General features: G+C 37.5%; 2 protein-coding genes across 2 annotated transcripts; one reads left to right on the top strand and one right to left on the bottom strand.

The window, feature by feature from the left end:
- The first annotated feature begins 32,497 nt into the window (after positions 1-32,497).
- On the top strand, positions 32,498-33,671 carry LOC122021016 (IAA-amino acid hydrolase ILR1-like 6). Its single transcript, XM_042579084.1, has 2 exons — positions 32,498-33,160; positions 33,331-33,671. Exons 1-2 carry the CDS (start codon positions 32,805-32,807, stop codon positions 33,359-33,361), a joined length of 387 nt encoding a protein of 128 aa, XP_042435018.1. The 5' UTR covers positions 32,498-32,804; the 3' UTR covers positions 33,362-33,671.
- Positions 33,672-34,074: 403 nt separating this feature from the next.
- On the bottom strand, positions 34,075-70,840 carry LOC122019851 (nuclear-pore anchor-like). The gene is made up of 49 exons (XM_042577421.1): positions 70,400-70,840; positions 70,140-70,286; positions 69,412-69,510; positions 68,444-68,572; positions 68,271-68,363; positions 68,116-68,181; positions 67,314-67,403; positions 67,139-67,216; positions 66,647-66,768; positions 65,540-65,651; positions 65,354-65,446; positions 63,602-63,650; positions 58,096-58,199; positions 57,956-58,024; positions 57,662-57,796; positions 57,430-57,534; positions 57,210-57,323; positions 57,014-57,092; positions 56,011-56,054; positions 55,845-55,918; positions 55,221-55,323; positions 53,964-54,098; positions 53,796-53,894; positions 52,376-52,417; positions 52,237-52,290; positions 50,821-51,000; positions 50,697-50,744; positions 45,630-45,680; positions 45,123-45,206; positions 44,974-45,048; positions 44,682-44,866; positions 44,491-44,593; positions 44,152-44,268; positions 41,953-42,045; positions 41,667-41,819; positions 41,545-41,598; positions 40,245-40,358; positions 40,052-40,129; positions 39,718-39,867; positions 39,569-39,640; positions 37,121-37,276; positions 36,988-37,041; positions 36,718-36,805; positions 36,583-36,647; positions 36,413-36,520; positions 36,262-36,321; positions 35,911-36,094; positions 34,461-35,830; positions 34,075-34,372 (listed from the first exon to the last, which is right to left on the bottom strand). The coding sequence occupies exons 1-49, from the start codon at positions 70,703-70,705 to the stop codon at positions 34,304-34,306; spliced, it is 6,252 nt and encodes a 2,083-aa protein (XP_042433355.1). The 5' UTR covers positions 70,706-70,840; the 3' UTR covers positions 34,075-34,303.
- Between the last annotated feature and the right edge of the window lie 1,249 nt (positions 70,841-72,089).

Below are 72,089 nucleotides of genomic sequence, written 5' to 3'. Positions count from 1 at the left end.
AAAATCTTAATTATGAAATCTTTAAATAACATTTTAATCTGATATGATATTCATGGCAGTAAGGAAGTCAAAAGCAAGCCTAAACCACCACTAATCCTCCTGTTCTGTTCTACGGCAAGGAAACTATAAGAATCATTTGACCACATACTGGAAAATCATATAGTGAATACTAAACCACATATAGAGAATCCAGAACCCCATGTATAAGGACTATAACTTGGGTTTAATAAAACCAGTAACTAAACTTGTTTATTCAGAATACCAAGACTATGTTACAACTTGTAAAACACATTTAAACCGAATACCACACCAGATTCATGGCAATTCAACGATAGAACAACATCCATTGACATCCTCACTATCAATATAGTCCAACATTCTGAAACTATACATAAAATCATCCTTGATCAACTCCGAATTTCCAATACAAGCCTGCAGGAAACAAACCGCATACTTTACCTATACCAAACATCCTCAATAAATCTTCATCTCGCTTCAGTAAATCCCAAAGGAAAACCGAGTACAAATCTTATTCACAAACAAGCAACAACTTCACAGCATGCTTCAAAAAAAAAATCAAGAGAAACAAGGAAACACCAAATCCCAATTCGGGAAACTCACGGCAGCACAAAACCAAAATCTTTCAAAAACCAATCGAAGGGAACTACTCCTACTGCAGGTGAGAAGCAACTCACATCGCTGTTCTTGGACTTACAACCGGAGAAGAGAACTCTAAAGCTTCTAGGGTTCGGAGAACCTCGTATCTCGGCGGCTTCTTTATGTTTCCGAGCTCTCCTCGTCGAGGTGGTCACGCACGGATGAAGACCGGCCGGAAAGAGCATTTCGCCGGCACCGGAGACAAAGCCCTAACGCGGTTTTGTTTTGCCCGAGCAGAGACATCGCGCCGTCGCGTGAGAAGAGGAGAGGAATCGAGAGTTTTAGGTCACGGAAGAAACTTAAGTCCTCTTCTTATAACTAGGGTTTTATTTATCAACTATAACTTAAATATAATCCGTTCTTTCCTTAATTAACAACAGCCGCTGGCACAGTTGGTTGGCTGCGTTCTGCTTAAGACGCGGCTCGCAGGTTCGAGTCTCGGCTGCAACTATTTTTTTCCTTCCTATTTATTCTCTATTCATTAACTACTGCTTAAATATTATTCACTCCATATAAGGTTAACAAAATCGTGTAGCTCAGCTGGTTGAGCCGGTTTTGCTTGGGTCAGTTCGACCCAAGGTCGTGGGTTCGAATCTCACCTTCAAACATTTTTTTTTAAAACTTCTTTCTTTTTGTATCCCTACTAAACGACCTCCAAAAATTACGTAAAAATACTCTAAAATTCCTAAAAATCTCTAGAATATTTTAAAAATATTTCCAAATATTTTTATGGACTTTTAGAACTTGAAATAGGAAAAATTGGGTCGTTACAATTCCCCATACCTTATAAAAAGTTCGTCCTCGAACTTAGAATAGTTCTGGATATTTCTGTCTCATACTGTCCTCCCGCTCCCAAGTGACTTCCTCGTGCTTCTGGTTCTGCCAGACGACCTTCACTAGTGGTACTTCTTTGCTTCTTAGTCTCTTGACTGCTCTGTCCACTATCTGTGTAGGTCTGCTCTCATAGCTAAGATCCTCTTGGATCTGCACTGTCTGAGGCTGAATCACTTGGCTAGGGTCGTGAATACGCTTCTTTAGCATAGAGACATGAAATACATTGTGTATTGCTAACATGTCTTGTGGAAAATCCAGCTTGTAAGCTACTTTCCCAATCCTTTCTGTGATCAGGTAAGGTCCTACATAACGAGGACTTAATTTGCCCTTCTTACCAAATCTCATCACTCCCTTCATAGGAGCGACCTTAAGAAAGACTGAATCCCCTACTTGGAATTCAAGTGGCCTACGGCGTGTGTCAGCATAACTCTTTTGTCTACTCTGGGCAGTCTCAATTCTCTGTCTGATCTTCTGAATAGCCTGAGTAGTCTCATCTATCAGCTTTGTCTGAATGCCTAGTTCTACTTCCATTTCTTTTCTCTCACCTGCTTCTTGCCAGCAAATGGGTGATCTGCATTTCCTGCCATACAACGCCTCATAAGGAGCCATCTTGATGGTGGCCTGATAGCTGTTGTTGTAGGCAAATTCAGCTAAGCACAGATACTTGCACCAACTTCCCTTGAAATCTAATACACAAGCCCTGAGCATATCTTCTAAGATCTGATTTACTCGCTCTATCTGTCCATCAGTCTGAGGATGGAAGGCTGTGCTGAACTTGAGTTTGGTGCCTAGTGTCTTATGAACACACTCTCAAAGATGAGAGGTGAAACGTCCATCTCTATCAGAAACAATAGATTTCGGAACTCCATGAAGTCTGATCACTTCCTTAACGTATATTTGTGTCAACTGCTCTATAGAGTGGGACACCTTGATGGCTAGAAAATGGGCAGACTTAGTCGATCTGTCCACTACTACCCATATTGCGTCATATCCATTCGTAGTTCTTGGAAGACCGTTTATGAAGTCCATGGATATGTCTTCCCACTTCCACTCTGGTATTGGAAGAGGTTGTAACATTCCTCCTGGTCTCTGGTGCTCTGCTTTGACTCTCTGGCATGTCAGGCAGGCACTGACATATTTCGCAACATCTCTTTTGAGTCCAGACCACCAGAACCTCTGTTCATTAAGTCCATGAAGACCGCTGGTGCATTAGTCACACCAAAAGGCATGACTACAAACTCGTAGTATCCAGATCTGGTCCTGGAAACTGTTTTGGATGTATCACTTTCTTTCACTTCCAACTGATGATACCCAGAGCGCAGGTCTATCTTGAGAACACTATTGTCCCCTTTAACTGATCAAATAAGTCGTCGATCCTGGGAAGGGAGTACTTGTTCTTGATGGTCACTTGATTCAGAGCTCTGTAAGCTATGCACATTCGCATAGATCCATCTTTCTTCTTAACGAACAACTCTGGAGCTCCCCGAGGTGAATGACTAGGGCGGATGAAACCCTTGTCAAGTAGCTCCTGATATTGTTCTTGTAACTCTTTTAGCTCTGCTAGAGACATTCGGTACGAAGCTTTTAAAATTGGACCGGTACCAGGAACCAATTCAATCTCAAACTCCACTTCTCTGTTGGGAGGTAGTCCAGGAAGCTCTTCTAGAAATACCTCTGGATATTCACAGACTACCCGAAAGTTTTCCTGCTTGGGTCTTTCTTGTTATCTTTGTCCTTCTAGTTCTGATTACTTGACTGGGGTGTCTATTTCCCCACTGTCTTGTCTTCTATCTTGACTGGCTTGTGTTGCGTTTGTTGAGCCTTGTTGCTGTTCAGATAGTGCTCACTAATGCCCTGCTGACCAGCTCTTCACCAATCTATGGTCGGTGAGTTTCACTACTCACATTAGGTGTTATTTCTGGTCTCAGCATTAGGAGCATCAGTCTAACTCGTTCTTTCACTGTACTTACTAACTCTAGGCAAAGGTGAGCTAGCCTGTTAAATCTTTTAACCACTTCTTCTAATGGCAGGTCACCTTGTCTGAATTCCATAAGCTCCTCATACTGTTTATTGGTGATCCGTTGACGGAAGACTTCTTCGTAAAACTCTGTCTCGAAATCAACCCAGCTCATCTGGTTGACTGTTCTCTTACTCTTAACTCGCTCCCACCACATACGAGCATCTCCAGATAGGCAAAAAGAGGCACACTTGACCTTCTCAACTTCTGGCCAGTCAAGAAGCTTCATGGTGCTCTCCAGTGTCTTGAACCAAGCCTGGCATCCCAGGGCTCAGTCGTGCTTGAGAAGCTTTCTGGTTTCAGTTTCATCCACAGGATGAGGTATGCTTCTTGTCTTCTAGGTGTTGTGGCGACTTCCAAGGCAACTGATGGGACTTCAGTCACCACTAGGGTCTCCACAGAAATGGTTGGGGGGAGTGGGAGGAGCTGACTTCTGATTGGCCATTAGATTGGCAATCACTTGCTGCTGCTCGCTACTTGTCTCTGAGGTTGAGCAACAATTGCAGAGAGAATAGGCCCAGGGGTTCTGGGTTCTTCGTTCTCTTGAACTCGGTCCTCAGTACGAACGGTACGGGGACGTCCTCTTCTTGCCATCAAGTCAGGCAGAGGAAAAGAAAACTTAAAATTATCACTATACTTTCTAGATATATCTTACTTATACATGATTCTTGACTTTCAACACCCATGAGTAGGTACTTTTAAACATTTCTCTATCCTTTCTAAACATACATATTTGTATATGAAGAAGGAAGAATAGCAAAAACTCTTATCTAATTAAGCACTTATAAGCAATCACTCTATACTGCAAATAATAATAAAGGAAAGCAATAAAGAAAGAACTTAAATACTTTCTTACTTGAAGACGGCAAGGATAATGCTGATGTGTGTGTGATGCTGGAGAATGGGTACTGCTCTGATACCAACTGTAACGACCCACCTTTCTACACTACTACTACTCTCTAAAGGTGGACCACTACTTGACTACTATTTTTTTTTCCCTCTTAACTGTAAAGGTCGATATCGCTCTGATACCAACTATAACGACCACCCTTCTTACTACTACTTAACCGGTACGCTACTTAACTTCGAGAAATCCCTACCGAAAAATTTCGACAGAGTCTCCCCTGTACCGGTGACCCCAAACTGGGATACAAACACTATATACACAGCCACAGGCGGCTGGAACATATTTTTCACAACCACGCAGAAATAATAACACGATACTAAAAAGAAACTATTCTAGCAATAGAAAACTATATAGCTCCAACAATAGGAAATAACTCAACTAACAATGCGGAATAGACTCAATTAATCAACATAGACAAAGGAAACAACTAATACAATCTCTATCAACTTAATAACTGAAAGAAAACTCAAAAGGAGTCTTGACAGTTTCCTTAGCAAACTCATGATCTCTCCATAGTCCTGGCATCACACACCGTTACAGCATCTCCTCATCGCCTTCCTTCTTATACTTTAGCTTTCCTTTTCCTTTATCTGCAGTAGGAGGAAAGTAGTATCTATAAGCAAGATGCTTAGTGAGCGCTATCTAACTCACAAAATCATGATATGCATGTATATAAATAAAAACATGCTAAAACTGAATGCTAACATGTAAAGATACTCATGCTCATAAATAGCAAAGGAATCAACTAACTGAAAAGCTAACATGTATAGCTAAACATGCTCATCAACTAGCAAATCAATAACATGTAAGAAAACTAAACATGTAAAAGCTGCTAGCATAAAAGGAAGCTAAACTTACTGATCTTTAAAACAAAGTGAAACTTGTTTTACTTGTTCTAAGCTGATTCTTTTATTTCACTTGCTTAAAACTCATTCTTTAGTACTTTTATTCTTATGTAAAACTTATTTTTACTTGTTCATAAACTTATACTTTTAATACTTGAAAATAATAATCAACTTCTTTTGGGCCCGGCATTGTACCACTTTGCACGCATTCTTAATAAGAATCGAGGTAGCTAATCCCGAAACTACTAAGATACTTCTAGGCCTTATGCCTAGGGGCAACTTGGAGCCCATCCCTTGGAACTTGTGTCCGGTACATGCCCTTTAAAAGTAAAATACTTTCTTTATAACTATAACTTCTTTATACTTGCCCTTACTTGGCATTTAAGCAAACACCTTGTGTGCGCTTTTGATATTCAATATTCTGGAATTGAAATCAAGTCTAAACCTTCGTCTTTCTTGCTTATAGTTCTTAAAGACAGAAACTCATGCTTATGTAATTAAAGAGTCATTCTTGCTCGTTAAGGAAGTAGTAAACTTCAAATCTGCACTCTAAAGAAACTAAACCATATACTCGTGCATATCTAATAGCAAAGAAAATTGGTCATGCTCAACTCATAGCAAACCTAACTAGAAAATATACTCTTATTGAAAATCTGCATTTGCTAAAGAACTAAACTAAATCTACACTTAATGAAGAACCAAACTGCACCACTAAAGAACAAGGTGGAAAATTCTGCACTTAAACTCTAAAGGGGTTGTTCGTGACATTTATACCATAATATTCAGCCAGCAGGTTCCTCTCAAAGGTTTGGCAGGTGAAACATATACAATGAGATTCAAGTCCTCAAGTTATGCATGCCCAGAAATCAGTGAAATCATAGATACATGGTCACCATAGCTAACTAAAATCTTAATTATGAAATCTTTAAATAACATTTTAATCTGATATGATATTCATGGCAGTAAGGAAGTCAAAAGCAAGCCTAAACCACCACTAATCCTCCTGTTCTATTCTACGGCAAGGAAACTATAAGAATCATTTGACCACATACTGGAAAACCATATAGTGAATACTAAACCACATATAGAGAATCCAGAACCCCATGTATAAGGACTATAACTTGGGTTTAATAAAACCAGTAACTAAACTTGTTTATTCAGAATACCAAGACTATGTTACAACTTGTAAAACACATTTAAACCGAATACCACACCAGATTCATGGCAAATTCAACGACAGAACAACATCCATTGACATCCTCACTATCAATATAGTCCAACATTCTGAAACTATACATAAAATCATCCTTGATCAACTCCGAATTTCCAATACAAGCCTGCAGGAAACAAACCGCATACTTTACCTATACCAAACATCCTCAATAAATCTTCATCTCGCTTCAGTAAATCCCAAAGGAAAACCGAGTACAAATCTTATTCACAAACAAGCAACAACTTCACAGCATGCTTCAAAAAAAAAATCAAGAGAAACAAGGAAACACCAAATCCCAATTCGGGAAACTCACGGCAGCACAAAACCAAAATCTTTCAAAAACCAATCGAAGGGAACTACTCCTACTGCAGGTGAGAAGCAACTCACATCGCTGTTCTTGGACTTACAACCGGAGAAGAGAACTCTAAAGCTTCTAGGGTTCGGAGAACCTCGTATCTCGGCGGCTTCTTTATGTTTCCGAGCTCTCCTCGTCGAGGTGGTCACGCACGGATGAAGACCGACCGGAAAGAGCCTTTCGCCGGCACCGGAGACAAAGTCCTAACGCAGTTTTGTTTCGCCCGAGCAGAGACGTCGCGCCGTCGCGTGAGAAGAGGAGAGGAATCGAGAGTTTTAGGTCACGGAAGAAACTTAAGTCCTCTTCTTATAACTAGGGTTTTATTTATCAACTATAACTTAAATATAATCCGTTCTTTCCTTAATTAACAACAGCCGCTGGCACAGTTGGTTGGCTGCGTTCTGCTTAAGACGCGGCTCGCAGGTTCGAGTCTCGGCTGCAACTATTTTTTTCCTTCCTATTTATTCTCTATTCATTAACTACTGCTTAAATATTATTCACTCCATATAAGGTTAACAAAATCGTGTAGCTCAGCTGGTTGAGCCGGTTTTGCTTGGGTCAGTCCGACCCGAGGTCGTGGGTTCGAATCTCACCTTCAAATATTTTTTTTTAAAACTTCTTTCTTTTTGTATCCCTACTAAACGACCTCCAAAAATTACGTAAAAATACTCTAAAAATTCCTAAAAATCTCTAGAATATTTTAAAAATATTTCCAAATATTTTTATGGACTTTTAGAACTTGAAATAGGGAAAATTGGGTCGTTACACTCCTTGTGACTCACCATAGCCCAGAAGTTTATCCAAAGAATTCTTACTTGTTGAACCCAAAGCTAAACCTGAATTTAACACAAAGTTAAACCAGACCCTTAAATACAACAATAATTCATCTCACAACAATTATAGGATTCCCTAATTGACAATTTAGATCGGGTGAGATGACTAAGAAATTAAACTATGAAAATTGACTTAAACTTAAATCAAGTTAATCAACAATTAAATTATCTTTAATTAACAAAACTAAAATGATTTTTAAAACTAAATTTCAAAATTATTTTAAAACTAAATTTCAAAACTAAATTTCAAAATTATTTTAAAACTAAATTTCAAAATCATTTTAAAACTCAATTTCAAAATTATTTTAAACTCAATTTCCAAAATTATTTTAAAACTAAATTTCAAAATTATTTTAAAACTAAATTTCAAAACTAAATTTCAAAATTATTTCAAAACTAAATTTCAAAATTATTTTAAAACTAAATTTCAAAATTATTTTAAAACAAAATTTCAAAATTATTTTAAAATTCAATTTCAAAATTATTTTAAAACTCAATTTCAAAATTATTTTAAAACTTAAATTTCAAAATTATTTTAAAACTCAATTTCAAAATTATTTTAAAACTAAATTTCAAAATCATTTTAAAACTAAATTTCAAAATTATTTTAAACTCAATTTCCAAAATTATTTTAAAACTAAATTTCAAAACTAAATTTCAAAATTATTTCAAAACTAAATTTCAAAATTATTTTAAAACTAAATTTCAAAATTATTTTAAAACTAAATTTCAAAACTAAATTCAAAAGTATTTTAAAACTCAATTTAAAAATTATTTTAAAACTCAATTTCAAAATTATTTTAAAACTTAAATTTCAAAATTATTTTAAAACTCAATTTCAAAATTATTTTAAAACTCAATTTAAAATTATTTTAAAACTCAATTTCAAAATTATTTTTCAATTTCAAAATTATTTTAAAACTCAATTTCAAATTAATTTTAAAACTTAAATTTCAAAATTAAATTTCAAATTATTTTTAAAACTCAAATTTCAAATTATTTTTAAAAACATAAATTTCAAAATTATTTTTAAAAACTTAAATTTTAAAATTATTTTAAAACTCAATTTCAAATTATTTTTCAATTTCAAAATTATTTTAAAACTCAATTTCAAATTATTTTTCAATTTCAAAATTATTTTAAAACTCAATTTCAAATTATTTTAAAACTCAATTTCAAAATTATTTTAAAACTCAATTTCAAAATTATTTTTAAAACTTAAATTTCAAAATTATTTTAAAACTCAATTTCAAAATTATTTTTAAACTTAAATTTCAAAATTATTTTAAAACTCAATTTAAAAATTATTTTTAACTCAAATTTCAAAATTATTTTTAACTTAAATTCAAAATTATTTTTAACTCAAATTTCAAAATTATTTTTAACTTAATTTCAAAAATATTTTTAAATTTAATTAACTTTAAAATCTTTTAAAATTTAATTAACTCTAAAAACGCCTCGTGGAGGCGCCTGCCACACGGGAAGGCGCCTCCAAGCGTGGCGGGAAAATTCCCGCCGCATCACCTTAAGGCGCCTCGGATCGATCCGAGGCGCCTCCAAAAAACTAGTTAAGGCGCCTTAAGATTCTTAAGGCGCCTTCAATCCCCAACTTTAGGAAACAAAAAGATTGTTTCTGTTCGTTTTCTGCCGACGCCGAGCACGTCTTCCGCGTGCGGATTCTAGCAACCAAGGCGCCTTCAACCCGTTTTGATCCTCCCTCAACACTTGACAATGCCTCCTAGGTATAACCTCAATCCTTCCCGATCAAATGTTACGTAAAATTTCTGCTTATTTTTGTCAATTTTTGGTAAAATCGTTGAAAATAGGAAGCGCCGACACGTTGATCCTACTCCAGCTAGACTTCCATCAGCAGATATCAGATTCCCTACTATACATCTTAGGGATACCTTTGCTAATTACACTTTTGAACCTATCAAACCTAGATATGTAAATAGGACCTTTTATACCCGGTTTTGTCAGCCATCTATCCAAATGATAGAGCACTATCAACTGGACCAACTGGTTTACTGCACTGATATAGTAAACCAGGAGTTATGTGCACAGTTTTATCACAACCTTGAAAGGGTTGATGATAATAGGTACTCCACCAGAGTTGCTGGTGTTGACATTGAGCTTACTCGCACTTTGTTACGCACCACCTTAGGACTTAGGGTTTCAGAGTCTACCTTTTTATGCTACCCCAGTAGGGACCTGCCATTTGACGATCCTTACTCCTATATTACGTTAGATACTATCTATACGTATTTCTTCGGGGAAGAGAGACCTGCTGGCCTGACTGAGTTCAGGTCAGTCTCTCTTCGGGTTCAGGACTACGTGATATATAGGGTCCTGACAGCATGTATTTTGCCGATCTCATCTCGGGATGTCCCGAAGATGAGGACTTCCCACTCATTTTTCCTATACGCCCTGTGTCATCGATTAGACATCGATATAGCCTTGCATATATTCCAGAACATTATCTGTGCATCTGGGACAGTCACTTCCAAGATAGTACACATGCCCTATTGTCATATCTTAACACGCTTCTTTTCTACCATAGAGGGTATAGATGTGACCAGGGGGACAGTCATTCCTCTTACTATATATGACGAGCTAGGATCCTGTAGTTGTAGACTAGCCGGTGCTGATATCACAGCTGATGGAGTTCTAGCTTGGACAGGACGACCACAGCCAGCAGCTGCCCCTATCGCTCCAGCAGCCGAGGATATACCAGGCGAGGGAGAGGAGTGGGCTGATTTCTTAGCTGAGGATCTTTTCGCGGATCCTTCCCCGTCTGCCGGACCATCCACCTCAGCCAGACCTTCGACCTCTGCATCACTCTCCGTCGAGGACAGACTTGCTCGACTCGAGGTCGAGTCCATCCAGGCATGACGGATAGGTCTCTCTATTCGGTCCGAGATGGCTGCCGGATTTATGTCCCTTCGTGACGAGATACGACGTCTAGGTCAGCCAGCACCCGAGCAGCCCCATGCACCGCCTACCGCTAACCCACCAGCTGATGCTCCTCGAGTAGATGATCCTGCTATTTGATATGACTCCTTTATGCATTGTACTATGGATTGTTGCCTATGGACACCCTCACTTCACTATCTATTTATTTTTCCTTGAAGTGATATATACTTACTTGCATGCTTAGTCAGTTTCAAAAATTCTGGGTTTACTTATCATTTTTCAAACTCTAGGAAAAATAATTTTCAAAATTCCACTTTATTAGACTTTTCAAAAAATTGAACTTAGCCTAAGTTTTCCCCTAGAAATCATGTTCCCCTAGACTTAAACCAGAGCATCTCACAAACACCTAGGTATACCCTGGTTGTGATTGAAAAACATAGAATGGCGTGAGATGCATAGGGTACAGCCTGGACTCAAGAATGCTTATATCTGTGCATCAATATGAGTCTGGGCGTTAAACACGCAATATACATTAATCAAGTCAAGTCTTCCAGCTCTAGTCAAATCTAACTTGACCAAATTGACTTAACTTGACTAACCATGTGAAAGTTGTTGCCCTATAGGCAATCAGCAAGTAGCTAAAGGTTAGACAGTTGGTAAAGGATACTCAATTTTCTAGTTAAGCATGTTTGATCTTTAGGGCTCTGATACCTAGTAAGTTAATCTATTGAACATGATTCATGCTTGGACTTAAGGACCAACTGACTTTGAATGAATAACCTAAACCAAATTTTTAGCTACATTACTCCCTCCCTGTCCTAAAATTTAAATATTGTTTAAACTTAAGCTAAGTTTACTGTTAACCTAAGCTATAGTTTTCAAAATTCAATACTTGTAAAGAGCTAAGCTAAGTCTCAACTTAATTTTCAAACTTTGTTGAACTTAGCTAACTTTGAAATCTAACTTTGTAAATTCCTTCACAGTTTTTCAAAACTTAACTAATTACCTTCAAAGATTAAAAAGCAACTTTAAAATTTTCTCCTAAGTAAAAATTATATTTTTACTAGCTTTTTAAACTATCAAAAAGATCCACTTTCTAGAAACTTTTTTTCCAAAAAGCTAACATCATTTAAACTGTTAAATATTTTCTCACTTAGCTAAACTGTTAAATATTTTTCAAAATCTTGTTAAATCAAATGACTATTTTTACTTATTTTTTTATATATGGCAAAGGGGGAGAATAGCAAAAATGTAAAATTCAAATTTAAAATAATGAATATTAAAGGGGGAGAAACAATTAAGGGGGAGCATATAATTGGCGCTATACTTTAATTTTTTTTCTTAGCAAATTTGCCATTGTTAAAAGTGTTCATCTAATTCGTCTGTTTACTTAACTTTGAATTTGAGTTGACATAATCAAAAAGGGGGAGATTGTTGGTGCGGGAAGCATCCGACGATCGAACTCGTGTTTTGATAATGGCAAAGGATTCAAAGTTAAGGTGTTTGTAATCTAACAAGTCTGCTTGAGGATTTCAGGAAAGTCCTAGCTGCGGTTAGGCAAAGGGAAAACCCTAGGGGGTGGTAACCCTAGGTCATAGGGGGTGATACCCTATGCGGAAAGTCTTGGCAGGTCGATGACTTCAGGCAAAAGTCCTAGGGGGTGGTAACCCTAGGTGGAAAGTCCTGGTGTCGCGAACCAGGTGAAAGACTGGACTAGCCGGGAAGCAGATGTCCAGCAGAAAGTCCGAAAGCGTCGAGTGCTGAGCAAAAGTCCAGTCGATCTGGAGGATCGGACTGGCAACAGGTAAAATCTCCTGAGTGAAGTAGGTGAGGACGCGTTCCCCGTAGAGGGAACAGTAGGCGTCGAGTCGACCTAGGGTTTCCGGACGGAAATCCGAAGTCAGACTCGGACAATCCGGAGACTGTCATTATCACATCTATTATGTTTTATGTGCTAACTTTGTGCTGTAGGGTATTTTTTGGGACTAATGTATCTTGCAGGGACCAAAGTGCAAAGATTAACCTCGGATGAACAGTGTTTTATGTGCTAACTTTGTGCTTCATGAAGGCGCCTTGGAATGGTTAGAGGCGCCTTGAACCTGATAAGGTTCGACCAGTTCAGCACTTATCTCCGCGGTTGACTCGGCTGATTCAAGGCGCCTTGGTGAACAGTAGAAGGCGCCTTGAATCGCCTTTATAAGAGGTCTCGACCAGCAGCTCTCTAACAATAATTTTACAAGCTTTACTTCTGCTGTGTGCTGCTCAAGAGTCGATTCTAAAGTGCTGTTGCAGTCGCCGACGACCCGAAGCCTCATTTATTATTACTCTGTTGTCGGTATTACTTCAATTTTAGTTGTACTTAATTCCTTGTACTTATTCGTGATATTTTAGTTGTTTCCCACGGAAAGCGATCAAGGATCGCGGGCCTTCGAGTAGGAGTCGATCTAGGCTCCGAACGAAGTAAACGACTGTGTTCTTGTGTGTTTGCTTATTTTTATTCCGCTGCTTTAATTACTCAACGATTGTTTTACGATTCCGACATTCGAAATAGCCACGAGCGCTATTCACCCCTCCCCCTTCTAGTGCATCTCGATCCAACAAACTGTTTGCGCCTCTTCTTTCTTTTAGTCTTTTTATTTCATTTATGCAAGTGTGATTTTAATTTAGCTTGTAAAGTCTGAGGAAGGTTGTTCCATTTTTGCAGGGCTATTCACCCCCTTTAGCCGGCCATCCAGAGGTCCTAACAAGTGGTATCAGAGCCAAGTTCACTTTAGGATGACTAACTGCCGAACGAAGCACACATGATGGCCGGATCGAGCATCTATCCACCGAAGTTTAAGGGGAAATTCATAAAATGGAAGAAGAAGATGGAGGTATTTTTAAAACAGATTTTGAGTTATTAATCATTATGAAATATGGTTTCGTAGACCCGAAAGACAAAGAAGAATATTAGGGGATGAAGGAGCAAGCCGGCTTCATAGCAAACGACAAACTAGAATTTTATTTGCTTAGCATTTTATCACCTCAAGAAGTCAACCGTATCGGAGCTTATGAGTCAGCCAAGGAGCTCTAGGAGAAATTCCTGGAACTACACGAAGGGACCTCAAAGGTGAAACTAGTGAGACAGAACCTGCTCCAGAACTAGATCAGCAACCTTCGGTTAGAAGAAGGCAAAACTGTCGCACACCTCCACTCAAGAATTAAGGAGCTAATCACCGGACTCACGAATCTCGGAGAAAAGGTAATCAATCGAGATTCGCTAAGGTATGCGCTTAATGCATTTCCTAGGATTCCAGAATGGTCAATCTTAGTAGATGCGTATTTAGAGATAAGCACTTAGAAGAACTTTTTCAACTTTTGAATTTTATGAGTCAAGATGTGCATGCCTAAATAAGGAATCAAGGTAAAATATTGCCTTAAAAGCAAAAATGGGCGAACCAGATTCTGAGACATCACTTGATGATGATGAAACAACTTTAATGGTAAGGAGATTTAAAAAATTATTTAAATCCAATAAGTTTAATCAAATGCAGGGTAAGAGACGAAAAAGAAAGGTAAAATGCTACCATTACAATGAAAAGGGTACGTAAAAGATAACTACTCAAAACTGAAAAGTAAGGACAAGAATAAGGGCACAAGCACAGATAAGAGACCAACCCAGAAAAGGTACAAGAATCTAAAAGCGACGCGGGACGAAACCTCATCAGAATCAGAAATCGAGGCCTACGCTGGAATCACGTTAATGGCATGTCACTATGAAAAAGAGGACGAAGCAAGCTCTTCCACAATGAGCATGTAGAGCATTGATGAAGAGGGAGCAACAATAGAAGAGAGCGGCTCAACAGGGGAAGTCTCAGATAATAAAATTAACAAGGTAAGTCAGTTACGATCCTTACTGCCTGATAAGCTATTTAAATTTATAGTTTTTGACTAAAGCATCTTATAACTTAGAAATAGAAAATAAGGAGTTAAAATCCACATTAGTTATTTCTTGTCGATTAAAAGATTTTGATAAAATGAAATTAAAAATTAAAAATTAAAAATTAAAAATAGAAATAGAATATTTGAAAAATCGTGCATGCTCACATATTAAAAGATATAATGGTTTAAATTGGCACCTTAGATATTACAAGGGCCAAATTAAAAAATTATCAAAGAAATATATTCCTAAGACATTCTTAGTTAATCCAGTTGGAAGAAACCTATATTGGGTTCCAAAATCATGCATAAATTAAGTTTTTGAAAGTTTAACTTGGGGGCTTTCAGTGAGAAAATTAAATATTTACTTTCTTTAAGAGGCTTTGTCTAGAAAGAAGTTATTGTTCCAATAACCAAGAATGTCTAGTGTCTCACCACAGCTTGGAAGTCAATTATGGAAATAAATGTTTAATTGATTATAAGCATTTAATTATAATTAACAAATACTTTCAATATTTGTCAAAAATTATGTTACAAACTAATTAGAAAAATTTTTTCATCACTTATTTGTAGAAAAGTTTTTTATTTATCTCTCAAAATTAATTGTTATCTTAATGATTTTTTTTTTAACAGTTAGATTTTTATTTTCTATAAGTAATTTTTTCAAAGTTTTTTTCAAAACTTAATCCAAAATTTTAAACTTTCATATTTTTTTGGGATTTCCTTTAGACTTTAAATTTAGACTTTCCAAAATCATTTTAAAGTACTCTATTTAATATGGCCAAAGGGGAATAAATGGAGATTAAGTCTAAGGGGAGGGTAATACCTTCTTATTTCATTATATTTATTTACCCTAACTTAACTTGGGTTGTTCACATCAAAAAGGAGGAGATTGTACTCCAAGGTAGTTTTGATGTGATCAACTAAGTCAGGTTGGGTCCTATTGGTTTTCAACCTTATGTTTAAGTATGCAGGAACTTAGGAGCATAGGAAGTAGAACATAAGACATAGCTAGAGAGAAGGATGGCATCGGAGAGAGCCAACGGGCTCAGTGCATCCGAAAGATGAGGTGATGCGGAAGAGTACGCAGGCGGACGAGAAGGAGGCGCGCGGCGTTTTCGAGGGACAAGAAGCCGAAGCGGAAGATTGCTCGAAGGTCGGAAGTTGGGTTCGGGTGAGCTCTATTCCGGATGGTCGAGATCACCCAAGCGAGCGGAGCCGGAGCAGAAGACCCGGACTAATGCGAGCGGAACCGAAGCAGAAGATCGGGATCAGTAGTCAACATGATGTTGACTTTCTTAGTCTGGGCGCCCGGACTCGCCAGACTCCAGGCACCTAGAATCCTTCCAGGCACCCGGACCATGATGTTTTTCTCAAACGCATTAAACACGATCCGTTGCGACGAGGATTAAGTTTTATCTCCCTCTAGGTACCCCAACCAAGGCTATAAATACAACCCTAGTCCTAGAAGCTAAACAACACTGGTGATTCATTCTAGTTTTGTTTTATTCAGTAAGTAAGTGCTTCAACTACTGTAAGAGGCTACGCCACCTGAAGGAGATTGTTTAATAAGCTCTAATTTCTTTGGATTAACAACCTCCCCGGTTGTAACCAAGTTAAATGTTTGTGTCACTTCTTTATTTTAGTTTTTTATTTCATTTATGCAAGTATGATTTTAATTTAGCTTGTAAAGTCCGAGGAAGGTTGTTCCATTTTTGCAAGGCTACTCACCCCCTTTTAGTCGGCCACCCAAGGGTCCTAACAGTATTGCTTTTCATTAATCTGCTCTGTCATATGTTAAATACTGCAGAGGTCTGTTCAGAAACTAATATAGTACCCAAAGTATGCCAAAACTTTATTTAAGAAGTCATATTATAGATTATGTATATTAGAGATTTACTTTAGGGGCAATGTGACATTAAGTAACTTACACCTGATCAACCTGTGCCCGACCGAGCGGATATGTGAAGTTCTTAACGATAAGTATCTTTAAGCCCGCCCAATCTTTGCCTGGTCTGTCATACACGGACAACCTTGTATTCAATCGGCCTTCGTCAAGCTAATCTTATACTAAGAATTTTATAAGGACAAGTGTCCTTAAGCCCACCCGATCTTTACCCGGTCGGGCGTACACGGATGTTGGAACCCCAAGGTTGTTTTTATGTGATCAACAAGTTAAGTTAGGTCCTGTGTATTTTTAACCTTGTATCTAAGTATGCAGGAGCTTAGGAGCACAGGTAGTCTAGCGGAAAATGCAGCTAGCGAGAAGGACGGCACGTGGTGCGTCGGAGGGACGAGGCGGTGCGGAAGAGTACACCAGCGGACGAAAAGGAAGCGTGTGGTGGTTCCAAGGGGTGAGAAGCCAGAGCGGAAGACTGCTCGGGGAGCAAGAGACGCAGCTAGTGAGAAGGTCGGCACAGGGTGCGACCGAGGGATGAAGACTGCGGATAAGTACGCTGGCGGACAAGAAGGAAGCACGCGACGATTCCGAGGGACGAAAAGCCGGAGCGGAAGCTTGCTCGAGAAAACCGGAAGTTGGGTTCGAGTGAGCCCTATTCCGGATGGCCAAGATCATCCAAACGAGCAAAAGACTCGGACTGAGGCGAACGGAGCCAGAGCAGAAGACCAGGGTTGAAAAAGCCAACGATGTTGACTTTCCCTATCCGGGGTGCCCAGAACTGTCCGGGGCACCCAGACCATAAATATATCCAGATCTCAGTCAAACCGAGATCTATGCGTTGGGAATAAAGTTTTATCCCCCTCCCAGGATGTCCGGAACACTTCGGGGCGCCCCGACCAAGGCTATAAATACAACCTTGGTCCAGAAGCTTTACAATCAACTCAAGCAATTCATTTCCAACACATGTACGCTTCATTTCTAGATTAGCTTCGTTATTTTTTGCACTTCATTACTGTAAGAGACTTCTCCTCCTGAAGGAGTATTTAGTGCTACACTTTCCTTGGATTAACAACCTCCCCGGTTGTAACCAAGTAAAAATCCTCTTGCCTCTTCTCTCTATTCTATTTAGTTAATTTATTTTACAAGTGTTAGTTTAAGAAAAGTCGAGAAGGGTTGTGTTATTATTTTTGCAGGCTATTCAACCCCCCTTGTAAAGCCCGAAAAAATTCCCGAATTTATTTTAGAATTTTTCTATGATTTTTCTTGAATTCTTAGATATTTTTCCGGAATTTTCCGAGTAGCGTAAGTAGCAAAAATAATTAATTAAGCAAAACGGTCTAAGCGGGAATCGAACCCGGGACCTCTCGGGTCCGCTAAACCATTAGTTAGCTTTAGAAACCGGTGAACCAGCCGGGCCATATTGAGAGAAAAGAGAACCGATTTTATTTATATTAGAGTTGGTTCAATTGAACCACTTAATATAAATAGGAGAATTAGGTTGGTTTGGGTTATTTTTAGATTTGTGGTTCGGCAATCCTTCTCCCCGACACCCATCCACGCCGCCCCTCTCCTCTCTTCCTCATTCTCTCGGCGCCAATTCAAGAAGAGCCTAGGGATCTTCTCCAAAGGTCCCAAGTTCACCATCCGGCAACGATTTCAACACAAGGAAGATTCCTCCACGAGTAGAGCGCGTGGACGCGAGGGAATCGTCGAGAAATCGTCTTCACCGGAATTTCTAGCGGGTAGATTTGTAAGGAAATTAGCGTACGAGGTAAGAAACCCCTCACCTGCGGTATAATAGCTCCGTTTGTTTATATGCATTAGTTATTAGCTATATGTGTAGTTTCCGGCACCTAGGATGTGTTTTAACCCTTCTCGAAGATTAGGAATTTAGTTAGCACCTTTAGATGGGCCGGACACGTTTATTCTCCTTCAGTTGGAGATCATAGACGCGGTTGGGTGCCTAGAGGTGTCTTTCCTGATGCAGAGAGGGGTTGAAGCACACCAAGTGTTCGAAAAAGGGGTTAGTTTAGCTAATTACCCTTCAGTTATGTTTATTAGCCCAGTTAAATGCATTAGTAGCATTTAAATTAGTAACTTTGCTCACTACAGCTTATATGGGACTATGGTCCAATGGGTAGGCTCCCACAGTCGCCTCTAGGTTCAGATAACCTAGCTCTAGGTTCAGATAACCTAGAAACAGCATGTTATATCAGATAGCTATAGATATTAGTATTTTATTTTCAGTGGCACTGTACTGGATTAGATATCCATTGGGTTGGACTCCCACGTCGTCCCTAGGTTCGGATAACCTAGTAAACCTACTAAATTCGGGACTTGCAACCCCGGGTAGCAAGTACAGTTGCCGGGCCCAACAGCATGTTTATTATTTTCACTTATTATGTATTAGTTTTCAAAACTCAAAAACAGTTATGCTAGTTGAGTTTGATTGCAGCTTCAGTTTAGTTAGTTTAGCTCAGTAGTATATTTCAGTTCAGTTCTCTATGTTAGCTTTATAATTGGTTGTATGCTATGCCATGACTAGTTCAGTATGCCATGTTTATATGATTGTATGCCATGCCGTGCTAGCCTGTCCAGTATGTTTTCGAATAGCATGTTTTCAAATCATAACTGCATCGTATGCATGATTTTGTGAGGTAAATGGTTTCTTACTAAGTGTTAGCTTACAGATACTACTTTTCTTATACTGCAGACAAAGGTAAAGGAAAAGTGGACTAGCAGTGGAGGCTGGAGGTCAATGCAGATGAGGATGGGTGTGTGTGGAATTGGAACGAAAGATCTTAGGAATCTAACGAGCTTTATTTATGCATTAGAACTCTTTAGCATTTACTTTCAGCACTTTCAGTTTATTAGTTTGATACTGTCATTTTCATGCACGTTAAGTTGTTAAAATGCGTTTTAGTGAGTGAAATGCCACGAACCAGTTTAGAATTGTTACTACATGTTATTAGAATAGTTTATTATGCAGTAGGTAGTTGTTAGATTGTATTTTAGCACACCAGAGTGCTGAAATCAGAGTTCCCGGCCGAAATCAGAACTCTGATCGGTCTCCAGACCGATCAGAGCCTGGGCAGTGCCACTGGATCGGTCAGCCGACCGATCCAGACGGATACAGTACGCTACTGTATCCTCCTGGATCGGTCAGCCAACCGATCCAGCATGAGACAGTAGCGTCCCAGGAGATTTCGGGTGCCTGGATCGGTCTGACGACCGATCCAGCCACACCTAGATCGGTCTGCCGACCGATCCAGCTGGGGACAGTAGCGATGTATCAGCAGATCGGTCTGTGGATCGATCCGGAGGGTGTTACCAGTTGTAAATCCCTCCCCTAGCATGTGTACGACTCCGAGTTACACCCTTTAGCATGTATAGAATCAAGAAAAGTAACAGCTTAGCAAATGTTAGTATCAGAGTTAACATTAATCAGATAATTAGCAAAATTTTTAATTGGCCCAGCTTTCCGCACAGTATAGTTTCAGTAGTTAATGTAGTGATCCGGCTCACAGTTTAGTACCCAGGAGTTGGGTCGTTACAGAGTGGTATCAGAGCAGTGTTCCATACTTCCTACACACACATCAGCATTGTACCTGCAGCTTCCAAGTAAGAATACCTCTACTCTCTTTATTGTTCTTGTTTATAGTTACAGTTCATGTTATATGCTTCTTGCTTATAGTTACAGTTCATGTTATATGCTTATTGCCGGCTAGTACATGATAGTTTAAACATGATATCAGAAATTATATAACTGTGATAGTATTAGTTATACATATGTTCTCTATGTCATTAGAAATGGCACAAGGACGCCCAGCTAGAAGGGCACTAGCCACCGAGCCCCAGCAAGAGGCAGGCAGTTCAGTGCCTCCTCCAGACCTTACGGCATTAGTGGCTCAGTTACAGTAAACAGCAACAGGAAATAGCTACCTTAAAGGCTAACCAGAATACCCCACCGTCACCCCGAACCGAATCGACGACTCCAGAGTCTTAGAGGTTCCACCACCACCACAAGACAAAGACCAGCACCAGCAGTCCCAGCAGTGAGCTAAGGAAGGAAGCCTATCCGATCCAGTGGCGGAGAGTCAAGCCAGAGAACTTCTCGTGCACTAGTGAACCATGGGATGCTCAAGCCGGTTCAAAACACCGGAGAGCACGATGGAGCTTCTGGAGGCCGTAACACGAGAAGGTGAAGTGTGCCTCCTTCTGCCTGGAGATGCACGATGTGGTGGGAAAGGATCGCAACGGCGCCCGATGAATCGATGTCATGGGGGACTTGAAGGAATTCTTCGAGGAGTTCTTTCACATGCGGGTTACAAACCGCCACTACGACGAGTTCACGGAGTTTCATCAGGGCAACCTTCAGTGGAGGAAGCCGTGAAGAAATTCAACAGTTGGCTCGTCTATGTCCGAGTTAGTCAGCACAGAGAAGGAACGAGTCCGGTTGATGCTCAAGATGCTGAGGCCCGAGATTGCAGTGAACGTGGCTGGTGGCATTCATAGGCCACAAACCACGGAGGAGCTAGTGAGCAGTGCCTTGACCACAGAGCATTACCAGAACAGCATGAAGCAACAGAAGCAAGTCTCCTCAGAGTCCAAAGGCCAAGGAAGCTCTCACACTCAGAAACAGCAAGGCCACAGCTCCAACTGGAAAGGGAACTCCAACAGCAAGCGCAAATCAGGGAGTGACTCAAAAGGAGGACCATCTAGCAAGCGACCCAGTTATCCAAAGTGTGCTACTTGTGGGAAATTCCACCCAGGGGTTTGTCGCAAGGGCACACGGGGATGCTTTGAATGTGGACAAGAAGGGCACATGGCCAAGCAGTGCCCGAACAAGACCGGTCTTCCTCAGCCACAGCAGATTCAGTATGCAGGCCAGCCAGCTCAGTTATATCAGATGCAGGCCACTCTAGAAGGTCCACTTATCAGCTAGGGCAGATTAGAAGCCCCTACAGCTACGGCGAATGCGAGGATCTACTCACTCACCAGGGAGGACGTAGCCAATGCCTCGACAGTCGTCACAGGTCAGATTAGCCTTTTTCAGTATAGTGCTACTGTTCTATTTGATACTGGGGCAACCCATTCATATATAGCCAGGATGTTCTCCGAGAAATTAGAGGTACCCCCAGAGATACTCAGCGGTCAGTTTTTGACAATACTACCTTCAGGAGAGATCATGGCGTCCACGCACTGGCTCAGAGCAGTGCCGGTCGTCATAGCAGACAGAGAGCTCTTTTGCGATCTGATAGTGCTAGAGATGACCGACTATGACGTTATTTTCGGAATGGACTTTTTGATCAAATACGGTGCCTCTATCGAGTGCCGTAAACAGAAAGTCACGTTCCAACCTGAAGCGGAAGCACAGTTCGAATTCGTCGGGGAACCAAGGAGAAAGGCCAAGAGGTTTCTCTCAGCTATGAAGGCACAGAAGTTACTGGATTCAGGATGCACGGGATTCTTAGCGCACGTAGTCAGCACCAGCCAGGACAAGAACCAACAGCTATCAGAGGTTCGAGTCGTTTGTGACTACCCAGCAGTCTTCCCCGAAGAGCTACCAGGCTTAGCACCAGACAGGGAGATTGAATTTGAGATAGAGCTCACCCCCGGCACCAATCCTATCTCCAAGGCACCATACCGCATGGCTCCAGCAGAACTGAAGGAACTTCAGGAGCAATTACAGGAGCTTCTTGACAAGGGTTTTATACGCCCGAGTCACTCACCATGGGGAGCGCCTGTGTTGTTCGTGAAGAAGAAGGACGGAAGCATGCGACTGTGCATAGACTACAGATCGCTGAACCAGGTCACGATCAAGAACAGGTATCCTCTTCCCAGAATAGATGACCTGTTCGATCAGCTGAAGGGAGCAGCAGTGTTCTCTAAGGTAGATCTCAGATCAGGTTATCATCAGGTAAAGGTCAAAGAAGGGGATATACCCAAGACAGCATTCAGAACCAGATACGGACACTACGAGTTCGTGGTCATGCCCTTTGGCGTGACCAATGCTCCAGCTACCTTCATGGATCTCATGAACAGAGTATTCAGGGAGTATTTAGATAAGTTTGTTATTGTGTTTATCGATGACATTCTTATCTACTCAGGAACTCAGGAGGAACATGCAAAGCACCTGGAACTAGTATTGCAGACACTTCAGCAGAACCAGCTTTACGCCAAGTTCACGAAATGTGAATTTTGGCTAGATCAGGTGTCCTTTCTGGGTCACGTCATCTCCAAGGATGGTATTATGGTAGATCCCAGCAAGATAGAAGCAGTAAGTAACTGGAAGCAGCCGAAGAACGCCAGTGAGATCAGGAGCTTTCTGGGATTAGCAGGATATTACAGGAAGTTTGTAGAGGATTTCTCCAGGATAGCCTCCCCACTGACAACTCTTACCAGAAAGAACAGGAAATTTCAGTGGACAGAGGACTGTGAGAACAGCTTCAGCGAGCTAAAAAGGAGATTGACCAGTGCTCCCATTTTGGCTCTACCAGACGACACCAGCAGCTTTGACATCTACAGTGATGCCTCTAAGTTGGGACTAGGAGCAGTACTGATGCAAAATGGCAAGGTGATGGCCTATGCCTCCAGACAACTCAAGGATTATGAGAAGAATTACCCTACTCATGACCTTGAGCTTGCAGCAGTAGTGTTCGCTCTCAAAATTTGGAGACATTACTTATATGGAGCTCAGTGCAGAGTGTATACAGATCATCAGAGTCTGAAGTACTTCTTCACTCAGAAGGATCTGAATATGCGACAGCGCAGATGGCTTGAGCTGGTCAAGGACTACGATATAGACATCCTCTACCATCCAGGGAAAGCCAATAAGGTAGCAGATGCACTTAGCAGGAAATCCAGTGCTACCTTATTATCTCTTACAGCCATGTCACCGCCCCTACAGAAGGAGATCGTGGATTTCGGTCTCGAGCTCATCGTGGGACAGCTCTCTACTATGACCTTAGAGTCTACCTTGCTTGGTGATATTCAGTCAGCTCAGGATCAGGACCCTGAAATTCAGAAAATCAAGCAAGGGCTAGCAGAATCAGAAAGTAGAGAATTCAGAGTGTCCGATAGCGGGGTGTTGTATTTTGGCGACAGACTCTGTGTTCCAGATCAGGAGGAGCTACGGAGACAGATTTTAGATGAGGCTCACAGGACTCCCTACGCGATGCATCCAGGCTCCACCAAAATGTATCAAGACCTGAAGAAACGCTTTTGGTGGCCCGGGATGAAGCGAGACATCGCCAGATATGTTAGCATCTGCCTCACCTGTCAGAGGGTCAAGGCAGAACATCAGCGACCAGGAGGAGTTCTGCAGCCTATACAGATTCCAGAATGGAAGTGGGAGGATATCTCCATGGATTTCATAGTGGGACTACCCAGAACCACGAATGGTTTTGACGCCATCTGGGTAATAGTCGACAGGTTAACTAAATCGGCCCACTTTTTAGCTATCAAGATATCCTATTCCATGGAGCAGCTAGCTCAGTTGTATCTCAAGGAGATTGTTAGGCTGCATGGAGTCCCACGAACCATTATATCAGACAGAGACAGCAGGTTCACATCACACTTCTGGAAGTGTGTACAGTCAGCTATGGGCACCCAGTTAAAATTCAGCACAGCCTTCCATCCCCAGACAGATGGTCAGACGGAGCGAGTAAATCAGGTACTCGAAGATATGCTCAGAGCTTGTGCCCTAGATTTCAAGGGAAGTTGGTGCAAATATCTGAGTCTAGCAGAATTTGCATACAACAACAGTTATCAGGCCACTATCGGCATGGCACCTTATGAGGCACTCTATGGGCGGAGGTGCAGATCACCAATCTGCTGGTATGAGAGCGGTGAACAGAAGGAACTAGAGCTTCAGACAGATCTAGTGGCAGATACCACAGCAGCCATACAGCAGATTCGCCAGAGGATAGAGACAGCACAGAGCCGTCAGAAGAGCTATGCCGATACACGACGCAGACCCTTAGAGTTTTCAGTTGGGGATACAGTTTTCCTCAGAGTAGCTCCCATGAAGGGAGTCATGCGTTTCGGGAAGAAGGGCAAGCTAGCTCCCAGATATGTGGGACCATACCTTATTACGAAGAGAGTGGGCAAGGTAGCATATGAGCTAGAGCTACCTCAGGAGATGTCAGCTGTCCACAACGTATTTCATGTCTCCATGCTGAAGAAGCACATTCCAGATGCCACCCAGGTGATTGAGCCCCAGTTGGTACAGGTCCGTGATGATCTCAGCTATGACAGTCGGCCTATTCAGATAATAGACCGAGCAGTAAAGAAGTTACGGAACAAGGAGGTACCATTAGTCAAAGTCAGCTGGCAAAATCACACAGCGGCAGAGGCGACTTGGGAGACAGAGACCAGCATGAGACAGAAGTACCCAGAATTGTTTTAAGTTCGGGGACGAACTTTTTATAAGGTATGGGGGATTGTAAAGCCCGAAAAATTCCCGAATTTATTTTAGAATTTTTCTATGATTTTTCTGGAATTTTTAGATATTTTTCCGGAATTTTCCGAGTAGCGTAAGTAGCAAAAATAATTAATTAAGCAAAACGGTCTAAGCGGGAATCGAACCCGGGACCTCTCGGGTCCGCTAAACCATTAGTTAGCTTTAGAAACCGGTGAACCAGCCGGGCCATATTGAGAGAAAAGAGAACCGATTTTATTTATATTAGAGTTGGTTCAATTGAACCACTTAATATAAATAGGAGAATTAGGTTGGTTTGGGTTATTTTTAGATTTGTGGTTCGGCAATCCTTCTCCCCGACACCCATCCACGCCGCCCCTCTCCTCTCTTCCTCATTCTCTCGGCGCCAATTCAAGAAGAGCCTAGGGATCTTCTCCAAAGGTCCCAAGTTCACCATCCGGCAACGATTTCAACACAAGGAAGATTCCTCCACGAGTAGAGCGCGTGGACGCGAGGGAATCGTCGAGAAATCGTCTTCACCGGAATTTCTAGCGGGTAGATTTGTAAGGAAATTAGCGTACGAGGTAAGAAACCCCTCACCTGCGGTATAATAGCTCCGTTTGTTTATATGCATTAGTTATTAGCTATATGTGTAGTTTCCGGCACCTAGGATGTGTTTTAACCCTTCTCGAAGATTAGGAATTTAGTTAGCACCTTTAGATGGGCCGGACACGTTTATTCTCCTTCAGTTGGAGATCATAGACGCGGTTGGGTGCCTAGAGGTGTCTTTCCCTAATGCAGAGAGGGGTTGAAGCACACCAAGTGTTCGAAAAAGGGGTTAGTTTAGCTAATTACCCTTCAGTTATGTTTATTAGCCCAGTTAAATGCATTAGTAGCATTTAAATTAGTAACTTTGCTCACTACAGCTTATATGGGACTATGGTCCAATGGGTAGGCTCCCACAGTCGCCTCTAGGTTCAGATAACCTAGCTCTAGGTTCAGATAACCTAGAAACAGCATGTTATATCAGATAGCTATAGATATTAGTATTTTATTTTCAGTGGCACTGTACTGGATTAGATATCCATTGGGTTGGACTCCCACAGTCGTCCCTAGGTTCAGACAACCTAGTAAACCCTGCTAAATTCGGGACTTGCAACCCCGGGTCTAGTAGGGATGCGCGCATAGCAAGTACAGTTGCCGGGCCCAACAGCATGTTTATTATTTTCACTTATTATGTATTAGTTTTCAAAACTCAAAAACAGTTATGCTAGTTGAGTTTGATTGCAGCTTCAGTTTAGTTAGTTTAGCTCAGTAGTATATTTCAGTTCAGTTCTCTATGTTAGCTTTATAATTGGTTGTATGCTATGCCATGACTAGTTCAGTATGCCATGTTTATATGATTGTATGCCATGCCGTGCTAGCCTGTCCAGTATGTTTTCGAATAGCATGTTTTCAAATCATAACTGCATCGTATGCATGATTTTGTGAGGTAGATGGTTTCTTACTAAGCGTTAGCTTACAGATACTACTTTTCTTATACTGCAGACAAAGGTAAAGGAAAAGTGGACTAGCAGTGGAGGCTGGAGGTCAATGCAGATGAGGATGGGTGTGTGTGGAATTGGAACGAAAGATCTTAGGAATCTAACGAGCTTTATTTATGCATTAGAACTCTTTAGCATTTACTTTCAGCACTTTCAGTTTATTAGTTTGATACTGTCATTTTCATGCACGTTAAGTTGTTAAAATGCGTTTTAGTGAGTGAAATGCCACGAACCAGTTTAGAATTGTTACTACATGTTATTAGAATAGTTTATTATGCAGTAGGTAGTTGTTAGATTGTATTTTGGCACACCAGAGTGCTGAAATCAGAGTTCCCGGCCGAAATCAGAACTCTGATCGGTCTCCAGACCGATCAGAGCCTGGGCAGTGCCACTGGATCGGTCAGCCGACCGATCCAGACGGATACAGTACGCTACTGTATCCTCCTGGATCGGTCAGCCAACCGATCCAGCATGAGACAGTAGCGTCCCAGGAGATTTCGGGTGCCTGGATCGGTCTGACGACCGATCCAGACCTACCTGGATCGGTCTGTCGACCGATCCAGCCACACCTAGATCGGTCTGCCGACCGATCCAGCTGGGGACAGTAGCGATGTATCAGCAGATCGGTCTGTGGATCGATCCGGAGGGTGTTACCAGTTGTAAATCCCTCCCCTAGCATGTGTACGACTCCGAGTTACACCCTTTAGCATGTATAGAATCAAGAAAAGTAACAGCTTAGCAAATGTTAGTATCAGAGTTAACATTAATCAGATAATTAGCAAAATTTTTAATTGGCCCAGCTTTCCGCACAGTATAGTTTCAGTAGTTAATGTAGCGATCCGGCTCACAGTTTAGTACCCAGGAGTTGGGTCGTTACACCCCTTCTAGCTGACCACAATGGTTCAACAAGTGGTATCAGAGCCAAGGCGCTTCAGGAGGACTAATTGCCGAACGAAGCAACGAAATAATAGTCGGACCAAGCATCTACCCGCCGAAGTTCGAAGGGGAATTCGCTAGCTGGAAAAAGCGAATGCAGGTATTGTTTTTAAACAGATTTTGATTTAATGTTAATTATGAAATTCGGGTTTACAACACCGGAGGGTAAGGAGAAATACCACTGGAGGAAGAAGGAGCAGGCTGACTATGTGGCAAACGGCAAAGCAGAGTATCATCTACTAACTGTTCTTCCGCCACAAGAAGTCAACCGAATCGGCAACTATGACTCCGCGAAGGAAATTTGGGAGAAGTTCCTTGAGCTGCACGAAGGAACGTCCGAAGCCAAGCTCGTAAAACGAGATTTACTCCGCAACCAGCTCACCAGTCTACGACTTGGGGAATACGAGACAGTTGTACATCTGCACTCAAAAATTAAGGAAATCATCACCGGACTCTCGAATCTCGGAGAAAAGATAAGCAACCGAGATTCGCTAAGGTATGCCTTCAATTCATTTCCTAGAAATACAAAATCACTACAACAAAAATATTAAAAGACAACCGTTAAAAACCGTTGTCATAGGCCCTTTAAAATCGTTGTAATTGGCAGTGTTGTTAAAAGTAGGGGGCTACGACAACGGTTTTAAACCGTTGTCTTTGAATGAAAAGACAACAGTTTTGCCAATTACCTTCTCTCCTTTGTGTGGAGGATCATTCCTCTCTCCAAAATTCATAAACCCACCTCTACCAGCTCCTCTCCCTCTCCCTGCGGCCATAGATCCAGAACCTCTTCCACCTTTGCCCCTTCCACCCGCTTTAACAGGAGTTTCAGGATCCGTATCATTTATCTCATCATCAAGGTTATCACCAACTTTATGAGAACTCTTAGTCATCTTAGTTACTGAGCTATTCTTCATTTTCTTGTTTGGTTTAGGTGATTTCTTAACATTACTAGATGGCATGAAGTCATCATTGTCATCATCAACTGTCTTAGACCTCTTTGGCAATGTAGGTTTAGAGTCCTCTGTAATATCCTCACTAGATTTTTGGGGCTTCCTTTCTGATGGTGTTTTGGCTGCTACTTTTTCTTCTTTTATAATTGTCTGAGGGTTCACTTCCTTAGAAGAAGGTGCAAAATATTTGCTAGTTTTTCTTCTCTCTGAATTTTATTGAGTTGCCTGGACCGGATTCTTCAATAACAAAAATAAAACAATTTAATTGCTCATTCAGTTGTAAAAAATTATAAAATGATCTTCCAGTGTATAAGCATAATGGCAAAGGAAATCAAACATATAGATTAGTTACACTAGTTTGCTATGTGTTAAAAACAATAAATAAATTTGTATGGAATACTTCAATGACCCTATATCTACTCCTAAAACATTTCATTAATAAATTAAAATAAATCTCTAAATCCTGAATGGTGCAGCGCCTTGCATCAAACTAGATAAAGAAAATTGATGCTTTGACCTGAACTTTTTTCCTTGTTAACCCTTCCAATGGCAGCCAAGCCGATTAATAAGAGTAAGGGCAAAAATAAAGGTGAATTACCGATTTCTCTGTATTTGGAGAATTAGGTGTTTTGACTACCCACAGCAGGCTTTGATGATGCTGTAGCCCCTTTGTCATGTTGCTTCATGAACCATTTCCTTATATCGGACAACTTCATGGATCAAAGAAGAAAATTTAAGGCAGAATGTCAAACAAGTGATAATTAATGTCCCCATGTCACCAGGGCATTAGAAGAAGATAAAGGAATAGAAAAACTAAAAACTTGGCTGACCATTTCTTTATCAGGGATGCAATCACCAATTCCCAAAGGCCTGAAACCATCAAGTTAGGAGAAGTCATCTAACGTTGAAAACAAAAACCCCAAACGAAAAATAATAATAATAACAAAAATAAAACTAACAAGGGCGGACCTCTAAAGATCAGACCTTTAACACGAATATGACCTTGGCCTAAAACCATCATGGCATCCACAAGTGGATGTTGCTGCTTTGACAGTTTCTTCATGTCTTCAACTGGACACCTTCTCCCAATCCTTAACACTTCTCCGAGGATGTCAATCAGGAGCGAGTCTCATCTAGTGCTGATCCTAGGTCGTCGCCTTGGTCCTCGACGCCATCCTCCGTGATCAGATCCGACCACCGGGGGGGCATGCGTCTTGGCCTCCGTCACGCACGCTCTAATGATCCGGACCTTCACTGTCGCCTTACGATCGCTTTTCCCAGCTGCTGCTACTCCTGCTCAGCTCCGGTGAGCGAGAGATTGTGAGAAAAGAGGGACGGAAATGCTTAGGGATCGAGAAGCTAAAGGGGGGAATGTGGCAGCAAACAAATTTCGGGGAGAGGGAAAGAAAAAACGCGGCGGTAAAAATTTCGTTGTCGCGCACAATCCTAAAAAAAACGCACATAGACAACAGTTTTCAAAAACCGTTGTTGTAACCTTTAAAAACCATTGTTGTAGCCCCAAAAAAGTATAAATAGACAACGGTTTTTAAAAACCGTTGTCGTAAGCCAAAAAAACTGCTAAAAGACAACGGTTTTTGTTAAAACCGTTGTTAAAAGGTAAAACAGCAACGATTTGGCATAAAATCATTGTCGTTTGAGTGTTGTTAAATGAAGATTTTCTTGTAGTGAATGGGCATCACTAGTAGATGTCTTTTATATTTCGAAAGATTTAGAAAAAATTATATTAGAAGAATTCTTTTCCACATTTGAAGTGCATGAATCAAGATGTACAGGTACGAAGGAGCCCAAGCACAACATCGCCCTCAAAATATCGAGAGACGAACCTGAGTCAGAGTCCTCTCTTAACGACGAGGAAATGGTAATGATGGGAAGACGATTTAAGAAGTTATGTAATTCTAGAAAAACTAATCATCAGCAGGATAGAAAGGAAAGGACAATCCGCTGTTACCACTGCAACGAAGAATAGCATGTCAAGGACAACTGCCCCAAGTTGAGCAATAAGGACACGGATAAAGGTAAGAAGTCTGTTCAAAAACGTAAGGCATTAAAAGCAACGTGGGATGATACGTCGTCCAAATTGGAAGTCGTAGCTTTCTCCGGACTTGCACTAATGGCAAGTCATCAAGACGACGACTGTGAGTCAAGCTCTTCCGAGATGAGCATCGAGAGCATCGATGAAGGTGGAGCCACGTCAGAAGATAGCAGCAATTCAAGGGGGGAAACGAACAACGAGATCGAAAAGGTAAGTCAGGTACGATCTCTTCCTCCCGATAAACTATTTAAGTTTATTAAATTGTTAACTAAGGATTGTTGTAAATTAGAAAAAGAAATTAAGAATTTAAAAACAATATTAGCTAAATCTTGCCCAATAGAAGAATTCGACAGAATTAAATTAGAAAATGAAAAATTAAAAGTAGAAAATGATAATTTAAAAGTACAAGTAAATAACTTGAAAAATCATGCATGCTCATCTAATACCAATGTTAGAAAATTTAACAATGTAAATTGATATTTTAGGTATTATAAGGAACAATTCTAAAAGATATGTGCTTAAGAAATTCTTAGTTAATCCAGTTGGCTGGAACCTATATTGGGTTTATAAGTCTTGCTTAATCTAAATTTTAATCGAATTTAGCACTTTTAGTGAGAAAATTAAACAATCAGTTTCTTTATGAGGCTTTGTCTAAAGAAGTGGTTCTTGCTCCAATCACCAAGAAGACTTAGTGTCTCGCCACGACCTGGAAACCAAAATATTGAAATAAAATGTTTAATTAACTTTCTGATAAAGCATTAAAATTTAATAAATGCTTTAAAAAGTTTTTAAAACATTTTTTGGAAATCTTTCTAAAATATTTTTATACTTAGAAAAATTTTCGTGCGTAAAATTTTTTTTACTTAGAAAAATTCTCAAAAAAAAATATTTTTGCCTAAGTTATAATTTATTCTGAAAACTAGAAATTATTGCTTAAATTTTTTTTCTATCAGAAAATTTTCTTATCTAAAGTTTTTACTTAGAAAATTCAAAAATTTGAGTTAGAAATTTTTAATATTTCCTTTGTAAATTTTCTAACTTAGAATTTATCTAACTTAGAAATTTTTTCATTGAAATTATTTTCAAAATTTTCAAAGTTTTAACTCTTAGATTTTTTCTGGAACCCCAATTTTTATGTGACCAAAGGGGGAGGAGGAAAAGTATAAGTCTAGGGGGAGGTAGACCAAAATTTAAATTTTCTATCTTTTTGCACTTTATTTGCAAAATTAGTTAGTTTACTTTTTATGTCTATTTACCCTACCTTAACTTGGGTTGCTCACATCAAAAAGGGGGAGATTGTTGGAACCCTAAGATTGTTTTGGTGTGATCAACAAGTTAAGTTAGGTCTTGTGTATTTTTAACCTTGTGTCTAAGTATGCAAGAGCTTAAAAACACAGGTAGTCAAGCGGAAGACGCAGTTAGCGAGAAGGACAGCATACGGTGCGTCCGAGGGACGAGGCGTTGCGGAAAAGTACACTGGCGGACGAGAAGGAAGCGTGCGATGGTTCCGAGGGACGAGAAGCCGGAGCGGAAGACTACTCGGGGAGCAAGAGACGCAGCTAGCGAGAAGGTCGGCACAGGGTTTATTTTGCAAGTGTTAATTTAAGAAAAATCGAGAAGGGTTGTGTTTTTATTTTTGCAGGCTATTCAACCCCCTTCTAACCGGTCCCAGCGGTCTAACAACGGACAACCTTGTGTTCAATTGGCCTTCATTTTTTCGATTTTATACTAAAGGTTTTTCAGAAGACTTAAGCGCTTAAAGCTCAGTCAAATTTTCACTTGGTCAAGCTCCCTTACACTCGGTCGACTACTCAACTAATCGGTACATTATTTCCTAAGTTCTAGAGTAAAATATTAAAATCTTTATATCCGACTGGATTTACGTTCGATCGACTTTATTCAAACATCCTATTTTTTTAACCACTCAGGCAGAACCCTAATGTTTTAACGTGGGATGATCAACAAAGTCATATGGGAGATGCTCTCCCATTTTAACTTCGACTCCGATATTATCTTGATTTTAACTACTAGATCATCTTTGACATCTGCTTGTTATAACTCAATCAATATCAAATAGAACATAAACATGCTCCAGTCAAGGATTGATCCGTTAAAGCCCATGAAAGCATTAACAAGGAATGAAATCAGTCTTGCCCACACCCTTCTCTTCCCTCCAAGTAAACACGCCCAGACCCTTCTCTTTCTCTTTCTCTTTCTCCGTCTCATTCACAGTCGTTCACATCTCACTTCTCGGAACCTGTCCTTATCCACCGCCAAAAAATCCCTCATTTTTTTCCCCACGTTTTCCACGTGAATCCCTTGGAATTTCCTCACGCCGCTCGCTTGCCGAAAGTTCCATGAGCACACCATCTTAATGGAGTCGCAACGGAGAATTAACGGCGCTGCTTTTCTTCGTCCTCTTCAACTTTTTCTGCACTCGTATGTGTATATGATCGTGTTTTCCTCGTTTATGCGGTAGTTTTAAAGATTTTCCGACGCCCGGAGTCATGGATTCTGCCGCCGTGTTGCTCTTTTCTGCGGTGCTCTGTTTCTGGCCTGCCTCGCCGGCGGCTGGATTTCCTCTGTTGTCGGGGAGGCGGAACGAGTGCATGAGCGCGGTCGAGAGGGCGGCCGTCTGGAGGGAGGGGGAAGGGGACGGCGGGTTGATGACGTCGGAGATAAGGCGGATGGCTCAGGCGCCGGAGACGGCGGCGTGGATGCTGCGGCTCCGCCGGGAGCTCCACGAGTTCCCAGAGCTCGCAAACGAGGAGTTCCGCACCAGCACAGTCGTCCGCCACGAGCTCGACTGCATCGGGGTCGCGTACAGTGGCCGGTTGCCGGCACCGACGTCGTCCTTCAGCAGGCATGTGATGTGATGGCTCTTGGTATACGGAATGAAATAGGCCTTGTTTACTATACAGTTAAAACAGCATTCAGAGGCTAAAGCATAACGCATTTAGGTGCATAAATTAATGAAGGGGACAATGGAAGTGTTTATTGTGTTTTTAGCTGTTGTCGTTAATGGTTTGACAGATGGCACGGCGCTGTGCGAAGCATGGTGTAGCGCGCACACTCGCGGACGAATCTGTCTTCACTCTTCAGGCGTGCGGGACGTGGTGCGTGCCACGGGGAGCCTCCACAAACAGGGAGACGTGCAGCACGCCAAGTGCCCAGTTTAGCTATCTACTATAAATGCTGCTTTCACCTATCTTTTCTCTTAATCGATGTGTCTGCCGCATGTTATGTCCTAACAAACTCTAGTTATTAGTTTAAGTTGATTTATGAGTTTTGAAAATACCATTATGTTAAGAGTATATATCCAACCGCCAATCCTCTACTACTAAACACACCAGGGGGAATAAACTTGACTCACCGAGCAGATACTGACGGCAAATTTATCCCATCTTACGGTGAAGGCAGTGCAGTCTACATGAAAACATGAGATAAAATGAGAAGTAATTGAACATTTTTTTTTTTACATATCCAACACTTCTAATGAGTATAATCGATTGACATCCTCTACTACGAGTAGATAAACTTGACTCACCGAGTAGATACATCAACCGCAAATTTATCCCATCTCAACGGTTAAGGCTGTCTACATGAAAACATGAGATAAAATGAGAATTATTCAACTAATAAAAGGATAAACAATAAAAATCTCTCTAACTATGATGATATTTGACCAGGTCTTGTTTAGTCTGTTGTTAAATCAAACTTCACCTGCACTTGAAGGAACGTAAAATAATAGTGATATACAGTCAAAACGCATCAAAATGTGAAATATTAGTACGATAGACAAACTCCATGAAAACTTCTAAAATACTAGTAAGATACATCGCAAAAAATGAAGCATATACAAAGAACGGCTCTTCGTGATTTGCATGAATTTTTCATCGGATTACTGGAGGGTCAATGTCTAGGGGGGCAAAAAATGTCAGTTTATACATGACTTTTGTACCGCTACAGAGACATTCCAAAAGAATTCCAATTGATGTCGTACACCTCACTGTTCACCAAATCCCTGCCCACGACCACCTCGACCTCGTCTAGCACGCGGCATTGCTCGAGTGCCCTATTAAGAACAACATAGTTAGTAAATAAAAGAGTTTTTCTCCGTGAATAGATATATGAACGAGTCATGAGAAGAAAGGGAAACAAACTCTGTGGCCACCAGCAGCCCAGCCTCGGCCTCTACTAGCAGATGTTTGGGTGGCAATTCCAGCTTGTCGCAGTTGAGCATTCTCCTTGGCTCTCTGAGCTATGGATATGACACTTCCTACTCTTGACTCATCTGTGTCTGCAGTGCTACTAGCAATTTGCTGCTGTGCCAATGCAGAGACCAAAGTGGAACTAGGTGAACCCTCACGTGTAGCAGAAGATAACGCGAGAGTATTTTGTAAACTATCAGGAGCAAACTGATCTTCATTGTTGTGGCTTGGAACCTCATCTGTAGCTTCGCCAATGCCACTTTGATCAGGTGGCACGGTATCAATAGAGAATCCAGCTTCATCACCCAAACCAGCACCATCACTGGGAGTTGACTCACGCTGGCCTTCCCCTAATCTGCCACCCTCTTGCTGCTCTTCAGGTTCATCAGGGAGCTCCCCCTCTTCTCTGTCATCCTCATCTGTAGGGGGTGGCTGTGATATTTCTTTTACACCCTCATTCTTTACGCTGTCATCCAATAACTCACATGCTTCTTTTGAATTGTCAAGAAAATCTTCTGGAGCTGTCTCCTCTTCACCTTGAATTTCATCTTTGTGAGTTGATTCATCCAAGGTGTTTTGCTGCTCCACTTGTTCTTCCCTAGCAAAAGAATCATCTTCCTCCATGGTATCAACAATCTCTTCGTTAGGCAATGCAGGAACCTGATCGGTTTCCATGTCCTCCAAAGGTGACTGTAAATCAGACACATTAGAAGAAGATGGCAACAAAGTTTCTGCTGGTTCATCCTCAGCAGATAACAAGATGGTTTTCTCATCAATAAGATCTTGAGAGACATCTTGCAGCATATCAGTGTCTTTTGACTTCTTTAGAGGTGGAGCAGCAGCAGCAGTATCAATTTCATCTTCTGTTGTTGAGATCGGGCGTTTGTGATTTGGCGGCACTGGCTGTGCCAATGAAATCAAATCTTGTACTGCATCAGAATCTTTTTTTGTTGGCAGGGGCACGGCATCAGCACCAACTTCATCTTTTGAGAGAACGTCATCTTTTTGCTCTGACATTGAGGACAAACTTTTGCGGCTAGAAGATATGGAATGCCCCACCAAAATGTCACTAGAAGGTTCAGGTTCATGAGATGCACCAGCTTTGTCATCTTCTGTCGGTGCAGAACCTTCCATACCAGATGCACTGTTATCACCTTGAGGCACTTCAGGAGGCTCAAGACGTGGGCGGACTAACTTCCTCGCAGGTATCTTTCGAGTTGCTGCAGTTGTTGGTCTCCCAATGACAGGCCCTTTCTCCTTTTCCTCAGCAGATTTAACTGGAGAAGTCAAGGGCCTGGCCACCTGAACAGGAACTTGTCGCACTATACGAGCAAATATAACAGATCATGAGCAGGTCTTCGAGAGAGATAAAACAGAACCAACAGCTACTAGTAGAGAGTACCAGAAGGAAAGACAGATGCCTCAGAAGCAGATGTCTCTGTAACTGGGACAGGAGGATTTCCCAGCCCATCGTCAGCCATGGAACCTGAAGCATTTTCGAGTTGAGTAGCAGCCTGAATGTACTGATCATATTGTTCGATCAATGTGGACTCGGAAGGGAGTTGTGAAGTAGCTACTGCACCAGACTGTAATTTGGATGCTCGATTCAGAAATTCAGGGCGTAATGTATGAATTCAAAATTCAGTAGATATATGATCTAGGCAGAAAATGATATATCTTGTGAATAGAAAATGAGACAGCCATGGTTATCTAGTTGAATGCAGAATGGAAAAAACGCATGAAAATTGTGTACCTTCAACACCTCAACAGCAAGTTTGTGCCTTGAAAGTTCCTCAGTTAAGGACTTCTTTTCCTGCAATTCATCATAAAAAGTATTCAGAGATGAAATTGAATAAAAGGAATGAGGTTTTGGAAAATATTAAAAAACAATTGTGAGAAAGCACCTTACTAACTCTCTGAATAACTTCAAATATTTTCTTCTCTGTGTTCTGCCGTTTTTGTTTCTCTTTCTTGTTTTCCTCCCTCTCTCTTTCCAGTATTTTTTCTAACATCTGATTATTGAAAGTTAGAGAATATCAACATAAAATCCCAATTTTTACAACATAATACCAACCTGTATCCTTGTGTCCTTTTCTTTTGTAGCCTGTTCAATTGATGTTTCACCTGGGGTTTTCCGGGCTAACAAAAGTTTGAGCAAATTAGTATACCGAAGCAATCAAGCAAAATATTGGACATGTAGAATCAGTACCAGATTTAAACTCTTCTATCTCTTTTAGAAGTGTTTCTTTTTCCTGGTTCAGCTCCACATTCTCTTTTGTTATATTTTCATTTTTCTTCTGAAAAATAAAGATTTTACAACAGCATGACTAAATTAAAGAATAAAGATACCATAGTCATTTTTCTTCTAACATCTGATTTTTCAATTTTTTTTTAGTCAATAACATTAAAAAAAAAACCATCACCAACAATCAAGATACAAATTACACAGTAGGAGAAGTTCAGGAAGAACTGTAACGACCTTCAAAACAGAGATATATTTCTTTTGTCTTTCACTTTCCGTCTTGATAGTTCCCTGAAGTTTACATAATAACATAGGATCAGTATGCACCCAGATGCAGCCATGTATGATGATGGACACTAAATGAAATTACTTCGATTTGAACAGCATCATTAATTCTTCTCTCCTTTTCAGCTAAATCAAGCTCACTTTTCGCAAGGTTTTCTGTCAATTTGGATATAATTTCTTGCTTGTCTGAAACAAGTTTCTTTATCGGTTCAATCTCCATCTCAAATTTCTTCAGTAGCACCTAGATAAAAAAAAAAAAAATAGAAGATAATACTGATGAGCTATAAACAATAAAATTCAGTGTGAGCATATCTACACTTATCAAGATAGTCTGGATTAGAGATGACAATGTTAAAAACAGGAAACATCAGGAACAACCATTAAAAGGAAACTGCAGCCATAGATCAAAGGAAAAAAAAGTCAAGAAAACTGCTCTAGGAGATCTCTAGTGATGCTTGCATACCATCACCGCCAAGTAGTAAGAAACGCTAAAATGATTGAAAACAATCGGCAACAACAAACCATGCCGAGTGTCTATATGGTTTGTACCAGATAAACATCAAATTTAATGACACTTAATACTACCCCAAAGTGTACACTCCATGTCAGATAAGTAAATACCACTGTAAGCCCTATGAGCCAATCAAAAGTTGATTGACTTAGGACATATTGTATCACATTTCATAAATAAAAGACAATGGTTATTATATTTACTTCAGATCTGTGCTAGATGAATAAGTATAATAATGTCCTTGGGTAATAAATTCTAGTCTATGGTATATCAATTGGTTGAATTGATAATGGAACTGTAGAGATATATATAGAACACTACTCTTAACTATTCCTAGTCAAGCATTAATATACAAGGACAATATTAATGTGTTGAGACTAGCATGAAGGTCAATTGATGATTTAATCTCACAAATCATAGATATAAGATATCAAGTTGACACATGAATATATATTAGAGAATATATACTGAATTGACCCACCATGAGAATATTTCATGGATTATTATATGAGTATTATAAATATTCTCATAGTGACTATTGGTATGGAAAGTTCTTAAATTTGAAATCACTACGGTTCTCTACATAAGGAGTTGTGTACTTTGGTATTAACAAACGTCACCTGAAACAAGGTGAACTATAAAGTCGATCACTGAGTATGCAATAAGTTATGTAGAGGGATGTGAGTGATATAGATGGGATATATCCCTTCCATATGACAGAAGTGATATCATGGGCCTCTTGATTAAGTAGGACACAAGAATGCATGGTCATGCTCAAATTAGTTAATATGAGATATTGAGCTTATTTGATTATGTCTACTTAGGAATCAAGAAACATAAAGATTGATAAGAGGATGACATAGTCTATGCCTCATCAATCAATCTAGATATCAATAATAGAAGGACTGAGTTATAAAAGATAATAGACACGGCAGATTAGGTCAGATCTTGACATTCTCGTCACTTGGGTAGCAATGATGCATTGTTAGATGCCACTCATTGCTTATATATCTAAAATGTCAATTTGGATACATTGCCAATGTTACGAGAGCGGATTACACACAAAGAATATGTTGATTTGGAGATGAATTTATTTTAGTTTGACTAAAATATGATGGACCCTAAACCATAGGGTTATGTCTAATCTGAATTAGACTCGAATTGGATTGAGTCTAATCCGAATTAGACTCATTTAGATTAATGGGTCGAGCTCATTGGATTATTATATTAATTGGTAATCCAATAAATTAATCCAACTCATTAAAAAAATTAATGGAGATTAATGAAAATTAACTCATCATTAATGGAAGATGACCAAAAAGCATGAAACCCTTGGTATTCTTTGAATGAATATAAAAAGTTTTTTAAGTGAAATTTTCACATGAGACTTTTCAGCTTCTTCTTCCTCTTCTTCTTGCTCTTGGCCGAACATCCTTGTGTGGCTAGCACCACGAAGGTGGTTCTTCTCCAAATTTGAGTTCGTGCAACGAACGGGAAACGTGTTCGTGTGGATATCGTAGAGGCACGAACGTTCTGATTGTACTGAGATCTGCATCCAAAACTGGAGGGATCCTTTTTCCATTGTGTTATGTATTTTTTTATGCATAAGATCCCTACAATATCAGCACATTCTTAATTTGATCGCCTCCTGGTGGAAAATCTGTGCCGATTAGAATCTTATAAAAAAAGACCAGTCATCAAAGCATTAAAGTCTTAACTTGAATGAAGCATTCATAGCCATTGAGTAGCTATTGGCCATCTCATATACTCTTCTACTCATATTGTGGGTGCTATTTCCTTTATCATGGATGTGCAATAGATTGACTACAAAATAAATGTGAAGTGCGGAAAATGCAAACATCATGTCAAATGACCATGCATTCGCACCACCATCTTTTACTCCAAAGTTCCTTTTTAAAAAGCATGCATATACAAACATGAACTGAGATATAAAGGCCTTAAAATCTCATCAACAGATAATTGTTAAATTATTGTATGCAAATGTAGATAAGATGAACTTGCCTTTGTTTGCTCAACTTCACTTTTCATCTTCTTATACTCCTCAGGATCAATATTTTTAGAATAATCAACCAACTGCAGCATGAAGAGAGAATAATTTAGAACATATTTTACTTGTTTGCTCATAGCGGATGGCTACGGAAATAGAGAACCTCAGCAATTCTATTATTTAGGTGGTTTATCTCAATTCTCAGTATGTTAACATCATTCTGGGAATATTCATACTGCAACTGCTTCTCTCTTAGAAGGTTTTCAAATGTTTCAGCATCTACTCTGGCTTTTTGAGCTTCATCACGATATCTCTGTGCAAAATAGAATAATGATTATCTTTTAAGTTAAATATTTTTAACTACCAGAATTGCATTTTTTTTTTTTGAATAATCATGAATCTAAGGATTAGATGCTGAAAACAATAGAGGTTTGAAATAAAGAAATCATATGCAGAATGCAAGCATATAATTAATGGTAACAAAAGGTTTTTTGAACCTGGCATTCCTCAAAATTGTGCTTATTCTCCTCGCGAAGTTGCACATTACTTTCACGAAGCAAATTTATTTCTCTTATCTGCATGGAGTTAATAATACCAGTGAAACTGAGATTGAACACTGAGTAACCAATGTTGTCGATGCATACACAAACAAAATAAGGGAACAAAAAATTTAAAGTCTAAAATTGTCACCTGAATCTGCAGAGCCTTAAATTCTTCATCATTAAACATAAGTGCTCTATTATTCTCACGTCTAGAGTGGAGAAGCTCTTTAGCTGCCTCAGAAGCCTTAAGAGCAGAATCAAGCTAAAAGGAAAATAATATTAAATTGATGCTTATGAAGAGCAAAAAATAAAAACTATATGTACATGCTTAGTAGTATGCTTGTAATGGCTGATAAAGGACCTAATTTAGAAGTATCCTACAGGTTGATGACATAAAAAATCATCTGTCTCAGAGTAGTTATTTGTTAAATGATAAAGTGAATGCTATCAAGTCTCGACAGAGGATTTCCTATTGGAAACTACAACTAGTGGCATGTAAAATCTTCATCAGTACCTCCTTGTAGAATAATAGAATCAAAATATGCAAACCTCTCATGGGAACTGCATGTTTTTCCGTCAAACTATTCAATCCATTCTATTTAAATCTTTTAATTCCTAAAGTGTTTCCCCGCAAATAAAATTGTTTTCTATAGTTTAATCTAATTACATTCTCATCAATTATCTACAAATAGCATACACGAAGGACTATCTTCAATTGACGAGTTCATTTAGTACACGTATAAAAGTAACTTAGAGCATGTTTCCTAGTAGAAGGAAACTGTGTAAGGGACCCACCTGTTCCCTCGTTTCCTTGGGAATAAATGAAAGGGAGAGAAGAAAACAATAGGAAATATTTTCCTAGTTTTTACTCAAATTATTTTCCCCCATATGGAGCAGAAAGAGCAAATTTCATACAAGCATAGGAACATAGAATAGAACTTTGGAATAAGTCTATAAATTGTCCTCACGGGATGCCCAATTAGCTAGAGGATGGCAACTTTGCTACAATGGGAGCAAGGGGTCAATTTCCAGCAGACGCATGCCCTTGGGAAAAATAAACCCCTCTCATCCTTTAGCCACTTGATGGTCGGCTATAAGTTGACCCTGTGATTTACCGGGACAGGCTGTGAGGGGCGCCTAGGTGAGTGTAATCACCTTTTTAGTACAATGAAATAAGTCTAAACTTGAAGGAAAACCATGTTATACTGCTAATAGTTTTCACACTAATAAATACAATATCATATATTTCTTTCATCACATCAATATAGTTACTGGATATTCTACTCTTTCAAAGAATGTTTGGTGGATCCACACAAACATGAAAAAAATGTTCCATCTTCAATAGATATTAGAAACTGCATTATATTTCAAGAAATTCATCTTTAGAAGAAAACTGCAATAAGAAAACAATACTTGAAGGTTGAGCCAAACTACAAAAGGTAACTTACTTGAGCTTGAAGTCGTGACTTTTCCTGCTTTAACAAAGTTATCTCTGTCTCTGCCTGCATATTTCTGTCAGTAATGGCAAGCACAAAATATTACCAGGCACGTTTTAGAAAAATCCACTTACTATTTCTTTTGAGCGGCGAAGATAGGTGATAACATTATGCAAGTCACTCTCAGCTTTCAAATCCACAGATTGGGAGGAAAGTCCAGCAGAATTGCGCTCTTTTTCAGCAAATCTGATGTGGAGAGACTCCAGCTGACTATGCAATATTTTATTCTAAAACACAGGAGAGTAACCACATTAAAACCAACAGAAATTTACTATAAGATGAAGGCTTGCCAAGCCAAAAATCAGTTGCAATTCTTTTTTTATTTTTTCTACAAAAAGTATCTTAATAACAAAAACATACTTGTTCATTCAATTCATTGTATTTTTTTTCAGCTTCATCCTTCATAGCATTTAATGTTGTCTTATCATTTTCCCAAGATGACTTTAGGATCTCCTGAAAACACAAAAAGGGATGACATATGTAAGACTAAGTGGGCAACCAGTAAAGTATTAACACATGAACAAGTACACTAGATTTTCTTGCATTCGACTAATTGGATTTATCAAGAAAATCATCAGATTCCCCTAGTTGTCATGATGAAATTGCATGTCTGATAAGGAAGGAAAGAAAAAAAGCATATGCAATGAATATCAATCATATTGCGACCCATCAGAAAGCTTGTCTGAATACATATACTGCTTATTTAAATCATAGCTCTTCAAAATTTGCTGGTCATGATTCAACTAGTCCAAGTGAAACTAGGATTGGCCAGGCCAAACAATATTTCAACTGACATGGGATAACCACTCAAACTCCACGAGGCTGGTAGGAAAAGCAAATCACCAACGATCTTTAACAGCTAACAAGGATTCTGGTGCAACATCCCATGTAAAGAAGCACCTCTTTTGTTCTAACCAGTGTTCTAAAAATCAGCCTAAGCGGCCGCCTAGGCGCCAGGCCAACCTAGGCGGGATTATAGCCTAGGCACCCTAGGTGCCGACTAATCGGTCGAATCGTCTAGGCACTATAGAAATAGTGTAGGTTTTCATGATTTTTTTTAGTTTGGGCTTTTAAATTTAAAGCTCAATTAAAAAAGAAAAAAAAAACAAAAAACAGCCCGGTGCATGAAACTCTCGCCATACGAGGTCCTGGGGAAGGATCTATTGTACGCAGTCTTACCCTGCTTTTTGCAAGAGACTAATTTCAGGATTCGAAACCGTGACCTTTTGGTCACATGACAACAACTTTACCGTTGTGTCAAGGCTCCTCTTCATTAATTTAAAGCTCAATTAATTTTTTTTATTGGGCTTAAGTTTAATAAGCCCTAAACTTTGGCCAAACAAGAAAATCAATTTGTTAGCTTGCCCTAGCGGCTAGCACCAAACTTCATTTTCATTGTACTGAGTAAACCAAACTAGAGAAATCAGAACGAATGAAGAAGCCCACATTTTGGAGAAATCAAAAGGTTAAAAGGCCGGAGAAGTTGATTTGAAGAAGTTATCTGATCTTTCCTCGACTGAGCGACTTGGAAGAGATTGAATTGAAGGTTGGTCAAAACCTTATCCTTTGGAAATGTGATTTCATCAGACAACCCTGAAGAAGCTCTAGAGTGCGAGAACTTCACGAGGATGATTTTGCATCCGAAGAAAAAGAGAAGGATCACAATGATATTGAGTTTGTACCCGATGAATAATAAGTTGTTGAAAATTATGGAAAAGTAGAATAAATTTATGATATTTTATTAATTTTGAACCCATTTTAAATTTGATGTTATTGTGTTGGAATTATAGAATGTGATTTATTATGTAATTCATGTTGATACCGTAGAATCCACCTAGCGGGTCCCCGTCTAAGTGGCCTAGGCGCTAGGCACCGCCCGACTAGCGCCTAGCAAATTTTAGAACCTTGCTTCTAACTATCAAATCATTCTAGCTAGTTCATCATTTGGTAGCTAAGTGAATCTCAACAAGCACTAGAGAACATAGTCCATAATATTCATCATATCCATATGTTCATGCTTCCTTTACATACACGCAGTCTGCTATTGTAAACATTGAGTTGGTCCAAATTCAAAAACTTTAGGCAAGTCAGTTAAACTAACAGAGAAAGTGGCAGACATGTGATGGGACCACCATAAGCTCTCATCTATTACTTTATACTGAATCCACTACATGAAGTTCAAGTTTGTAACAGTGATGTAAAAAATACATCAGGATATCAAGAGACAATAAATATGTACAGTTCAAACATAAACTGGCTAAATTTCAATATTTTTCCTCATGCTTTCCTAAGAAATTCCACCTACATTCAGTACACGCCCACATGATTAATTAGCATCAACCTAAATTTTTTAAAAATCTAATGAGCTGAAAAGAACATATGAATCTAACACAAACCAAGCAAAACTGTTCTCTTTGGCATACAAAGAGGATGAAGAATGCAGAAAACTATAAAAGATATGACCTGCAGATAAAAAAAATATGAAAACAAACAAGTTTTTGAAATATTAAAAGTAATGAAATAAAATCAATGTCAAATATTGGAGAGCAAAATGTATACATTTTCACTTTTCTGCATATCTGAAACCTCTTTCAATTTTGCGATTTCACATTGCATCAAAGACAACTCATTAGATGTTTTAGTCAACTCCTGAATTGTCTCAGATTGAAGAATAACCTGTAATCATCACAAAAAAAACAAGTGAGAAACAAAACCTACGGTTTATAGCCAGGGGGAAAAGGAAAATGGCAGCAGTTGTAAGTAAAACTTTTGAAATTCAAAAGAATTAACCAAGTTTAACTGAATATTTTTTAGAACAATTCAAGATAGAACTAAAAGAAAATCAGAGAAAAATGAAATGAATAAAAAATTAGCTGATTCTCATAGTTGTCCTTTTACCTGCCTTTCATAGTTGTGCTGAGTGGTTCGCCAGCGTTCATGTTCCCTGTCTAGATCTCCTTTTAAAGAAGATAGTTGTGTTTCCAGTGCATCTATTTGAGTCCTAGAAAGATATTGGATAAACAATATGAGCATTTATGGAAAATGGATAAGAACTATATACAATGAAGTAGGCAAAAATGACAGCATACACTTTTTGAGCAATTTCCATCCTAAGATCAGAAGTTTCAGCAAAAAGAGCTGAGATTTCCCTATCTTTCACTTCAGTAAGAGAGAGAATCTCTTCACACTTCAATACATATTTTTTCTCAAGCTCAGATACCTTATCCTTGAGAGAGAAAACTTCATCATCTAATGCCTTTTTCACACTTTCTGCCTATAGCCATCAAACCAAAGCAGAAAACTCTTAATGTTACTTAATCTCATAACATAATTTCAAAGATCAGGGTTCTTGTCAATCGGCTTAAGAAAACACTAAACCACCTCTATTTTGTATGTCTCATATGCAGATTCAATTTGCTTCAAAGCGATTTCGTTCGTGTGCGCTATTTCTTTGTACTGTTCACAAAGACAAGCACAAGAATTTGAAGATTAAGAGAAACTACCATGATAATGAATACTGTGCCAAGTACCTGAATCATATAATCCTTGTTTGCGCGTGCCTCCTCCCTCAATCTTTCTAATTCCTCTCTGACTCTCCTAATGTCTCCAGTATCCTATTAGAATCATCAAAAGAAATAGCATTGACATAAGTAATTGGTAGCCCAAAAGTTCTATGCATAAACATAGCTCGAGAGCGACAAATATGTTTAGCAAACAGCTGAATTTCAGGTAATAAAAATAATATACTATTTGTATCAACTTGCAAACACTAAGAATCCTGTGTTAACATAAAACATGGAAGAATGCCAACTTGAAAATACACACCAGATTCTATGAAACTGTCAAAGAATTACAAAGGGGAAACAAAACAAGAATTCAAACAAAGTTGCAGAACTCTATCATGAGAACCAATTTATCACAATACTAGTCAACAAAGTTTTAAAAAAATCGAGTAAAGTAATCATCTGTAGTAGCAAAAAATAAACAACAAAAAAAAAAGGATTTGCAGAGGTAAACAGCCAACAAGCAACACATACCTCGTTTGGAGAAAACACTCGATGCTCATATATGTTATCCCCCTTGCCAACCTGTAGAATTGCATGCATATTTCAAAGTAAAAAAAAATCAGAAAAATATAGAAATAATTAAAACTATCTGATGCAAATTACGAACTTATTCATATGCAATACAATACAACAACCAAGCATTATCCCTGGGGTCGGCTATATGGATCCTTTTACGCTATTGAGCTCTATCTCCTATTATATCATCATCTATACTTAAATAAATTTTATCTTATTTTATTGTTGCTAACCAAGTCAATTTTATTACAAATTTATTCATCTTAAAAATTTTAAAATTGTAGACGATTTAAATAAACATCCTATTTTAAGTGTCAACAAGTTTTCTATCTTTTGATTTGGTTTGAATCAAGGTTTAAAATTTCAATCCGTGCCGAGATTTCAATCTCAGACCGGAATGATACGATTTCGGTATCGTATCGTGCCGTACCGATACAGTTTCGATATTTTTTTATTTATATATAGTAATTATAAGATAAATACATTTATGGTGTATATAAAATAAGTTGTATATTGAATTTGTATAAATTCTCGATTATTGAATAATTTAATATTATTAAAAAAATAATTAAATATATTTTTTAAATAAAATTGATTTACCAATAACTTAAACTAAAATTAATCTATGTATAATAAGTATATAAATTAATACAAAAAATATATAATAATTATATAAATGAACTATTTATTCATTTAATTAATTATTAATTAAATAATATATATATTTTAAATAATAAAAAATATAAAATAATAAAAAATTATCAGGATATAAATCTAATTTATTAGAATTTTTTAAAAAAGATAGATTTTTTAAAAAAAAATTAGAATTTTTTAAAACTTTTAAATTTTTTAAAAAATTTTAAATGAAATTTAAAATAATAAAAAATATTAGAATATAAATCAGAATTATTAAAATTTTAAAATAATAATTAATAAAAATTATTTTAATTTTAAATATATTTTTTATATATTTTATTAGGATAATTTAATTAAGATTTATAAAAGTCTGTTTGAAATATCATGCATACCTTAGGAATTGTTTAAATTAATTAAATAGAAATTTTAATTTTGGAAAAGAAACGTTGCTGCCCTGCCCTAAACGCGCCACTGCCCGCCTGCATTGGATCGGGGGGCGCATCCGACGATGTCGGAGGCATCCCAACACGCCGAAGGTGTCGCAAGAGACGTCCTGCGACGCCTTCGACGCCACTGGAGGCATCCCGATGCTTCCAGCGTCGCCGGAGGCATCCCGTGACTTCTCCGGCGCCACCTGCGATACATCGAGACAAGGATACCTCCGATACCGATTTCACCCGCCAAGCAGAACAGTAAAAATCATCCGTGCCAGGCAGCATGGAATGACATTTTAATCTATGGTTTGAATATCTTTTAATTTAGAAAGACATTAATAATTTGGATTGGTTTTTTAGTTCGATAGGATTTTATCCATCCACTTTCTAATTAATTTATTTGTTAAGTAATTAAAGTTTTCGTAGATAAGTGAACATATATTATCCTATTTGTTTAATTTTATTTTCAATATTAGGTGGGTTTGAAACTTCAAAAAGACCTAAACCCCCTCTTTATAATTTATCTTACAATAAATAATATTTTAATTGATATATTTATAGTTGTGAAAATATGATGTTCCATGTTCATCTTTCCGCAATCTATAGTACTGCATAGATTGGTATCGAAGTTATAACCTAATGGTTCAATTAGATACTTGTTCTACTATGCATTACAATTCTTCAGCATCTAATCTACTCCCAACCACCATCAAACCATTTCTATTGATTGAGATGGAGAAGAACGTCAGATGTTCTTTGTGATAGTAAAGTACTTCTAAAGCTTAAAGAGAAGTTCTACAAAATGACCGTTAAACATGATATGTTATATGGAGTAGAATATGTTGAAAATATGAAACTAGCACACAAGCAAAAGACGAGCGACATAAAGATGGAGATGTTAAGATGGGCATGCAGATATACAAGAATAGATAGAATAAGAATGAGAACATTAAAGAAAAAATAGGATTTGCACATTATGAGAAAAAGCTCCGAGAGACGCATTTAAGATGATATAAACATGAACTTAACATACTAATAAATGCACTAGTTAGGTGATGTAAAACTATGTAAATATACACATTAATCAAAGAATAGTAAGACTAAAGAAAACTTAATTAGCAATAATAAAATATGATAACATGCATTTAAAAACAAAGGATGATATAGTAGGGGACCGTGCCCAATGGCATAGGAAAATCCATATAGTTAGTGAGGTAAGATAAAGGCTTTGTTGTTGTTTATCCTCTTGTATAATAATTTTTTGCTCCACCCACCAACATACCAATGTCCATATTTGGACACTAATCCGGCAAAATAGATGACCACGACTGCACTTGCTCCCTCCTATTGCCAAGCTAACAAATACCAACAAAGGCACATGCGACGCCTTGTTCCAACTATGACATGCCTTCTCCACCTATCGCACCTCTTCAATGACTCATCATTGTAGGTACTCACCCACCACTGCCACTATTCCTACCGCTCACCCACCTCACCACTTATTTCTTTGCTTGAGAAGAAATCAAGCTTAAAGAGAGCTACCGAACATCGCTAGCTATCCACACAATCGCCTCATCTCCAAACAAAGCCACCCTCATGTTTTCTCTTTGCAATCTTCATCCTACTTCTACTTCCAACCATGTTTGCATTCCGCCTTCACCACCCCACAACAACACCCAAATGCACAAGCCATACAATCCTATTGAAGAAGAAGAACGAGAATAAAGTGTTGCAAACCACGATAAAACTGACCACTACGTGAGACAACAAGAGAAGAGAGAAAAAAAGTGATAAGAGACATAAGAGTCAAAAGTTGCAAGCTCTACATGAGTTTCAATCTAAGAATTCCTATAGCAACAAGATAAGAGAATTTACTTGCAACAACTAAATTAAAAAATTTTGATCGACCCTTAGCAGTTTATGATCGGAAGGACAAAACTTGTCAATATCATCTCAATGTAAACACACCTCTTTGAATATCCTTTGTTTATTTAGTTGTAAGTTTGAATTATTTGCATTTAATTAATTTTTATAATAAATTTTTTAATATTACTCTTCATTAGAAAATCAACTAAAAATATTATCATGTCCCTAATTTATAAGCACACTAAAAATAAAAGTAATAGGCTTAGCAAGATGTAATAAGATAAATTAAAATTATACATGACACAAATATTAATTATTATAAAGTACCAAATGATATTGGTAAATTATCAACTTCTATTCATGAATTCAAATTATCTAAGGAGGTGCTTGGTTGGATGGTATGGGAATGAGGAATGAGAAAGGAATGGAATATTACTGCTTGGTTTGGGTAATTAGTGGTGGGTCCCATGGATTCATTCCCCCAAACATGGGAATGGGCCATTACATAGCAGTTATTCCCATTCCCTTCCGGGAACCAAGCGCCCCTTAATTTCTACTAGTTTAATTACATGGTGAAGAAATTTGATTTTAATGTTTGTTTATTCAAGTTATCAACTTGTTTAAGCCCTAGTTTAATTTTCAAATGGGAGAATACACTGATTTGCTAATAAAATTTCATAATTTTTCTTTGTTATTAACTATCACATAGGTTGGCTTTGCTTTTTGCAGATTCATCACAACATTACCACTTTTACTCCTTGCTATTGTGAGCATAGGCATGGTCATTGCCTGATGACAAGCTCAGATGTTTCCTTGTTCATTTGAAAGGGTAACCAAAAGGAAGAAAACAAAGTCAAAGCCCAAAAGAAAAAATAAACTAAAAATACTTTTACCCCTGGCTTAGAGGATGCTATTATTGGTGTTTACACATTGGAATGGGAAACCTAATAAAAAATGATCACAACTCCTCTGGAGTCAATTTCTTAATTTGTTTGGTAGGAATGTCTTTAATTTGGAAAGAATTTTAGGAACTTAAATTATTTTTCTGAGTTTGGTAGGATTTTATATATTCAAATTATAGTCTATCTATTTCCTAAGTTCTTCAAGTCCTTTTAAGCAAGTGAATATTTGTTACCCTATTGTTTTTTCCCAGCATTAGATGGATTTGAGCCTTTAAAACGACTTTGACTCACCTTTGTAATTTATTTTTGAATCAATGAGATTTTTTATAAATTTATCAATGTGAAAGTATAGTGCTTTGGTAGTTTGGTTCATATCTTTCCTCATACTAGCGCTACATCATTGTCATTATGCAAAATCAAAAAAAAAAAAAAAAAAAAAAAAAAGGGAGCCCGGTGCACGAAGCTCATGCTATGCGAGGTCCCGGGAAGGATCCATTGTAAGCAGTCTTACCCTGCTTTTTGCAAGAGGCTAACTTGTGACCTTTTGGTCACAAAGCAACAACTTTACCGTTGCGCCAAAGCTCCCCATCATTGTCATTTATGCAAAATCCTCAAAAAATTGGTTAATTTGATCAAGTATTTCAGTTCAGTGCAATTATGATTAAAGAACGGCACTGCTATTTGTAGACCAGTGAACCAAGTTACAAGTTTGTTCAGGCAGGCAATCTATAGTGTGGGCATAACAACAGGGTCATGCTATGGCCTGGTTGAACATGTTAATCTGAAACACTTACTGAAGGAGGTTTTGCTACAGCTTTTAGCTTTACTCCAAATCAAGATAAACTGAATTTTGTCCCCATTTAAGTTTTCCCCATGTTTAGAGTATTTTTACAGCAATAATCATCCAAACATTTATCAGTTAGATGTTGACACTTGGCAAAGTCCCACATTAAGTAGTAGGTTTTGAATTTATGGTTAACTAATCCATTTATTTGATTAAAAAAATAATAGTACAGTCACCCACAAATGATAATGTCAGACTTTTAGCTTTTGCATACGAAATGTGTATCAGATCATCATCTCTAAAATCGAAATGCAAATGATAAAATAATATAACTGAAGCTCCTGCCTGTGTGACCAAGCAAGTTTGACTTGCTGCATAAATAGGACACAAAGACGCGTACCTTTTCTTCAGCAGTCTTCATCCTTAATTCAAACTCAGAGCATCTAGCCTATGATGGCATGAAAATTCATTTAGGCAGTGGAGCCAAAAAAAGGAAAAATATCTAGACTATTTAAAATGAAAACCTCAGCTACTGCAGCTCTAGATTCAGCAGAAGCAACAGCCCCCCAAGCGTCAGCTAATTCTTTCTTCATTTCTTGAAATTGTTTTATTGAAGTCTCCAGTATATTTTCCTTGTCATTTGTTAATACACGAAGACGATCCCGTTCTTCTTGAAGTTCGCCCTTAGCTTCTGCCCACTCTCTCTGACCAGATGAAATTTGATGTCAAGATAAGAGTAACTACTATACAAGGCACAACAAAAAACATTAAATCCAAAATTCAATGCTAAGGAAAATGTCTAAGCAAGAAAATGTGCACACTGTAGACATAATTAAGTTGATTGGCAAATATAAGCCACATACCAAAGGTATCTTTAGTTGGCAATTACAGAGTCAACTAGTCATCTAGCTGAATCAGAAGATCAAAATCTCAAACTAACATGGTCATGCAACACAGCGTATCCAATTTTCACTAGCAAAATAGAAAGATTAAATTTTTAATTAGAGTAATGGTTTTGAAACCAACCCAGAACAGTACTGTCTTGTTGAGGAAAAAAGTCAACACTAACCATGGTTCGGATCATCCTGACCAAATATTATGTCTAAATGTCTAATTGAACGGATTTGGACTAAATATGGACCTAACTGACTTCAATTAATGCCTAAATGTAACACTGTATTATTAGTGTGTGATGTATGGCATAATTTGGGTTTGATTTTTGTTGAATCCAAATTAAGCATACAACCAAAATGAATTAGGCTGTTATATAATCGACTCAATTAGAGATTATAACTGCTCATCACTAACTGCCTCCACTATCATTGAAAGTCTCATGCAAAGACTCAACATTTGTCTAGCATTAGGCTTGTCATGCATCCTCATACAAGATTCATAGCATGTATTTGCCATCGATCTATCGCTATTACCACATGGATGAAAGCATATATCATGTGGAATAATCTATTTTCTATTGGGTAGTGAAATGTAAAAAAAAAATGAAAAGACCATCGAAAGAGACACTTCAGTGGGAAAAAGTTCCAACACATAAGTATTAAGAACTCTTTTCATTCTAAGATAATTTCCACCAATGAGCTTTGAACAACAAATGAGATGTTGCATTCAAAAAATAAGATGACATACGCTATGATAAATGAGATTGGCATGTTGTGACATCTTGAATCCAAACAATTTTACAACTGAGGTAAAGTATAGCAAAACTTTGAAATATACACTCATGATGGTTTTCGGGGCATATCAAAATTAAGTTGGCATTTACAGAAAGCACAACCCACCTTCCATGCAACAACTTAAATATATATATAGAGGGAGAGAGGAAACAAAAGGGAAAATAATAGACAAAGAAACATATTATATGACTAGGAATGTTAACAGGAGTTACCAAATTAAGCGATAAGCTAAGAGAATGCAATTCACCATACCTCTACCCGTTTTGAGTATTCCTCCAGCTTTTTCATTCCAATGGCTCTTGAATTCTGCATTATAAGAAAATGGTTACCATATGTAACAATGTGAAGTCCTAAAAAACAAGGTCAAAGAGACAGCTCAAGGGACTTATACCTCCCGAACCTCTTCTGAACTTTGAATTGTGTCAAGGCTAGCCTGCATTAAAAAAATAATATATCAGAGTTCACAGAATAAACTGCCGCGTATCAAACTTGTGTCACAATAGTTCGAGTAAAATCTCCCATGAAAAAAAAGGCAGGCACAAAAGGAAATGCCCAGCTGAGAAAGCCAGGCAAAACAACAAGCATACCAGTCCTATACAGGGGATTATTAATCATTTTTGCACTTGCTGTTTTATTTGCCAAATATTTCTTCAATTGAGAGAGAGACTAGTAGGAATTCTCTTATCCCATTCATAAAGATACCATCCTCATAATTATCCATGGCTGATTTTGTCTATAACTTGACCATTTAAAAAAATATGGAGGAAAGTAGGAGAAATAGCTGATACTACTGGAAGGAATCGTCTTAACTTTATTGATACTATTGAAAGGTGTTGCTCCCAGTTTCCGTTTGATCCCTGCTAAAGAAAATCTTTGTGTGTGTGTGTGTGTGTGTGTGTGTGGGTCATGTCAAGTATGATATGCTAGATATACAATTCCATTTCGATAGTTATTTTTCATTTCAGCTGGAAAACGCAATCAGATGTTTTGGATACTATGTGATCAAGAAATAGTGATATGCTAGATATACAATTCCATTTCGATAGTTATTTTTCATTTCAGCTGGAAAACACAATCAGATGTTTTGGATACTATGTGATCAAGAAATCTTTTGTGCGATGATCCATTACTATAAACGGATGGCTTTGAGATTTTTTATGGGCCCAAGCATATCAGGTAATTTAGTTTTTGTGGTTCTTCATTGTCTGCATATGGTCTTTTTTCCTTGGGTGTTCATTTTGTATGGGATTTCAGTTTAATGTTTCTATTCAGAGGTCATGGTTATTAGCGAGAATTCATTGAATCCATCGTTTGGTCTCATAATAGATTTAATGTTGCTCCTACTACTTAGCCAAGAGCTTTGAGCATTATATAAGGATGTGCTATAGGAGTATCCCATGTGGGTGTAATTGCCACGTGGGCATTATTCTTAGCAAGAATTATTGTAGTAGGATAATGGCTAAAAGGATTTGAAATGCATTATGGTATTAAGATGTCCAAGGTTTAGCCAAGGCTTAGCTCAGGACCCCACTACAAGTCGTATTTGGTTTGTATTGCTACCGCACATGACTTTGAGTCATGATGATATTACCGAGGAACCTTTTTGCTTCTCACTTTAGACAGTTAGCAATAATCTTTATGTGGACGTCTGGAGAAATTTTGAGTCATGGATGCAAGACCCTTTACACGTAAGACCCATTGCTCATGCAATTTCGGAATCAGAAGCTTTTACTTGAGGAGGTGCTACAAGTCCAGTGAGCATACATATTTTGATGAAAGGCTAGTAATTGTGATTAGAGAATAGAAGTCACCTGAAGACGATGCACTCTCTCTGATAAATTGCGAATTTCATCTAATGCTCTCTTCTCTGAGTTACTAATTATCTCTTTTTCATGCTTCAGAATGGACACCTGAGAGAAAGGTACACTGAATTAATGCAATCAAACCTAAACAAATAAATCAAAAGCAACCAATCCAACCTCCATGGATAGTTTTCTTGCATTCTCCTCAGCTTCTTGTACAGAATTAGAAGATTCTCGAAGTCTCTTTTGGAAATCAACCACTAGCTGAGTTAATTCCAAATTTCTAGTTGAGCCAACATTAGCCTCATTCCTCTGCATAGATTTGGCAGTCAAATCGATTAGAAATATATGAATGGAGCAAAGTATAGAAACAACTTCCAAAACCAAAATGATATAAAGGAAAAAGAAAGATGTGAGCAAAAACAACACACAAAAAGGATGGTAACTCCTATTTAGTACAATCGAATATATCACCAAACTAGTTCATAAATCTATAGTATATCCTAACTTCATATTAATCTAAATACTGGAAGATTTTCCCTTAGACAAGTAATTTCATTCATATGATTCATATGTAATATAATAAAACATTTTCAAGAAGTTATATGTAAAACTTAAATCTAAGTTCCAAGTCAAGAAGAAAAAGGTTGAGGATTGAGTTAGACCTAGATAACCAGTGTTAAGATTATCTAAACCTATAGCTCACCCAAAATAGTTGGGATAAACATGGCTCAATGATGATGATGGTGTCAACAAGAAATTGCATTTCTTCAAATGGCTACTCTGTTCACCTTCTCGTTGTAAATACATAAGCAGCATGGTGCAATCTCACCAAGAAATGGAGCTTTGTGTTTTGGCAAGCATGTTAAACCTTAATTGGGAGAGATTTTGACACCCAAATTGTCTCACAAGCAGGCATGTAACTCTTAGGCTAATGAAGTGCCTTCATAAGATTAGATGAGTGAACTATTATTAATTTAGACTTGAGGATTTTGGACCATTTGTTGGGCCAAACATGTTAATGGGCTAATTTTTACTGCATGCCAAGTCAATACATTAGTGCTTTCCACTTGGGTACACAATGGAAGTCAGCGCCTTGATTTTGAAAGACCTAACATGGTGAAGCGGATTCTAAAAAATTACCAGTTTCACTGTAATGACAGTCAGAAAATGATACAGAAAATTGACATGGTAGAGAATGACAATTTCCCATTCTTTGCAAATGTTGCAAGTATGTGGCTGAGAACAGTGCAAACCACAATGAGTTGAACATATGTAGAGAAGTTATGTAATCAATGATTTAGCATTTATTAGCATTAGAGACAACACTAAATTGAAGTAGGCCATAGGAGGTCAATGTGAATGTGTGTCAAGGAATACAATGAGTGGTTCATGAAACAAATATTTACGACACTGGTTTTAAGAAAAAGATACCTGGCGTTCAATTTCTTTTTTCAAATCATCAAGCTGATCTTTAGCAAAGATAGCTTCCAGGGCCATCTTATCGCGTTCTGATCGCAATAGTGCAACTTCACTCCTTTATGGAAGAAGGAAAACAAGCATAACAAGATTTAGAAAGACCACAGACAGAAGCAAGAAACAATAGCAATTAGTCAACACCAAACAGGTGTTTACAGTCTTTATTTATGAGAATAAAATGTTAATTGTTTTGACAGTACTGCAATAGAAACATTATTTTCCAAGGTGGAAATGACCAGTTAGAGAAACCCAAATAGCAGATGGTGTGGACATGTATTTCAAACCCTTGCAATGTTGGAAAGCCTGAAGTTTGCAAGCATATATCAAATGAAGAGGAAAATTATGAAGAGATACTTGTTGAGTTTAACTTAATACAAGGTTATATGCAAGTAAAACATCTTCACAAAAATATCTTATGAATATGGTATTACAACAGCTCAGGCAGTGTGTTTTATGTACTAGGGTATTTATGGTATTTTACAGAATGGAAAAGCATACATTTAGAAGTATTAGGGTAGCAGAGACTAAAACGTATTCTACTTCAGCTAGAGATAGTGCATCCAAGTTAATCAACAATACCTGAACTTTGCCAAGTCCTCCTCAAGATTCTTAGCACGTTCTGCAAGTTGCTCATATGCCTTTTTCGAAACATCCTGCTCAGATAGTAAGAAAGAACATGAATGGATCAATGGCAAGCAACATAAATGAAGAGGATTTAGTCAAAGAATAGATCCATAAAATATACCTGGGAACCCTCAAATAGAAGCATAAGATCCTTCTTTCCATCTTCTGCAAAATATGTATACAAAATTGTCAGAATGTTTGATACGGTAACTTTAATGAAGACAGGCTGAAGTATTACTAGATGAAACAACAACAATAATCATAGGTTGGTTCCCACCATACAAGTGGCTGCCTTTGTTACACAAGGTACTAACCTTAGGCCATGACATCATTTTAAAAAATCTCATAATAAAGTTGGCCAATAGATTATGAGCCCAAAAACATGCTCAGGTCAATCCATAATCCATGGATTGGCCAATATAACATATTATACTGCATAGCCAAGTTTCATTGTGAATTTATACCAAAGAAAAAGACAGTGTGCTTCTTCAACTATTCATATAAGGTGTATGTCATGCAAATATGAACTCACTTGCTGGTCCATGGTAAAACATATAATGGTATACAAGACAGACAATAGTGCTGCCAACCAGCTTCAAAAGCTTTGAAGTATGAACAGAGCAGATAAGAGCTCTGATGATCTCTTAAAGTGAATTTTAGCACTCCTACAGTTATAATCAAGATGAGCAAATCTTAAGAATGTAAGGTAACAATTAACCAAAAGATTCAAAAACATGATTTGATGAAAGACTTCCAAGGATGATCCTAACAGAGTAGCTAAGGGCTCCGATGAACGCCTGAAGTAAACTTCAGCACTCAGATAACTATTATTTTGGGGAAAAAAAAAGATAATCAAGATGAACAAATTGGACAAATTAAGTTGACAATTGTCAAAAAAAAATTAAATCATGATTTAATATAATACTTCCAAGAATCATCCTAACAGAAACTAAGCAGCAGATATAATGCACAAGGACAATCAGAGTTCACACATCTACCCCATTAATAGGCAAAGAATTTGTTTCCATGTAAACCTAAGCCATCAAGGAGACAAGAGAGTAATGGAAATCAAGAGTTAACTATTAAAGACAGTTCTAGTAAATTCAATATAAATAAAGAGCAACCTTCAAATTTTCCAGTGCTTGCATTAGTAGATGTGTGCATCTTCTGCTCTTCTTCATACAATCTTCTATACATAGCAACCTACACGAGCAACAGGAAGGACTTTACGAAAGATGTCTTAATGTTGAATGTTGAGCAATTTGCTATATATTCTTTTCCTTGTGTAAGTATGAACAAAGTACCATGCGAAAGACTTACAGAACCATGAAGAGATTCAATCATCTGATTCTGTTCTTCAGACCTTTTAAGCACCGTTTCAACCTTACTTGTTGCCTCAGCAGTGATCTTTTGGAGCTGGAACTCGAACGTATCCTTAAAAAGAAAGATGAATAAAAGAACAAGTTGAGGAAATAAACAAGCTCCTCGATACAAATAAAAGAACCAGAAAGCATCTGCTGAACTGTAAATTTAAGTTTACCTTTAGATCTACTTCCTTATTTTCTATCTCAGTGGAAAGGCTAAGCACCTGACCACGAAGTTGGACATTTTGCTCTACTAGTCCATGTATGTCCTTAAAAGAAACCTGTTTCAATTTGTCAATATACAAATATGTTAAATCGAAAGACCTCATTATCCAAAAAGATGTTATATCATTGCAAAGAAAAAGAAAAAAAATCACAAGACTTGAGGTTGTTGGAAAGCTGACATACTGGGTATTCAGAAGTTGACCTTCCAACATCAGGATCGTCAATGTTGACTGAGCTTATAAGAGTATTGTCAGCATAAAATGAAGTAACACCACAGCGAACTTGTATATCTTGGCATTCTTTCAAGAGTATTGTTACCTATAACAATCATTGAATGCCAAAAAATAAGTAACTATAAAATTTCTCCATAAGGAAATAATTATATTTGCTAACATCTTCATATACAGAGAACATTCAGATTAAGAACCAAGAAGAAACCTTAAAAATTAAATCATGAAAGATGAGAGATGAAGAAACCTGCTTCTCAAAATCAGTTATTTGCTTCTGTGCAATTAAATTATCACGCTTGTGCTTTCTCAACTCAGCCTAAAGAAAAGAATAGAATATTAAAACACACACAGTATCATATACAGTTTCATAATAAAAGAACCGCACACCTTCAAATTCCTTATTGTATTCTCAAAGTTATCATAGTCTATCAATGACTGCTGCAGCTTTTGATTCATCAAATTGTAGGCTTCAATCATCCTCCCGTGTTCAGCTGCCAGAAGCCATATATTTTATCTCTTAAGTGATATGTGCAACAACCATAAATTTAAGATACAGAGGCAGCATGGCTATGAAGCATATAACTCAAACTGGCACTAATATACCATGCATTTTAAAGCTTACGTATATCAAGAAACTTCAGAAAACAAGAAGAATATACTGAACTGTGATGCTGAAGTATGGCTTGCTCTACAAGAACCACCCTACTACACTGTGTGCAGTGCTTCTATGGTCATGTAATACTACCTACCTAGGTAGGTAGCTACCTAAACAGTGTGTTGGAAAACCTATCATCATTAAATCAAAGATATGCCAATTATTAGCTTTAATTAGTTTCCTTATTATTTAATTTCCTTTTCATTAGTTTCCTTTCTATTGTAAATTCTCTCTATAAACAAGATAGTTGTGTACCTATTCTTTTGTATAAGAAATTATTTCTTCCTCATTTTCTAAGTTGGTATCAGAGCTATGTCAAAAGTCACGTCCAAAACCACTACAATCCCTGCCACTATGGTAAAACCTTCTGAGACCCTGAAATATCATTCCAACTCGCATTCAGTCCAGATCACCAGCATCCGCCTAAATGGTGACAACTTCCTCCGGTGATCGCAGTCCGTCCAAATGTATATCCGTGGGCAAGGAAAAATTGGTTATATCATGGGTGACAAGAAGGCTCCTGCTCTTAATGATCCGTTGCATGTCATATGGGATGCTGAAAACTCCAAGGCTATGGCATGGCTAGTCAACTCCATGGAGGAGGATATAAGTATCAATTACATGTGTTATCCTACTGCAAAAGAAGTCGACTCAGGTCCCTTCAACAAAGAGTAGATGGATCAACTCTTGAAGCTGATAAAATCCAACTTCTCATCTCATATTCCTAGTGTTTCATTGGCACAAGCAGGTAGCAATCCTAAAGCTCTCCACATGTCTAAAGTGGATGATAGATTCTAGAGCCACAGACCACATGTCTAGTTGCTCTCACCTATTTGATACTTATTCCCCTTGTTCTGGAAACGAGAAAATTAGAATTGCTGATGGTAGTTTTTCACCTATTGCAAGAAAAGGACTTATCAAACTGATCGAACAATTTAATCTCAATTCTGTTCTTCATGTTCCTAAATTAGCCTGCAACCTTTTGTCTATTAGTAAACTATCTAAAGATTCTAATTATCGTATTATATTTTTTGAATCACATTGTGAATTTCAAGAACCAGAACTCGGGGAAGATGATTGGGTGTGCTAGGATGATTGAAGGTCTCTACTAATTAGATGAAATACCTGTTAGTAATAAAAAAGCTCAGAGTCTTAACAGTAATAGTTCAAACTCAGTTCGAAAAAAAAATAATGCTATGGCACTATAAATTAGGACATCCTACTTTCCGTATCTAAAAATCTTATTTCCAGAATTATTTAAAGGCATTGATTGTTCGTCGTTACATTGTGAAACTTGTTTTTTTGCAAAATTTCATCGTTCAACTTATTTGCTAAAAAATTACTCGGCCTCCAAACCTTTTTACTTGATTCATAGTGATGTTTGGAAAAAATGATTTGTAACATTTATTGATGACCATACATGTTTATGTTGGATTTATCTAATGAATAAAAAATTAGAAGTGAGAAATTTGTTTAAAAATTTTTACACTCTGATTGAAAAATAATTTCAAACCAAAATTTGTATTTTACATTATGACAATGGAACAGAATAATTTACTGAGCACTTGGGTGATTTTTTGAATGAAAAAGGTATTTTTCATCAATCCACTTGTCGAGATATCCCACAACAAAATGGCATTGCAAAATGAAAAAATAAACATTTACTTGAAATAGCACGTGCCCTAATGTTTTATATGAATGTTCCTAAATATTTATGGGGTGAAGCAATTTTAACAACCTCTTATTTGATAAATAGGATGCCTAATAAGGTGTTAGAGTACAAAAACATCTCTTAATCATCTTAAAAAAAATTTCCTAAAATTAGATTGTTTTCTAATTTGTCTATCAAAGTTTTTGGATGTACTGTCTATATTCATGTTCCATGCCAATTTCGTTCAAAACTTGAACCACGTGATATAAAATGTGTATTCTAGGGTTATTCATCAAACAAAAAGGGGTATAAGTGTTTTGATCCTCAAACAAAAAAAAAATTGTGAACATGGATGTGTCCTTTTTAGAAACAAAATCCTATTTTTCTAAAAAATCTCTTCAGGAGATGACAAGTGAAAAAAAGGTAATTCTTTGGACATTTCTAAACCACTTCCCAATATCATTTTTCTCGACAATCTTGAAAATAATCACCCACCTCTAGTGCCTAGTGTTGGAAACTCTCGATCAGAGGGAGAAATACTACAAGCTGATCGTCGTGATCTGAATTCTGAGCTTTAGGTTTATACTAGGAAGAGATTTCATCTGAGGAATAAAGACTCGAATGTCAAGCCTGCACAACACTCGTCCGAAAAACCAAGCTCTGGCTTCGAAATTTCAGGTAACCCTATCACAAGTCCATCTTTGATTCCTCTTATTGTGTCTAATTCTTCACCTACTATTCCCGATCTTGATATTCCTATTGCAATTAGAAAAGGTGTTCAAAATTGCACTAATCATCCTATTGCAAATTATCTTTCCTACCAAAGACTCAAAAACCATAAAGCTTTCACTTCTAGGATTTCACATTTGTTTGTTCCAAGGAATATACAGGAAGCGTTGGATGATCCGAGTTGGAATTTAGCAGTCATGGAAAAGATGAATGCTTTAAGGAGAAGTGACACTTGGGAGATAGTTGATCTACCCAAAGGCAAGAAACGAGTTGGGTGTAAATGGGTGTTTACAATAAAATGTAAAGCTGATGGAAGCATTGAAAGGTACAAGGCTAGACTGGTGGCTAAAGGCTTCACTCAGACTTATGGGATTAACTATCAAAAGACCTTTGCTCCAGTTGCTAAGATAAACTCTATCAGAATTATGTTATCTCTTGCAGTAAATTCAGATTGGCATCTACATCAACTTGACATTAAAAACGCATTTCTCAATGGTGATCTAGAAGAGGAGGTATTCATGAGTCTACCGCCAGGATTTAAGAAGGGACTTGGCAGTGCAAAAGTGTGCAAATTAAACAAGGCATTATATGTACTTAAACAATCACCCAAAGCATGGTTTGAACGCTTTGGAAAGGTTGTTATTAGTTATGATTTTTTGCAAAGTCAAGCAAATCACACTATTTTATAAACATTCAAAAAGAGGTAAAGTTGTTGTTTTAATTGTTTACGTTAATAACATTATCTTAACCGGTGATGATGAAACAGAATTAGCAGACTTAAAGAGGAGACTCGCAAAAGAGTTTCAAATTAAAGATCTAGGAGCCCTCAAGTATTTCCTCGGAATGGAATTTGCAAGGTCCAAGGAAAGTATATTTGTTAATCAAAGAAAATATATTCTTTATCTCCTTGGAGAAACAGGTTTGTTGGGTGTAAAATGGTAGAGATTTCAATTGAGCCTAACTTGGAGTTACAAGCTGCTAGGGCTAAAGAAGTAAAGAACAGGGACCTTTATCAAACACTCGTAGGAAAATTGATTTACTTGTCTCATACGCAGCCTGATATATGATAAGTCAGTTCATGCACTCACCAGGAGCAGAACATTTCGAGGTCGTTTATAGGACATTGAGATATTTGAAAGGAACTCCAGGAAGAGGTTTATTATTCAAGAAACATGGGCATCTTCAAGTTGAAGTCTACACAGATGCAGACTGGGAGGGAGTGTTATGGATAGTAGATCAACATCAGACTATTGTTCCTTTGTTGGTGGGAACATAGTTACGTGGCGAAGTAAAAAAACAAAATGTGGTAGCCAGAAGTAGTGTTGAAGCAGAATTCAGAGCTGTTGCCCATGGAATCTGTGAGGTAATGTGGATCAAAAGAATTCTTGAGGAATTGAAGCTTTCTTACTCAACTCCTATAAAGGTTTATTGTGACAACAAAGCTGCTATTTCCATAGCTCATAATCTTGTTCTTCATGATCGCACAAAGCATCTAGAGGTGGATAAACATTTCATCAAAGAGAAAATCAACACTGGAATAATATGCATGACATATCTTCCAACAAATGAACAATTAGTTGATGTATTAACGAAGGGACTACACAAGAAACAATTTGATAAATTGACTAGCAAGCATGCTATGGAAGATATCTACAAACCAGCTTGAGGGAGTGTTGGAAATCCTGTCATCATTAAAATCAAAGATATACAAATCAGGAAAAATAGCAAAGGATCATTTGTCAATTATTAACTTTAATTAGTTTTCTTATTATCTAATTTCCTTTTCATTAGTTTCCTTTCTATTATAAATTCTCTCTATAAGCAAGATAGTCGTGTACCTGTTCTTTTATATAAGAAATTATTTCTTCCTCATTTTCTAAGTATACTCAACTGTGATGCTGACGTATGGCTTGCTGTACAAGAACCACCCTACTACAGTGTGTGCAGTGCTTCTATGGTCATGTAATACTACCTACCTATATCGAAGGTAAATGCACTTATATACTTGGAAATATGTAAAAGCTGGTAGAAGAGTTCGGATGAACGCAACCTAATGTGGGTCCTGTGATTAATCCAAAAACAGTCAACTAATATTCTATAAAATAAAAGATTATCAAGTGAAAAACTTCACCATCAGAAGCTTTCCAAATCAAAGCATGGTTGTGAGGGAGGAAAACCAGAAATATTCTTCTTTCATTTACTTCTTTTTAACTCAAGAACAACACTTAACACACCTTCAACATTCTTTCTCACGTTTCTAATGGAAGAAACAATATAATATACTACTAGGACCAAAATGGGATATGGTCCTGATGAAAATTGTTCAAGTTCATTGCATATCCATTGAAAAACAAACAAAATGATGTAACTCCTACATGTAATCCTGGATGGAAAATTCATAGAGACACGGCATATAAACAGAGAAGAAGAAGAAAAAACACCTTTACACGGTATGTTTCAAAAATCAGTTCCAATTAAGGTGGCGTTTGGTTAAATGATGGGAATGACTATGGGTATGGATTTCATAGTAAGGTATAATGGAAATGGGAATGAAAATAAAAACCCCCTAGTTATATGGGTTTGATTGACTCCTATAAATCTAGAAATCATTCCCAAATTGCTATTCCCAAACCCACAATCCAAACATCATCTTTTACTATCATTCCATTCCCTCATTCCCAAACCCATCAACCAAACACCCCCTAAGAAAGTTCCACCACATACAAATGCAACAAAAAAAAAACCACAATAAACAGAATGGATCAGATGTGTCAAAGCTGATTGCAAAAGTAGAACAGAAAATATACCAAATATAAATTCAAAAAAACTTATCTAAACTTGACAACATAGACACCTACCCCGTTCATCTAAAATCATTTCAGCCTTTGCTTCTATTTCATGTAGAACCTGCAAGATCAGGAAAAAAAACAGAATGAGTCTATGGTCCTAATACAAAAGGATAAGGAAAAATAGGAATGCAGCCATCTTCAAAAAACATGGAATGTCATAAACAATTAAATGATTAACAATATTACAGTTGAAAGAATTACCTAAAACATTAAAAAGAATAGTCAAAATGCATTTAAAAAATATCCAAAAATCCAAACAAAAATAGAAGAAAATTCACCTGAGAATATGGCTACAGTTATACAATCTAGACAAGGGATATCCCAAGTTCATGAGCAAATGATAAAGGCCACACCAGTAGCATGCTAGACTGATCAAAATATTAAGTGCTAATGCTCGCAAAAGTCAGAAGTTAGGGAACCGTTACAGACCAGAGGAAATCATTGTTTTTAATAGAAATGAAGGGATAAAATGTTAGGCTCTAGAGAATGCTACATTCAAGAAAGGAAAGAACAATCTAGGTATTCTTGAGTTGGACCATGAGCTCAGTTATCGTTTTTTGTATATTCCCCGAGAAACTTCTAGAACCACTTATCCAAATTGAAGCGTGTAGGTTCTGCTTTTCAGAAATTATAACATCATGTTCTAACTAAAATGTGGAATATGCACTTTTAACAGATTTGACAAAAAAACATAATGTTCAACCAGAAACCAAGCATAGCATGATATGTCAAGTGTTGGTACGTTGTTTGAGAGTTGGGACATCCACATCACTCCTGACAGCAATATTATAATAGAGTACTTTTCCACATCACTCCTGACAGCAATATTATAATGGAATACTTTGGATGATAGACAAATCTCAGCAGTGTCAGACAACCTCATCGAAGCAAAGTTACTGACGTGGGACTCCAACAAACAAATCGAAGCAAATAGCAACAGTGCAGAACATAGATTTAGCAAAAATCTATTTCATTCTTAATTTTCTTTAAATCTCGTGTATTTCACTAGTTAATGAATTATTCACTCAAAAGGAGTTTAATATCAATATCCTAGCAACCTAAAATTAGAATATTTTCCTTTTTCAATTCTACAGCTTTTTTCAGGGTAGGTTGTAGGTATTTTTGAACAGACACAAAGCAAGGAAAGAATGTAACAACCATGGAGAAGTATTGAAATAGAACAATTTCCATAACCAACAATCAAAACCAATCATCATCAAGACGAATTTGTCAAAACTATTTGGGGCTGGCAATTTGAATGTTCTCCCTTCATTGAGATTTATGCAACTCTATATCACTATTATCATTCAAACTATCAAACGTTGAAGAAAGATTCAAAGTAATTGTCATTCACTTATTTGGCTGAATTTCTCAGCTATGGAACCGCCTCATATGTGGTATGGTTGCCGAGTGTAATAGCTTCTGAACTAGAGCATGATTGACTATATGTCGAGCCTGTCTGGTAGGGATCTAGGGACTTTTTGGCTCAAACTACAGTGGGAAGGACTGCCAGGGTCACCACCATTCTAATCTTAAGATCAAAAGGGCATCCCCGCAGATTAAATGGATTATGTAATTCGAAGGGCAAAAACATTAAATTGATTTGTTTTCAGTCTTCATCTACCCTTTACACATTCCACTCTGATAGAATTGAAATTTATTCACAAAAAGAAGGATTAACTCAAATTGTAAACAAAGAAAATTTGTCAATGTTCCAAAATTGCAAATCATCTAACATATAATACTAATCAGACCAGGTACCCGTTCCAAAGCAGCTTCTGCATTTTTCCGGCCCCATTTCTCATGCTGCAGAGCATCAGCAGCTTCTTGGTATTTCTCATACATCTTAGCAAGCTACAAACCAAAAAATTATAAAAAAACAACAACGAAAAAGTACATTAAAAAGAAAAAACTAACAGAAAATAAATGACAGTGTCATAGCCTTACACTCCAGCCATCTCGTAGAAGAGAAGCCGCTAATGCTGTTCCAGAAATACCAAAAGGTATCTTAGGGACAAGAATATGGTTGTTCTCACTAGTGGTTGTTTGTGCAACTGGTCTGCAAGATAAATGAAATTGAAACTGATAGGTCATTACAAGAACATAAACCACCCTGCTCATTACTAGCAGAATAATCACATACTTTAAATGGCATTTAAGGGGAAAAGGCAAAAAGAAATAATCACACCATATTTTTATAGGCTGCATGGAGCTTTTCTTGTATTTAATTCCAAGCAAAGCAGCTTCTCTAATGAATTAGAGCATTCAAATTTGGTTTCACAGGGTCCATTACAATAAGCTTAAAACTCACCAATAATTTTTCTCAGCTTCTACCAATAATCATTAATTAATTCATAGTGCAACCACAACATTTAAATATCTTATTCGAACGTGTATACAAACTTTTTCTCATTATGTTTCTTCATCTTACCCTCTTCAAAACTATAATGATAATCTCAATGAACTTTCAAAATAAAAATAGGAAGAACCTTACTAGTGGTCCAACACACAGTTAACATTACCAACAAGTAGGGCCAACAATTCAGGTCACCGTATGGACCAGCAGGCATAGTGCCCAATTTAAGTGGTCCATGAAAAAGGTATGTTTATTCATATCATCCTGACACTCTATGCACTCTTAAAAAAACTAGTTTTATAAGTTTGAATCATTTTTTTTTCTTCTAGCACAAGCAAAACAATTGTTCTTTGAATCCTTAAAACCAAATGTTAGACATACATAGTGGTCAGAAGGATTACATGTCTACGCATCAAACATTTAGATAGTTTATATGAGTACAACTATGTGTACATCTTATGCCAGATAGTTTATATGAGTACAACTATGTGTACATCTTATGCCACACTGGTCAACAGAGGCCCAAATCTAATTTTTCCTAACTACAGAACCATGGACCAAATATTTAAAAGATGGCTAGGGTAGAAAGAAAAACAAGAAAAAACATTCAGTTACATGTAATAGAACATGACAAAGATAAATGTAATAGAAAAGTAATTAAAAGCAAAAAAAAAAAAACAAATGGGCAAAGAACATACAGAACTTCTAAGCTTGAATCTGAATGAAAACTGGATGGAACAAGACTTAATTCATTAGATTTTCTTGCCCTATCAAGTTCAGCTTCATATTTCTCTAATTTTTCTTTCATGTCAGCAGCATCCTGCATACCAACAAAAAGTCACTACCATATTGCAAAGCAGAACCACAAAGAGAAGTTAGCACTTGAAAAAAAAAAAAATCTAAGACACCAATTGTACGGTGGAAATCACAAAACAATGCACCAACTGCAATCAGGAAAATGAATGTAAAAGTACAGAGTAAGTGAGAGAATCTGTTAACATCATCCACAGGTAAACCATAATGGACATTGGTGATGATTAAATATTTACTTCTAGCACGCATAATCTTAAAAAGACTGGCACCAAATACATCAAAAGAGGCAACAAGCCAAAGGCATAACACATACATTAGACAATATAAATCAAGATATATAAATTATAACAAAATCAGCATCAGTATGGAAACCAAACCTTCTCAATATTTTTCCTTAGTGAAGATTCCTTTTCAAGTTTATCTTTGTATTCATTTTCATGTTGAGAGAGGTGTGACTGCATAGAATACACATGTCAAGCTTCACAACAAACTGAGATGAAACTACAAAGCAACAGAATGGAAAAGAGCCCAATATGGTAAGAATATGTTAACCTCCAATGCTTTAATAACACCCTCAAGCTCTCCAGATTTTTTGGACCATTCCTCAGATCGTTCTTTGTGTAGCTCAGCAAGTTTTCTAACCTTTTTTGAATGAAAAGTGAAATATTTCAGGATTTGTAAAACAAATAAAAGGGATATAATGGTTGACAAAAAAAACACACATTTTCTGCAAAGAATACACATTTTCATAAATTCTATAATCAGTTTTCTTAGTTGACAAAAAGGAGCAATCATCCTTTACTAATTATTTCTCCATTACATATGTGGTTAATCTTCTAACCAAAAGGGGCAAAAATTATTTTCAATCAGCATTTCATTAACTTTCAAAGAATCTCAATATCTTGATCCCATTATATTTATAGGAACTTTGTCTATCCAATTTGTCAAAAAATTTATTTTCAGAATGCATCAAGAACTTTTAAATTGTGGAACTTGTTTTTAATAACTATAACAAAGACACCAAGCATATGTAAATTTTTATCTAACTTTAATTTTAAAAAAACTCTTGACATTATCTAAACAAATTAGGTCTAAATCTAGAATTCCCAAATATTGACTGGTGTCAGTTGGTTTGCAGCCCAGTATTATTTCAACAGTCTGTTCAAGAATAAGGGCATAACTAAGTCAGGTATTAATGGGTTTGTGGAACCATTTACCTTGTTTACATGGGAAAACCAATCCCATGATATTTCCTAGATCATACATCAATTTTGTATGAATTATTTTCTTTGGGCACTAAATGTACAAATAGAATCCATAATACTGTAGCAAAATGATATAACAAGATACTAACAGTTGCCAGTTCAGAAATAAGTTGTTCTTCCTTGGCAGCCGCAGCATCCTTAGATGAGAAAAGTTCCTGCATTTGACCATTTCTTTAAACAATGATCAGCCAAGGCATAAGATGTAATCAAAAAATAACAAAATTTAGCAATAAAATCACATCACCTTCTCAATAGAGGCATTTCTGAGCTCTAATTCGCCTACCCTTTCAGTACTGTGTTTCAATGAACTAGAACATTCATTAATCTGTCTCTCATACTGAAGAAAATGGAAAAAAGATTACTCAATTTTTTGAACTCAGAGGCCAAGCAAGAATATTCAGAGATGAGAACATTTACCTCGGAAAGTTTGGCAGACATATCTGCCACAACTTCCAGATGTGTTTTTCGCTCTTCAATAAGACTGTTAACTTTTGTACTCAATTCCTCATTAAGCCAAGCATTGTGCTTTTCAATAAGCTCTTTCTCCTACACAAAATTGCATAAGAAAATAGAATAGGTATGTACAACAATGATGAAACAATTAGGAAACCATTTATCAGCATGAAAAAAACTAAGAGAAAACATTTCACAAACCACAATCATTAAGGAGTTCCTATAATGCTGTCAAGTGTCAACAGCTATAGAAGCAACATAAATAATTGCATCAATGAGAAGCAAAGTGAAGGAACCCAAACATTAATCTCAATTCACAATTTACAGTTATTCCCAAGTAGCAGCAGCTCACATTCAATGCAAAAAACTTCCACAAAGCATAGTTTCAAGATAAATTGAACTATCTAGACAAGGGATAAATGATGTGACCATATTGTTGCACAGATAATTGTAAGAGAGTGAGTAAGAAAGAGAGAGAGAGATGGTATCTAAAATAAGTAAAGCTACTGGATCATAGGTTATGAAATGACACATCTGATCTAGAGCTAGAAAATAACAACAACAACCTATAATAAGTCACTAACCCAAAAGGTTCAACCAAACACAATGAGTAGCTAGTTAATTAACTAAACTATTAACCAAGATAAACATAAGAGGCAATGTCTAGGCATGTTATAAATCAAAAGTTTAAGTATGTCCTACCAAAAACTGTGACATCAAAATTGATTCATAGGGGAAATTATAGTATAACAAAATACCATATATGGAAAAAATATATATACTTATCAGGCATGAAATAACAAAAGCAAAGTAGTATCTACATGCAGTAAAGTCCCATCTCAATCTCATACATGCAATTGAGAAGTACAAAAAACAATAAAATACTCAAAAGTGTGTTCAACAATACAAAAAATGTAACATAGAAGACTGACCTGGTTAACACGAATGCATATAGCCTTGCAACGTGAACATTCTGCTTCTAGATCTAATAGTCTAGCCTCCTTCTCAGTAGCACTATCCGTCATATTAATCTATCAAAAAAAGAAAAAAATGAGGACGACATTTCCAAAAATATATATAATCTGCTCCAACATGTGAACTTACTAAATCATCTATTGTCTAACTGGAACATGATAGGCATGATAATGATGAAAAAGTTTGCAGAGCAAACAGGAGTACATGGCAGCACTCAGATGGATATTTAGACTTAAAATATCTAAATATGAGGCAACATAGGCTTACAAAGAGAGCCTTGCGTAAGATTCAATGGTCAGATTAGACTAGAGTAGTTGGAACTCATGGTTTGTTTATTGTTGTTGTATTGTCTAACAATTTAATCGTCAGCTAGATGCGACACTCATTGACAATAACACAGTGACACAGTAACATATATATATTGCTAATAAGAACTACATTTGACACCGTTTTAATATTCTAAAATGTTAATCATATAGAATAATGTCAGGTAAACACACTGACAAAACATGCAGCATGCGTTCATAAACCAACAAGTCATAGTGAAGATTGTAAAAGCTTTAGTAAAAATGAAGCCTCTGTCCACAGACAATGGCTTGGAAACAACATAAGCCTTAGTATTTTATATCCCAATGCAGCATTCTCGCCGTCCCATATCAAGAGTAATGGACAATAAAGGGCTTACAATCTTGTCCAAGTAACTCTGCACTGTAGCATTTTTCTCTCTGATTTCTGCATCCTTCTGCTCCAGCAAATCCAGCAAATGCTGTTTAGACTTGCCAAGTTCCTGAGCTTCTAATGACAATCTCTCAATATCTCCGTCTTTAGCAATCTAAGTAGTATAAGTAAAAGTAAACAGATGGTTAAAATTAAACATTGGAAGTGTTATAGGAATGGAAGGAAAAATAAAGTGATTATAACAAATACTGGTGAAAGGGAGCTTACGGCCTTAATGTGAAGCTGATGCTTCTCGGCTAGCGCTGCGGCGATCTCCGAGAGCCTCTGCTCGAGTGACTCAGAGAGCTGAGCGTTCTCGGCCTGAACCCGCGCCAAGTCAGACGAAAGCGCCTCGTAGCGCTGCTCAAGGAGAGCGCAGTTCTGCTCCGCCGCAATGGAGGCGGCGTCGGACTCCGCCCGTACGGTGTCGACTTGGCGGTGGAGGTCGCGGAGGGCAGACTCAGCGCGCTCCGCTACCGCTGCAGCGTCATCTGAGAGGAGCCGGAACTCCTCCTCAGAGAGGAAGAACCGCATCGGAGTCGGCCGCCGAGCAGTGGGAGATGGTACCTTGAAACCCTAGCGGAGCGCTTGGGAGTCCGAGAAACGAGGAGCGAGATCAGGCAATGGGCAGAATGGAAGGGAACCAGAAGCGGAGTGGCCCAATAGAGGGACAAGACGCCCATTTATTTTTTTGGAAAAATTGCATCGAGCTCTGATAACTTTGCAAAATAACATTTTACAATTTTTATAGTTTCCAAATTTCAGTGTTACAAATATCTTGGAATTTATTTAAACGCCATTAAATACCATTCCTTTGTCCATTTTAGAATAATTTATAATTCCCTTGGGACGGTGCGATGGTTAAAATATAAGATGTTGTCATATGAGATCTTGAGGTCAAAACTCAGCAAGCAGATTTACCTTCTCCTAGAAGCGAATTACCTTTTTGCCCCATTAAATTAAATCAAGTCTATCTTCGAAGTAACCAAATCTAAAATGAATTAAGAAGTTAAAATAGTTATTTAAATTGGGCTTAATTTAAATATTTGAGTTTGGTTCTGAAAATTTTATATTTTTAAATTTATTTTATTTGATTAATTATTAAATTTGATAATATAAATTTATTTAACTTTTTTTATCTTTATTTTTATTAATAAATATAATTTATAAATTTTATTTGTAAATATTATTTATAAATATTAATAAATAGACATTCAAATTTATCTATTTAATTTAATCAATTATTTAAATATGTTCATTTAATTTATTTTATGTGCATTGAATGGAACATAAATAATTAACTTTTACTAGCAGAATCCTCTAGTCCAAAATTTCTAGATCAATCTTAATCCTTGTCCATTCATTGACGAGGTAGACTCGATCCCATATGTTAAACAATCTAACTCACCCTACTAGTAAATTTATAAGGTCTCCTTTTATCCCATAGATTCCGGGTCTCAACTTTTACCAAGCTGAATGTCTGAATTTGCTTCTAAACGTCCGATTCATTTCCACCATAATAAATTTCATAACAAAAGAATTTAAATAAAAATATTATCCTAAATTTCAATGGTACATTTAATGTCTTTGAAATTTATTTATATTCTTTTATTTTTTTTATATTAAAAAAACTCATTGGTATATTTGAAAGTGACATTTCAAACTCTGTCTATTCTTTTATGTTCTTTCAATAATTTCCGCAAATTAAAATTCCTTTTGCTTATTTGTTCACAAATATATGTTTGTTCACCCTTGGAGCAATGGTGCAGCAGGGTTAGGTTGAATAAGTGATTAATTAGGTATATAAAAGTTGAATCTTAATTACAACGTAATGAGGATTTTTTTTCCCTATGAAATAATAATTCTAAGGATATTAATCGCTTAGATAAGTATTCATAGATCATTTTTTTAATTAATT

The sequence above is a fragment of the Zingiber officinale genome, chromosome 9A, assembly GCF_018446385.1.
Source record: "Zingiber officinale cultivar Zhangliang chromosome 9A, Zo_v1.1, whole genome shotgun sequence".
Lineage (NCBI taxonomy): Eukaryota > Viridiplantae > Streptophyta > Magnoliopsida > Zingiberales > Zingiberaceae > Zingiber > Zingiber officinale.
Note: the sequence above shows the minus strand (reverse complement) of the source record. Positions and strands in the feature narration are given on the sequence as shown.

Excerpts from the sequence above, each read along its gene's own strand:
- LOC122021016 (XM_042579084.1), top strand. The coding sequence starts at position 32,805 with ATGGATTCTGCCGCCGTGTTGCTCTTTTCTGCGGTGCTCTGTTTCTGG. Across the intron at positions 33,161-33,330 it reads CCGACGTCGTCCTTCAGCAG|ATGGCACGGCGCTGTGCGAA; the intron begins GCATGTGATGTG and ends ATGGTTTGACAG.
- LOC122019851 (XM_042577421.1), bottom strand. The coding sequence starts at position 70,705 with ATGCGGTTCTTCCTCTCTGAGGAGGAGTTCCGGCTCCTCTCAGATGAC. Across the intron at positions 68,573-69,411 it reads TATGCATTCGTGTTAACCAG|GAGAAAGAGCTTATTGAAAA; the intron begins GTCAGTCTTCTA and ends AATTTTGTGTAG. Across the intron at positions 53,895-53,963 it reads CAAGAAAACTATCCATGGAG|GTGTCCATTCTGAAGCATGA; the intron begins GTTGGATTGGTT and ends CCTTTCTCTCAG.